Source organism: Bubalus kerabau, chromosome 12 (assembly GCF_029407905.1).
Source record: "Bubalus kerabau isolate K-KA32 ecotype Philippines breed swamp buffalo chromosome 12, PCC_UOA_SB_1v2, whole genome shotgun sequence".
In the NCBI taxonomy this organism is placed as follows: Eukaryota; Metazoa; Chordata; class Mammalia; order Artiodactyla; family Bovidae; genus Bubalus; species Bubalus kerabau.
In genome coordinates, this window is record NC_073635.1 from 46,262,516 (window position 1) to 46,334,604 (window position 72,089).

Genomic DNA, 72,089 nt, shown 5'->3' on the forward strand with positions numbered 1-72,089 from the left:
GCAACCCACTCCAGTATCCTTGCCTGGAGAAATTCCACGGACGAAGGAGTCTGGCGGGCTACAGTCTAGTCCGTAGGGTAGAAAAGGGAAATGACTGAAGTGACTTAGCATGCACACAAGCTGTTTATAATTTGATTTTTCTCTGCAAGGTTTTATTTTATAGAACTAATGGAGTAAGCCCAAAAGAAATCCACTAAGATGAGGAACTGAAAGAATTGTCTTATAGAAAAAAATAAAATTAAATTAGAGAGGAAGTTGTGACTATAGCACAATATTGTCCCAGATATTGAACAGATTCATGGATGTGTTTTAGGTGAGGATGCCCAGAAAAGGATGAGTGAAAACTGAAAGAGCTATTTCACAGACTCTTTTGAGACACTGAGAACTTATCTTAGCAGTGCTTATACCAGGAAAATGTGAAAATAAAAAAAATTTGCATAGGCTTGAGTGCTTCTGAAATGAGTGTAGACAACCAAGGAACAGATAGATAGGCATTAGCATTCTGGTGGTACCTTTAAAACATGCCTCAACACAGTACTTCAGTGCTTTCAGTACTGGGTATCTCCACTTATTTAGTCCATAAAAAGTTTAGAGACAACATCCTATGGTAGGCACTATCAGTTCAGTTCAGTTCAGTTCAGTCGCTCAGTCCTGTCCGACTCTTTGTGACCCCATGAATCGCAGCACACCAGGCCTCCCTGTCCATCACCAACTCCCGGAGTTCACTCAGACTCAGGTCCATCGAGTCAGTGATGCCATCCAGCCATCTCATCCTCTGTCGTCCCCTTCTCCTCCTGCCACAAATCCCTCCCAACATCAGAGTCTTTTCCAATGAGTCAACTCTTCACATGAGGTGGCCAAAGTACTGGAGTTTCAGCTTTGGCATCATTCCTTCCAAAGAAATCCCAGGGCTGATCTCCTTTAGAATGGACTGTTTGGATCTCCTTGCAGTCCAAGGGACTCTCGAGAGTCTTCTCCAATACCACAGTTCAAAAGTATCAATTCTATGGCGCTCTATACTAGTCACCAAAGTTATAGCATTGAATAGAACTTCTAAGAAGAGATACTAAGTTTGATTATGTATTGCCAAGTTCAATGTTGCATGCTAAAGGGTCATCTTTGCTGAACTCAGAAAGTGCTGAGGGCGGGCTGGGGGGTGGTGAGCTAGACAAGATTTAAATACGGACAACTTCCTGTAAAGTTTTGTCTGTGTGGTAGTTTTAAAATGTCATTAGGTACCCTGTTAAAAAACAAAAGAAAACAAAATGATCCATCCTAAAAGATGATTGTCTATTTGGTTGAATTTGATGGAATAAGAATTTCAAAATGTTGCTGTTGTTTATGTTCAGTTGCTAATGTCCTGTGCTTTGTGATCCCATGGACTACAGCCTGCTTGTTCTCCTTGTTCTTCACTATCCCCCAAAGTTTGCTCAGATTCTTCTCCATTGAGAATTATGAAAATCTATAATCCAATATCATTGAGACTTCTTAAAAGTATATATATATATATATATATATACACACACATACACATATACAGACAGCAATTTATATAAAAATGGGTCCTGCTTCATGCCTATCCATGTGGCAAAAAGTCCATCACCAAAATTTAGATACTAGAAATATAAAGCAAAAAGTATAAATTGATATTTCTATAAGATTTCGACTTCACACTAAATTGCTCTGTCTTTAGCCAAAGAATACATACTCAACAGAAATATCATGCAATAGATAAACATCACTCAGTGTATAGCTTTCTATTGCTGTTGTAAAAAGTTGCCACAAACTTAGTGGCCCAAATCAATGCAAATTTATTGATCTTAAGTCCTAGGAGACTTAAATCTGAAATGAGTCTCACTGGGCAAAAATCAAGTTGTTGGTAGGGTTGTGTTCCTTTCCAAAGATTCTGCAAGATAATCTATTTTCCTTTCCAGGTGTTAACAATCGCCCTCATTCTTTGACTTGTGGCTTACTTTCATTCTGAAATTTAGCAATAGCACCTTGAGTCTTTCTCACACTGTATCACTGGAACATGCTTCTGCCTCCTTTTCCACCTTAAGGGCCCTGTGATTACATTGGGTTCACGTGAATAACCCAGGATAATCTCCCTATGTGAATGTTTGGTGATTAGCCATCATAATTTCATCAGCTAATTTAATTCTTTCTTGCCATGAAGCCTAATATAGTCCCAGGTTCCGGGGATTAGGACATGACCATCTTTGTACTGGGGTGGGGAGTCACTTCTCTGCTTTATCCTACATGCTGCTCAGTTGGCATAGAGTGGATATTAATTTGCTAAGAGAGTCAGATTGAATGCTTTATTCTGCCACTTAAAAAATAAAATCTTCTCTTGTTATTTTTCAAACTATTTATAGACTTAAAGTATAATATTATGAAAATTTATATTGCCTGTAGAATTCCTTTCAGATACTCCCACAGAACTTTTTACCTTGGGATAGAATTATATTCATTGAGCTTCCCTTGTGGCTCAGATAGTAAAAAAATCCTCCTGCAATGTCAGAGACCTGGGTTTGATCCCAGGTTTGGGAAAATCCCCTAAAGGAGGGCATGGCAACCCACTCCAGTATTCTTGCCTGGAGAATCTCCATGGACAGAGGTGTCTGGCGGGCTACAGTTCATGGGGTCCCAAAGAGTATGACACAACTCAACGACTAAGCACAGCAGCAGCAAGACAAAGCCAATGGGATTTTTTGCTTATTGCAACAGAAAATGTCATAATAACCCATTAATAAATCTAAATTAAATGGCAGATTAATAGATGATGGACAAGTGTCTTAGACCATTTGAGCTGCTAGAACATTTCAGTGGGTACCTATAACAACATAAATTTATTTTTCACAGCTCTGGAGGCTTGGAGACCACCAAGGTCAAGATGCTGGCAAATTTGGTGCATGATGAGGGTCTACTTCTGGTTTATAGACAGTCTTTTTTTCACTTTGTACTCAAAAGGCAGAAGATGTGAGGGAGCTTTCTGGAGCCTTTTATAAGAGCCTTAATCCCATATATGAAAGCTTCATTCTTCTGACTTAATCACCTTACAAAGGCCCCACCTCCAAATACCAATTTGAAAATTAGATTGCAAGATACAAATTTTGTGTGACACAAACATTCAGTCTATACCAACAAACGGCATCAAATATTTTCTTAAAATGGGCATGTTTCTAAGATACTTATATTTAAGATGTTAGTTTAGACACCTTATCCCTCAAGGTCTTGTTTTCATTGTTCAGTTGCTAAGTCGTGTCCAACTCTTTGCACCCATGCACTGTAGCATGCCAAGCTTTCCTGTTCTTTACTATCTCCTAGAGTTTGCTCAAACTCATTTCCCTTGAGTCTGTGATGCCATCCAACCATCTCATCCTCTATTATTTCCTTCTCCTCCTGCCCTCAATCTTTCCGAGCATCAGGGGCTTTTCTGATGAGTCAGCTCTTCGCATCAGGTGTCCAACGTACTGGAGATTCAGCTTTAGCATCAGTCTTTCCAAAGAATATTCAGGGTCGATTTCCTTTAAGATCAACTGGTTTGATCTCCTTGTTGTCTGAGGGACACTCAAGAGTCTTCTCCAGCACCACAGTTTGAAAGCATAAATTCTTTGGTGTTCAGCCTTCTCTATGGAACAACTCTCACATCCATACATGACTACTGGAAAAACCAAAGCTTTGACTAGATGGACCTTTGTTGACAAAGTGATGTTTCTGCTTTTTAATATGCTGTCTAGGTTTGTCATAGCTTTCCTTCCATGGAACAAGCATCTTTAAATTCGTGGCAGTAGCCCCAGTCCATGGTGATTTTGGAGCCCCCCAAAATAAAATCTGTCACTTTCCAATTTTCCCCATTCATTTTTCATGAAGTGATGGGATAAGATGCCATGATCTTAGATTTTAGAATATTGAATTTTATTAAATAATAGTTTAACTCCAACTATTGTAGTAAGTCTACAGCTATCCTAATATTCATTCAAACTCTGAAAAGTGGTATATGGGGGAAGGGAGATTGTCTATGGTCTCTTGGTCACTCTCGCTCCTGCTTCCAGCTTTAACTGAAGAAATATTTGGAAGTTGTTTCCTTTTTCTGACATTTTTTATTTGTCCATATATGTATATACACACACAAACAAAAAACCCTCAAAAATCTCATATATATATATATATATATATGCATATGTGTGCATTTATACACAAAAACACTTCACTGAATATTCCTTTCCATTTCAGAGAAGAAAAAATAATGTGTGTATATAATTTTTTCTTAAACCCGAGTGAACTTTTTCACCAAGCCAATATTCTATATACATCATTTGTATATTACATATATAATTTGCATACTATATATATATATATAATCAATCAGGGCTGTCAGTTTATAGCATATAATCAATAACTACTTTAAAATTTATTAGAAGTCTAACAAATTATTAAATGAATTAATAATTTGACTCTTAGTTGATCAGAAGCTAGTGTGTTAGAATGATTGCCTCTGAAGCAAGGTAGACCTGGTGTGACATCTTGGCTCTGACCCTATGGCTCCATAGTGATTCTGGCCCTTCCCAGTTTCCAGTGTTCAGTTTCCTGTTTGGGAGCTTGGGTCCTGCTCAGAATATATCATCAATGTGTAGACATTCTTCAGGCTGGCAGGGGGGATTGGTGGCACACCAAGGCCTCCATCTCTACAGGGTCTGATTGATGACAGTAATCTGAATTTTCCTCATCTGTAAAGTGGGACACTTAATCTGTATTGGTTTCCTGAGGAATCAGTGAAGTGACTCCTGGAAATTGACTAGCAAATACGTAATTCCCACTTTATAGTCTCTCACTTCTTTATCAAAGCTTATGTGTGCTGAATTTTGTTATCGTTTGCAAGTAACCCCATAACATTGTTTTTATTGTTACAAAGCATTGGAATGTGAACCAAATTTTTTCCTTCACTCTTAAAAAATAAATCTAGGATTTGTCTAATTATTTAAATATGTCTGTACTATAAAGAAAATTGTTGTAAAAAGTGTGAATCAAGCATAAATTCATATGAATTACTGGTGCTGGAAGGCAGGGAGACAGTTAATTGGGAACACTATTGTTAATGCTTCCCTGTTAGAGACTTCTGTTGTTAGAGACTTCTATTGTTAGAGACTTCCTGGTTGCTCAGACAGTAAAGCTTCTGCCTACAATGTGGGAGACCAGGGTTCGATCCCTGGATTGGGAAGATTCCCTGGAGAAGGAAATGGCATCCCACTCCAGTATTCTCACCGAATCCCATGGACCATGGACGGAGGAGCCTGGTGGGCTATAGTCCACAGGGTCGCAAAGAGTCGGACACTACTGAGCGACTTCACTTCACTTTAATTCATTGTTAATGCTTAGATTTTTTTGAGATATACCTGCTGTGAATCTTGGTTTTTGGCTGTCTTGCCAACCTAACAGTTTGTCCTTACCTAAATAATAAAATTCCAGGGCTCTTACAGAATCACTGGGTACAGATGGCTCAAAAGGATTCTTATGACAAACAGGCCTTTGGGATCCACAAACAGGACAATACATTCTCTAAAATTATAAGATTCCTTGGGGCAGTTGTTGACAGCTGCTATGCATACAAGCATGGGCTAATTGCCAATTAAATGACCCATATTGGGGGGTGCAGCAAGACTTGGGAGAAAGATCGTACCCCATTGACCTATTTTGGCATCTTAAATAGTCAGCGAACTACCTTAAATTTTATAAAACGATTAGGATATGCCAAATAATACAACATTCAACAATTTTTTTTTTCCACAGTAGAGCTGGAATAGTTCCTTGACTTCACAAAAATGGACTGGTAAAAACAATAATAATGTTTTATTTAAAATAATCTATCTGGTTAAGCATAACAATTTGGGTCAATGACCTATATAACATTTCTAAGCGGTGGATTACAGAGTGTGTGTTTGTGTGTGGGGGTGTGTAATAGTGTGTGTGTGAGAGGGAGAAGCACTTAAATGAGTTCTTTCAGATTTTAATCAGCTAAATGATAAGGTAATTTTTTTAAGTTAATTTGAATATGACTTTAGAATATTATTTCTAGTGGTAAAGTTAACTAATAAAATTGCAACACTTTAGCATGTAGGCAATTCAACATGAAACAAAGGAAAACATTAAAATTATACTTTTCAATTTTATAATTTGGAAGACTACTGGCTTATTTTGGATGCAGTTATCCTATAAAGGAGGATGTCAATGCTTTGGAAGAAATCTTGGAACAGTGGCATTTAATTAGATGATTTAAGAAAGATTAGCTTGAAGATGTTACAGAAACAAGTAGTGGAGGGTGCAGCATGATTGAGTCTACTTTATAAATTTCATATGCTAGCCTCCTTTAGTAAAGGTTTAATACATCCCTAACCCAGAATCGTATTGTTCATTCGCTAAGTTGTGTCTGACTCTTTCCCACCCAGTGAACTATAGCATGCCAGGCTTTCCTATCATTCACCATCTCAGAATCTTATAGGTATTGCTTAAAAGAATTTTAAAATAGGACTATAAGAAAAATAATATAGATAAAATCTTTTCTTTAGGGCATACTTATTACTATTTTTGGCTACACACACACACACACACACACACATATGTACACCAGAAAAGTTGCATGAGTGAAATACATAGAATTTATCCCTAAATTTTTACATCAACTAATTTCAGTGTTCAATTGTGTGTTAAAAATAATTATAGGCTACAAGTTTAAAGAAATTGAAAATCATATATTACAATATTATACTGAAAATAAATGACATTACCCAGCTGACAAAAAAATTAAAAGTGAGAGGCTATTGTAAACAAGACTAAAATATGTTTAATTGTGAGGAAATGGAGAAAATTTAAAAGGCAAGTCAGAGATGCTCGCCACACTGATCACACCCCAGGAGCCCGATGATTATCACCATCCAAGCATTTTCAAACAGTGCACAGTAATGGAAAACATTGCCGGCGAGTCACAAACTGAGATCAAGCCTTTAAACAAACAGAAATACAACTTGAAGAAAAATGTGTTAGAGAAAGTTTTTAATTATTCAAAAATCTTTAGACCTGATTAACCAAACCTAGAAAATATTACAATGTAAAGACATTTGCTGAACTAAAGTAGAATAATTGGGAACTTATTTACAGAGCCTCTTATCTAGAGCATCAATGTTAATGAAACTACACAATTTTTTTTGCAATCTATTTAGTCTTTAACAATTGCTAAAATAGGACATTAGTTACATATTTAGAATTAGATATCTCAATTTTAACATACTTTTGTTTTTTGTTAAATTAAACTTAGTTATATTAGACATTGAATATGACTAAGCAAAGTAGGAGGAAATTACCTAAGGGCTGAGTTATAGCATGAAATTACACAGTCTAAATACGGGCAGGGAAAGGTAAGAATATATGCAGAAAAATTATGAAAAGTTCAAAATGTGCTTTGAAATAGGATAAATTTCCTGACATGGGGGTTAGGGGGTTGTGGTGGTGGTAATTTAGCTGTTTAGTCACGTCCAACTCTTGCAACCCCATGGATTGTAGCCCGCAAGCATCCTCTATCCATGGGATTTCCCAGGTAAGAACACTGGGCTGATTTGCTGTCTCCTTCTCCAGATCTTCCCAATCCAGGAACTGAAACTGCGTCTTCTTCATTGTAGACTGATGCTTTATCTCTGAGCCATCAGGGAAAGCCCAGCAGGAGCCGGGGGAGGGAACAGGGCAGGGCTACTATGAAAAACAGTATTAATTTCCTCTGATTGCAAGTTTAAGAGAACTCATCAAGATTGAGACTGGAAAATAGTAATTATCTTGGTTAAAATGCAAATGTGAGTTTATATTAATGGATAATTTGAAATGAAAATAAATAGATTCTTTTATTTTTACTTTAACATATGAAGAAGTATTTTAAGCTTAGCCTGAAGATAAAATGTCATGTGTAAAAGGGAAAGAGGAAGTTATTTCTTTCCTTCATTTACTTTCTTCTCTCATTCCTCTAGATCTCTTTAAATAAATCTCTACCTTTCTTGGAAATGAACCAGGTCTGTTTTGGAGGGGGAGCAATCGAAAGGTTATGTTCATTTCTCTCTTCCTCCTCACTTGTTTGCTATCTCCTTGGTAAACCATATCTTCCCTGGTGGCTTAGAGGTTAAAGCATCTGCCTCCAATGTGGGAGAACCAGGTTCGATCCTTGGATCAGGAAGATTCCCTGGAGAAGGAAATGGTAACCCACTCCAGTATTCTTGCCTGGAGAATCCCATGGACAGAGAAGCCTGGTAGGCTACAGTCCACGGGGTTGCAAGGAGTCGGACACGACTGAGCAACTTCACTTACTTACTTACTTGGTAAACCATTATTGCCTGATTAGAGAGATGATGGAATTTAGGTTTCATCTCCAGGGAACTGAGAGGTTATAAGAGAAGGCATCTATCTAAACTCTAGTCTCTGTGACATGATGGGGAATATAAAAGTGGTGTTAAACGAGTATTCAGTCATTCAGTCTGGTCAGTGAAGCAGCTATTGATGATGATGATCAAGTTAACTATGGTGAGTTTATAAGAATGAAGACAGCAAAATAAAGACACAGTAGAGAATGTGTGAAAGTTCTTGTACAAAATTATTTTCCTTTTTTTTCGTTTGAAATGTATCTGTAAAAGTCTCTCCCTTATTGTCAAAAAATATGTGTATATAGTAATTATGACATCATTCCTCTATGTTTGCTTCCCTTATCTTACTGTCATTGTCCTGAAACTTTATTTTAGAAAGCTGATCAGGTAAAACATTTCATATGACTTTGGGCGTAGCTAAAGACATCTGCAAATCAAACCTAGATGGAATTGGTCAAATGAGGAAACATCTGGGTTATGCCTTTTTAAAGTAGTTTTTTGTTTTTGTTTTGTTTTTGTTGTTGTTTTTTAGGAACTCTCAGCATGTTGTTCTTGAAGTGTGGAGTTATAACTCTTGGTAGACTATGAACAGTCATCAGTATGTACTTAAGTTGCACCATTGCCAAATGTGTCTCTTATCCAGTATTCACACACTACTATTTTGTACTACTGGCCCTATATCAGAACTGCTTTCTTTTATTGCTACCTGCTTTTTAAACTTTGTTTAAAAAAAATTTCTTAACAGCACAATTTGACTAAAATCCATTCAAAACTATATATCTGTTTTCCAATATAAGAATTATATTTTACCACCCCACCCCCAATTTTCATTCAAGCAGTATGTCTGGAGTGTCCATGATGTGCCAGACAATGTTGTAAGCATTGGAAACACCAAGGACATCAGGGCAGACAGCAGCTCTGCTCTTATGCAGATTATATTTCAAAGGCAGAGACAAGCAATCTGAAGGAAATGAATAAGCTGGTAAAATATTTGAAGTAGAGATAGTACTATGAAGAAAGGTGAAGTAGATTAAGTGATCAAGTGGGGTAAAGTAAAAGACTCTGACATACTAACAAAATCGTTCAGTCTGTTCTATGCATGGCCTTGGTTCTTCCTATCCTTATTAATCCTCCTGAATTGTCCAATAAGTGGTTACTAATCCCAGGGATGGGGGATCCTGGTGGGCTGCCGTCTATGGGGTTGCACAGAGTCGGACACTACTGAAGCGACTTAGCAGCAGCAGCATCAAGCCAAAAAAATAATTTCTCCTTCTTTGGGAACCATCTTTAAATAGTTATTTTCTAAACTTATGAAACTTCATCTGACCATGCATGCTAAAGCTATATAAAAATTATGTTCTTCCTCCTCAAATTAAAACGCCTCTTTGAAGTTCTTATGATACAGTATTGTAAATAAAAGATCATGCCAAAAAATATGTCACGAAAGTAAACAAATAAAGTGGAATTCTGAAATCATTCAAATAATTTAACTGAAGTCATAAAATTGGAAACAGAGGAAAAATATCTGAGGAGACAGAGAAAACAGAATATAATTGTAGACCTAAATCTAGCTCTGAAAGAATCTGCATTTAATGTTATTATATAAGCATTCCAATTAAAAGGCAAAAATTACTGAAAAGATTAAAAAGTAAGACACAACTATATGCTATGTGCAAGGACCACTTTAATTAAAAAGTTTCACATAAGTTGAAAATAAGTAGGTAGGATAAACATACAGTTTACAAACACTAAAGTTAGCAAGACTTTAGAGGCTATATTGGAGAAGGCAATGGCAACCCACTCCAGTACTCTTGCCTGGAAAATCCCATGGACTGAGGAGCCTGGTAGGCTGCAGGCCATGGGGTCGCGAGGAGTCGGACCCGACTGAGCGACTTCACTTTCACTTTTCATTTTCATGCACTGGAGAAGGAAATGGCAACCCACTCCAGTATTCTTGCCTGGAGAATCCCAGGGACGGGAGCCTGGTGGGCTGCAGTCTATGGGGTCCTACAGAGTCGGACACGACTGACGTGACTTAGCAGCAGCAGCAGTGGCTATATTAATATCAGAAAAGGTATTTCAATATAAAATTATTATTACAGATAAGAAACATTTTATAAAGGCAAATGGTGAGTTCATAAAGATGAAGCAATAATTATGAATATGTATTACATAATACAGAGAAGGCTATGGCACCCCACTCCAGTACTTTTGCCTGGAAAATCCCATGGACAGAGGGGCCTGGTGGGCTGCAGTCCATGGGGTCGCTAGGAGTCGGACACGACTGAGCAACTTCAGTTTATTTTTTCACTTTCATGCACTGGAGAAGGAAATGGCAACCCTCTCCAGTGTTCTTGCCTGGAGAATCCCAGAAATGGGGGAGCCTGGTGGGCTGCCAATCTATGGGGTCACACAGAGTCGGACATGACTGAAGCGACTTAGCAACAGCAGCAGCAGCAGCAGCAATACATAATAACAGAGCCTGGAAATACATGAACCAAAAATCCCTAGAATAGACAGTTTCCCAATTATAATAGCATATTTTGACACATATATCTCGGCAACTGAGAGAACAACTATATAAAGAATTAGCAAATATACAAATTAGCTAAACCACACTATTAAATGGCTTGTACTAATTGACATTTATGGAACTCTATTCAATAACCAGCAACTGCAAAATATAAATTATTTTCAAGTAAATGTGTACACTTGTTTTATTCACCAAGAAGTTGTATGCCAAACATTAAAATAATTGCTGTAAATTTAAAATTATTGGCATCATACAGGGGCTATTTTCTGACTGCAATAAAATTAATTTAGAAACCAGTATCAATCAAGATATGCAGAACCTCCTCAAATTCTTTTGAATATTTAACAATACATTTGTAAATAATACATGTTAAAAAAGAAACCACAATGAAAATAATAAAGATGATTATAATAAATATAAAATATATTAAAATTTGTGGACAGCAGGTACCAACAGGGAAATGTATAGCTTGAAAAGATAATATTCAAAAAGAAGAAAGATTTGAGCTCAATAATCTAACACTCCCTTAGGAAGCTAAACAAAACAACTAGAGTCAAAACAAGTAGATGAAACTAAATATTTACAAGCAGAATTTAGCAGAATATGAGATAAATACAAAGTTAACACCAAAAACTAGATATCGAAAAAGATTTTTTAAATGACAGACTAACTAGAATGATCAAGGAAAAAAGAACATAAGCTAGAAATATGCATTTTGAGAGAGGGCTTACTACTACAGATTCTACAAAATGTGAAAATGATGATAATAGAATAGTGTGAATAAATTTAGGCTAACAAATTTTAAAACTTAGAAAAGTACAAATTCCTTGAGAAGTAAAGCTTACCAAAACCAGCAAAGATTAAACAGATTATCTGAATATCCCTAAATCCATTGAAGAAATGAATTAATTATCTTTTTGCTTAAATACACAACCCACACACACACACACACAGAAAACCTCCAAAACTAAACTAACTCTAGACCTCAATGGTTTTTCCACAAACACCTTCCCTGGGTGACTCAGAAGTTCATGTTTTCTGAAAAGAAAGACAAAGGAGACAGCAAAAGACAAGGAGAAAAGAGAAAAGGTGAGGGCTTGGCTGCTACCAAAGAGGAGAATCTGGAGGTTCCTTTTCTTCCCTCTGCGTGTTCCTTATTCAAAAGAGGCATGTGTTAGGAGAAAGTCATCATGTGAGTGAAGTATAAAGAATCTGGACTATGAACACAGTTGAACATTCAGATGACTCCAACCTTAGCCACCATCTAATTGAACTGTTTTAGAGACACTAATGAACTAGCTATGCTGTCAAGCCTTAGAACTATGAATGTTAATAATGATTTTTTTAAAACACAGTTTTGCTTCCTTGTCTCAGGAAGAAAAGAGATCTGAAAACTTTCACAGAATTTTTTACCAGGAAGAGGAATATTTCCATCACAAACCCTAGAATATGAAGCATTAACTTTGGGGCCTCGTCAAGAGCTTAACCCTAAAGGTCTATAGGAAGAGTATTAAAGATTGAAGAACAATAAGGAAACCATTACTGGAATCTGCAAAAATTAAGACATATGACAGAAAATTTGGAAAATTCTGTAAAATAGAAATATACGTAATGAACTAGTGTATTTGCTCAAGGAAATTTCCACTTAGTCTGTTGAAAGGGCCAATGGATTGCTTTTAGCTGCATGTCATAAAGGATAGCTACAGAGAGATGAACTAAAAAGGGGGCAATTTCTAGTCATACCTAGAAGAAACATTTCTGAGTTAAAAGTTGGTGATTTCAAAATTAAATCTTTCTCATCCGTAGTCCCTCCTAGAAAAAGTACCTCAACTTAAGAAATGATCTTAGCCTACAAGACACTTTGTTTAACCCTCAAAAATTTGTATGGAAGTGCCTAACAGATCTTCAAAAATAGAGAAAAAGATTTAGAAGAATCCTAAGGACATTGTTCGAAGTTCTCTAATTCTCAGTTTAAGGTAGAGAGAGGTCTACCCTCAAGAAAAGGTATCTGGCTGTTGCTTCTGTCTGAGTGGACTAAAATGTAATACACAAGAGACCCAAGAAATGTCTAAAGGAATTATACCAGCTTAGTCTGTGACAGAGTCAGTTCAAAATGAATATAGGCAGTTTAGGCCTAGAAATTCTACAACCAGAAAATAGGATAAGAAAACTACTCAACAGCAACCATGGCTACTATTTTATAGGGAAGAAAGAATGACTTAGAGAATGGAGATGAGAGCACAGTGGATTCACCTAAAAATCCACAGAGAACCATTTTCAGAAACTATGAAACTAGTTACCTAAGTTAACTAAAAAATAGCAGTAAGTCATGTCCAACTCTTACAATCCCATGAACTGTAGCCTCCCAGGCTCCTCTGTCCATGGGATTTTCCAGGCAAGAATATTGGAGTGGGTTGTCATTTCCTTCTCCAGGGGAACTTCCTGACCCAGGAACTGAACCTAGATCTCCCACTTTGAAGGTAGATGCTTTACCAACTGAGCTACATGGGAAGCCAGGTATGTTAAGTAAGTTGGAAGTTAACTAAGGCTATACCTTAATCAAGAAACCAGTGACATGGACATGGCAAGATTTGACAAGTGTTATGGACTAGTAATTGGCTCAGTCAGTAAAGAATCTGCCTACTATGCAGGAGACCTGAATTTGATCCCTGGGTTGGGAAGTTCCCCTGGAGAAGGAAATGGCAGCACACTCCAATATTCTTGCCTGGAAAATCCTTTGGATAGAGGATCCTGACAGGCTACAGCCCATGGGGTCGCAAAGAGTCGGACACAATTGAGTGACTAAACATCACCACAGTAATAGCTGTATGGTCACCTTTGTTCCCCTCCCTTTTTTTTTTTTTTTAATTGGAAGTGCTATTAATGTTTTGTAGCCAATCCTTATAATTGCATGTTGTATGTGGAAGGGAGAAAGCTTTATTTTATGAAATTTTCAGGTCATGAAGAATCATATCGAAGGAATTAAACCCAAGGAACTGCATGAAAAGAGTTCGCTCCTCATTTGGACCAATTTAGGTTGATAATTTCCCAAGCTAGAATTTGATGGCATAATGGAATGAGACTTTGGGGTATCATGAGAGAGAGTGAGTGCATTCAGAAAATAGGAGGAATATAAATAATTTGTGGCCAGGGGTAGCTGCAAATTCTTTGCCATCCTTCCCTTTCAGAGACAGAATATGGTGTGGGCTTGTTTATGTTTAAGCCCATAGTACATGATGGAAAAATGATGAGTCCATTTCTGGATTATGCCTATAAAAAGATTGGTGACATCTGCTTCTTCCACTTGGAAGACAGCTACCATGTTGAACTAGCTTGAGACCCCTATACTCAGAAGACCAGCCTAGTTATAGTAACAGAGAGCTTGCAAGGCAAACACCAAGAAATCAGGCACATGAGTGAAACCTTCCTACACTGTCCAGCCTAGGCAGCTAAAATCAATTCCCAATTGACTGTTTCCACTCTTGGAGACACCTCAGGTTAGTCTCAAAGCATCATGGAACTGAGACAAGCGATTCCCATATGCCCTTTTTGAATTCTGGACAAAATTAAATGATTTGGTTAAACAAGTGAGAGGAGTTTATAAGCAACATGTGTACCTGCTAAGTTGCTTCAGTCCTGTTTGGCTCTGTGTGACCATATGTGCTGCAGTCCACCAGGCTCCTCTGTCCATGGGATTCTCCAGGAAAGAATACTGGAGTGGGTTGCCATACCCTCCTGTAAGGTATTTTCCTGGTTGAAGATTTATTATCGTATCTGGTTCCAGTAATCCAATTAATCACCATAACCCTCATCTCTTAAGTCTCCTGCATTGGCTGGCATGGGTTTTTTACCACTATCGCTACTTGGGAAGCCCGGTTTATAAGAGGACATGTATCTAAAAGGAAATTGGAGATGCCACTAAATAGAACTTTGTCAACATCAGAATTTATCCATAAGCATATTCTGTTTTTTCCTATAAGATTTTAAATTTTAAGTACATAATCTGTAAACTTTTAGTTTCAGGATAGTAACCAAGAAAGACTATATCTACCTCTTGAAGGCGAGTAAAGGAAATTGCAGTCATTTTTATTCAACCAAATGTATTTTTATTCTGATATTCTAGATTTTTGCTTAGTAAAACATTTATCTTATTTTAATATGACCCTTTATAATCACCACATTCAGGAAAAAAAAATTAAAACTCTAACAAGGTTGGTTTAAGATCTGTTATCATATCTGGTTCCAGTAGTCCAATTAATCATCACAACCTGATTGTATATTATTTTTCACATTACAATTGTTCCTAAGCATTAATTGTTTCTCATGCAATAGCAATGGAAAGTCATCACATTCATTTCTAGCACATGAGGTTTCATAGAGTTCTTTGCACTGTACAAGTGTTTTAATTAGGCATGTTTTCTTACGGGAAAAAATGATAAAGTCTTGCAAGATATAGAGTACACAAAAGGTGCATATGAAGGGAACAATATATAAATTTGAGAAAAGGTTACAAGGAAACAAAGGAATTTCTTAGTAATTGGTTTTCTAATAATCATAAGGGGAATTCTAGAGAAAATTTCATGAAATCTGTCAGTTCCAGAAAGTCAACAGCTTTTTGATCCATCAGTGAAATTTCAGATAAATATTTTCCAGTCTGGATAAATGGTTTGCAATGTAATAGTAGTTGATGGAGATTGTTTTCTTTCTTTCTTTTTTTTTTTTTTTCTGAAAACACACTTTCTTCCAGCCAAAGTTGTCCCATTTCTTGAAATGACTGATTTAATTTCAGTATCATAGGTAAAAAAATGTCAAAATTTCTCTTCATTAAAAATAAATAAATTACTATATAATTTTTAAAATAAAATCACTATTCTTATTAACATGCAATTAAGTGAAGTGACCTACCACCTGTGGAAGAAGGCATTCACATTTCTGTTGATACCTTGCATTTCATTTCTCAAAAACCACCTCTACTTTAGTCCATTATAACATAGTTTGTCTTAATCTCTGTTTTACAAGATGCAGAATATGTGTGCTGTATTTAACATTTTTCCTTTAAAATTCTGTTTTTTGTTACTGGAATTATTATTGCTCCTTACATCTTATAGGTAATATTTAGTTTATCTTAGATAACTAAAACAGTGGAACTTCAGATTGTTATCAGTGCTTTAATAAATAAATAAATTGGTTAACACAACTTTATTTTTTGTGTAAACCTAAATTTGATTCAGATAAAAGATAATTATTGTAATAGTCAAGTTTATATAAAGCTTTCAATACAACAAGCAGCTATTTATTTACATTATTTTCATCCATCACCATTTCATACATTGTTTTATACCATCATTAATAAATAATGTTATACAATACCTTTAAATTATATTATTGAAGACTATGAGAAAATATAAATACATTCAAGGATATATGTACCATTTTTAAAAATTGAATATTCCTGTTTTCCATATATATGTAGATACAATTGTATAATTTGAGAATGATGACTTTGTTTCTAGATAATTAAAATTGATATTCTTAATTGTCTGGAGAAGAGATGCATTCCAGACTGTATAGTCTTCATTTCTCTAATGAATAGTGTATAAACAGACAGGAAATTCTATCAGGTAGACTGGAATAAGTGATGAAGAACCAATTATTTTTCAAATAGAGTCTCTCAAAAATGAACAATGTGATGAGAAGGGCTGAGAATAAAAATTAAAATCAACATAATATTTACATGAACTTTCTTCTCTCAGAAAAAGGTGGAATCTGAGAATACCTTTAAGCCTTAGAAGATTAGAAAGTTGTGATTTTTTTTCTTCTTTTTTTTTTTGCATTAACTTATCCTGGCTGCAGGAAGATAGTTCAAGGAAAAGAGAACTTGCCAATAGCTGGCTTCCAGCTTTTAAAACAGAGTGCATTATTTTGGAGATCTCGGTTAATAGTGACTATGGGGATTTGTGTTAATCTTAAATGGATAGGGAAATAGGGAAATTAGATTTGCATTTTTGTATGTAAAATCTTCAGTAATTTATAAATATGTTTTATAAAAAGAGGAAATTGTCAAAACACATTAGTCTTTACATATTTGTCATTTTAAAATTTTTTCCTATAATCTTATAATTGATCTCCACCTCTATTCAGTAGTAACATTCCTCACAAAACTATCTTCAAGAAGGATGAACTGCACTCATTTCTCCTTATGACAAACCATCTAAAAGGGGTACATTTAGACTTAAAGGTATTTTCTATGTGAAGCAAATGCTTTCTTCCTGTGACTTCTATAAATTTCTTCTGGATTCAAACAAAATAAGCTTTAAGTCCTCCTCTATATTGTATGTATTTAAATATTAAATACAATTATGATGCCTGTTTGTCTCTGTGCTATGCTGTGCTTAGTTGCCTCCAACTCTTTGTGACCCCATGGACTGTAGCCCAGCAGGTTCCTACATCTATGGAATTCTCCAGGCAAGAATACTGGAGTGGGTTGCCACTCCCTCCTCTAGGGTCTTCCTAACCCAGGGATCGAACCCAGGTCTCCCGCATTGCAGGTGGATGCTTTACCACATAAGCGATAAGGGAAGCCCCCATTGGTCTCTAGGTATAATACACTTAATTATTTTTATCATTTGTGAAGTGACACGTGTTTGGGTTACCAATACCACTTATAAAGGCGATGGCACCCCACTCCAGTACTCTTGCCTGGAAAATCCCATGGACGGAGGAGCCTGGTAGGCTGCAGTCCATGGGGTCGCTAGGAGTCGGACACGACTGAACGACTTCACTTTCACTTTTCACTTTCATGCATTGGAGAAGGAAATGGCAACCCACTCCAGAGTTCTTGCCTGGAGAATCCCAGGGACGGGGGAGCCTGGTGGGCTGCCTTCTCTGTGGTCGCACAGAGTCGGACACGATTGAAGAGACTTAACAGCAGCAGCAGCAGCAGCAACCACTTATAAAAATACATGCAGTCTTTAAATATGTGTTGAAACAGAGAATGAAGTATTTTGTATGGGGGAAGATAAGGAGTTAGAAAGATTAAATGTATTACCTAAAAATTTGAACCTTGAAGAGAGCAGAACATAGATGTACACTCAGATCTTGCAACTATGTTCTGCTGGCTTCCCTCCACATAAGGCTGGTCTTCAAATATTATTCATGTCAAAAGAAAGGAAATGTGTTCCTGAGGAATCTACTGGAGCATAACCATGATATCCTCTTTCTTTGCCCCATGAAACTATGTTATTTTTATAGTAATTTAGATTTAAAACCCATTTTTTCGTACACTATTTCATTCATAGGATCAAGATTCTAGAACACAGGGATTTGATTCATAGTCTTATTTTGTAAAGTAAATACAGGTATGTATCTCTATTCCAGCATGTCTGTACCGTCTGTATTAACAAAGATATATTCACATTTTTTCAACAACAGTGTGAATAATCATATGTATTGAGATCCAGATGGTGATTGAGAGAATTATCTGTTACTTTTAGGCACTTTTTTTTTTTTTAAAAAGAAGGCATTGAACCATGACATCCCCCTTTTCTGCCTTTGCTTTCTGTATGGGATATGTAGGCAAAGAGTACTTAACAGAGCAGTGGCTTGTTCACAGGGGAATAGGGGGTTTAATGAATCATACATACTTTATTTGAAAAATATCAATAACCATTCACTGGTCTATTCTTGCATAAACTGAATAAAAATCCCAATGTAAATGGTGCATGGCTTTTTTTTATGAATCACACTCTATTTTTTAGTACAATGCTAAATCATCTTAAAACGTGTAGTTTTACCTGCCAAGCCTAAGATAAATTTCCATCAGTGATTAAAGACTAGTTCCATTCCCTATAATCCTTGTCAATTATATGAATAGGCAGTAATGGAACACTTTATTTTCTCCGGTTATTAAAACACAAAATAGTAATGCAAATGCACTGTACAATGTCTCCTTACTAGATTGGCAGTGTAATTTATTTAATCAAATACAGAAGTCAAAGACAGAGAAGCACAAGTAAGTTTCAAAGTCTATGCAGAACAGAAATGTGTTCTGTTATGGAAGGCCCACAAAAGCTCAGAATGCAAATTTGAAGTCTTTCAGAGATCTCTCTCAGCATAACAGTTGCACATAATTTGTATTCTATGAACATTTCAGTTTCATTGGTAAGGCTGCAACTTTTTAATTTCTCCTTCAACACAGGCCATTCACATTCATTCTGAAGGAAGAAAGTATATCTTTAATACCTATGGCTATAGGAACCATTCATTTTAAGCTGTAAGTCTCAAAGAATAGAGATCAGTCAGACTTGAAATCATGGTGACATTAAATCAAATGCATAAGGCAGTGTCACAAGCAGACGAGATGGAGCCCCTTCCTTTCAGATGGGGCTCATGAGGAGGGAATGGGTGAATCAGGTTTCAGTAAAACTAGTTAATGTTGCTGCCATTAGCTGCATGGTTCTCATGACTGGCTCTCTGAGTGAAAACTTAATAAAATTAACACTACTTTCTTGATTTATTTTTTTTTCTTTTCTTCTTAATCTTCCCTTCAAGATTAAACTCATCAGCACTTGACAAAAACTGCAAATAACAGCCAGATGCAGGAGTTGGTTTTATCTTTTTATGCAAGTATGTGGTGCTAATTAGTGCAAATTGATTAAACTTTAATTGCCTGATCCATGGCTAATTAATATTTATAAGATGAATGAGCAGGAAAACCAGACATTTATTAAAACACTTTAATGATTTTTCATATGTTTTGACAAAGCAAAGCAAATAGATGTTATGAGGACGGATGTGCTAGACTAGGGGACGGTATCTGTTGCCTCTTCTACGTGTGAATGCCCTGTAAATGTACATTAACTTTTAAACACACAGGTTGCAAGCTTATTTTTCTTTAGGGTTCTTTTTCAAATCATTTTCAAACACGTTTAGTATTAGGTCAACACATCATGTATGACATCAATTATTGCAGGAATATATTTATTACTAGGTGTATAATTATATGTTTAATTGTCCCAACACAGGGATCGAACCAGTGTTTTACGCATTGTAGGTAGATGCTTTACCATCTGAACAACCAGGGAAGACCTTGACTATTATTATATTCTGTGCATTCAAGTACTATAGTAATATGTTAATGCAGTATACAGTTGTAGATTTTGTAAGCGATGAAATACAAGCCAATATTTTTATTTCTAAGATGTTAATCATTTGAAAAATAATACATAGAATATCAATTAAAAGCATTAATCATTTGAATTTGCAAATTAAATAGACCTGATATGTTTCTACTTAATTATTCTTGATGCCTAAAGTTACAATCCAGGACTCATTCTTAGTTGTGCAAAACCAAGTTCACACTGTGAAATAGGTTGTACATCATATACAAATTGTACAATAATGTACATAGAGATGTACATTATTTTAAAGAAAAATATAAATGTATATTTCTAAAAATATTATTTTATACATGACTACTAAAGGAACTTTTGTATATTAATATAATAGAAGCTTATTTAGAAATTAAATTCAGTCATTATCTTGGCAATACAGTAGTCTCATCTTATTCATGAACGATATGTTCCAAGACCCCCAGGGGATGCCTGAAACTGTGGATATCAAATCCCATATATTCTGTTTTTTCCTATAGGTACACATTTCTGATAAAAGTTTAACTTATAAATTAGTGTGACTGTGGCCTCTCTCTTTCAAAATATCTTATTGTACAATTTTGATATCTATTCCATCTTAACTAAGTGCTTATCATGCACTGTAGCCATAGCTATTGCAGTTTGAGGTGCAGCAGCAAAATTAGCATGAATTTCTTTTTCCTTCTTCACAATTACATGGATAGAAGATTCATTCTTATCATAGATCTTAGCAACTTAAGCATACAATTTCTTTCCTAACTCAAGAACTTTCACATTTTACTTAAAGGAAGTACTTTATTGCTCCTCTTTGGCGTATCTGAATATCCAGCATCACTACCCTTGTACTTTGAGGACACTATTAAATAAAATAAGGGTCACTTAAGCACAAGCACTACCATACCACAACAGTTAAGCTGATAATCTAGAAGGCTACTAAGAGGCTAATGGGTGGAATACTGTGGACAAAAGAATGATTCAGGTCCAGGGCAGGATGGAAGGGAATGACAGCAGATTTTGTCATCCTCTTAGAAGGATGTGCAATTTAAAATTTATGAATTGTTTATTTCTGGAATTTTCCATTTAATATTCCAGACCCCAGTTGATTATGTAACTGAAAAGGCAGAAAGCAAAACCACAAACAAGGTGTGGAACTATTGTATTTTACAATTACTTCACACAATCAATATATCTTTAGTGAAAAGCTTTTATCAAAGAAAAGTGCTTCAAAAATTAACATTCCAAATATGTATTGCCCATATCCTACATTTAATTTCTACACTTAAGTCTCTGCCATATCAAACCAGACAATATTTCATACTTTCTTACATATGTACTTCCATACATTCCACTATTTTAAACAACTCTAATGAGCTCACTGTTTGTAAAACATCATTTCAGTTCAGTCAGTTCAGTTCAGTTGTGTCTGACTCTTTGCAACCGCTTGGACTGCAGCACGCCAGGCCTCCCTGTCCATCGTCAGTTCTCAGAGTTTACTCAAACTCATGTTCAGTGTGTCAGTGATGCCATCCAACCATCTCATCCTCTGTTGTCCCCTTCTCCTCCCACCTTCAATCCTTCCCAGCATCAGGATCTTTTCAAATGAGTCAGTTCTTCTTATCAGGTGGCCAAAATATTGGAGTTTCAGCTTCAGCATCAGTTCTTCCAATGAATATTCAGGACTGATTTCCTTTAGGGTGGACTGGTTGGATCTCCTTGCAGACCAAGGGACTCCCAAGAGTCTTCTCCAACACCACAGTTCAAAAGCAGCAATTCTGTAGTGCTCAGATTTTTTTATATTCCAACTTTCACATCCATCCATGACTACTGGAAAAACCATAGCTTTGACTAGATGGACCTTTGTTGGCTAAGTATTGTCTCTGCTTTTAAATATGCTGTTTAGGTTGGTCATAACTTTTCCTCCAAGGAGCAAGTGTCTTTTAACTCCATGGTGGCATTCACCATCTGCAGTGATTTTGGAGCCCCAAAAGGTAAAGTTTGTCACTGTTTCCCCATCTATTTGCCATGAAGTGATAGGACCAGATGCCATGATCTTTGTTTTCTGAATGTTGAGTTTTAAGCCAACATTTTCACTCTCTTATTTCACTTTCATCAAGAAGCTCTTTAGTTCTTTTTCACGTTCTGCCATAAGGGTGGTGTCATCTGCAAAATCGAGGTTATCGATATTTCTCCCAGCAATCTTCATTCCAGTTTGTGCTTCATCCAGCCCAGCGTTTCTCATGATGTACTCCGCATATAAGTTAAATAAGCAGGGTGACAATATACAGACTTGATGTACTCTTTTTCCTATTTGGGACCAGTGTGTTGTTCCATGTCCAGTTCTAACTATTGCTTCTTGACCAGCATACAGATTTCTCAAGAGGCAGGTCAGGTGGTCTGGTATTCCCAACTCTTTCAGAATTTTCCAGAGTTTATTGTGGTCCACACAGTCAAAAGCTTTGGCATAGTCAATAAAGCAGAAGTAGATATTTCTATGGAATGCTTTTGCTTTTTTGATGATCCAATGAAAGTTAGCAATTTGATCTCTGTTTCCTCTGCCTTTTCTAAAACTAGCTTGTACATCAGGAAGTTCAAGGTTTGCATTCTATTGAAGCCTAGCTTGGGGAATTTTGAGCATTACTTTACTAGCGTGTGAGATGAGTGCAATTGTACAGTAGTTTGAGCATTCTTTGGCATTGCCTTTCTTTTGGATTGGAATGAAAACTGATCTTTTCCAATCTTATTTACTGTAGCCTTAACAAAAATGACTTAATGGTGTTCTAAATTTAATTGAATTGAATGTTCTGTCCTTATGACAGAAAGTGAAGAGGAACTAAAAAGCCTCTTGATGAAAGTGAAAGTGGAGAGTGAAAAAGTTGGCTTAAAGTTCAACATTCAGAAAACCAAGATCATGGCATCTGGTCCCACCACTTCATGGGAAATAGATGGGGAAACAGTGGAAACAGTGTCAGACTTCATTTTTTGGGGCTCCAAAATCACTGCAGATGGTGACTGCAGCCATGAAATTAAAAGAAGTTTACTCCTTAGAAGAAAAGTAATGACCAACCTAGATAGCATATTCAAAAGCAGAGACATTACTTTGCCAACAAAGGTCCGTCTAGTCAAGGCTATGGTTTTTCCAGTGGTGATGTATGGATGTGACAGTTGGACTGTGAAGAAAGCTGAGCGCCAAAGAATTGCCTTTGAACTGTGTTGTTGGAGAAGACTCTTGAGAGTCCCTTGGACTGCAAGGAGATCCAACCAGTCCATTCTGAAGGAGATCAGCCCTGGGATTTCTTTGGCAGGAATGATGCTAAAGCTGAAACTCCAGTACTTTGGCCACCTCATGCAAAGAGCTGACTCATTGGAAAAGACTCTGATACTGGGAGGGATTGGGGGCAAGAGGAGAAGGGGATGACAGAGGATGAGATGGCTGGATGGCATCACTGACTCGATGGACATGAGTCTGAGTGAACTCCAAGAGTTGGTGATGGACAGGGAGGCCTGGCGTGCTGCAATTCATGGGGTCACAAAGAGTCGGACACAACTGAGCGACTGAACTGAACTGAACTGAACTAACAAAAATGACTTAGTGATGTTTTAAATTGAATAGTTTAAAAATATCAAAACAATCAATAGCATAATTGTTTCTCTCTTTTAAGATTAAGGCATAATCATCTCTATGTACAAAAGTTAGCCCGTCTTCCTTTTTTCAGTTCTCTCATCCTAAGATGTTACTGGCTGTAATAGAGTTATATTAGCAGTTTTAATGGTCTTTTGATGTTCCACTTGACTAGGCTGTAGTTCACAATTAAACTATGATCTCAGTGTCACTATGAAGATATTTTGTTAATGTGATTAAAGTAATCATAATAAGTTGATTATCAGTAATTATAATCATAATTGTAAATTAAATCATCCTAGGTATTCTCATTGGACCTTAGTCAAACAATTGAAAAGCCTTAAGAACACAGCTTAGTACTATTCCATTGCATATGGGTCATTTGTAGAGACATGGATGGACCTAGAAATTCTCATACAGAGTGCAGTAGTCAGAAAGAGAAAAATATTGTATATTAATGCATATATGTAGAATCTTGAATGCTAGTATAGATGATCTTCTTTGCAAAGCAAAAATAGAGACACACACATAGAGAACAAATGAATGGATACCAAGGGAGAAGGCGAGGGAGTGGAATGAATTGGGAGATTGGCACTGACATTCATACTTTACTGTGTATTAAATAGATGATAAATGAGAACCTACTATATAGCACAGAGAACTCTAATCAGTGCTCTGTGCGTATGTTAGTCACTCAGTCATATCTAACTCTTTGTGACCCCATGAACAGTAGCCCACCAGGCTCCTCTGTCCATGGGATTCTCTAGGCAAGAATACTGGAGTGGATTGCCTTTCCCTTCTACAGAGGATCTCCTGACACAGGGATTTAACCCTGGTCTCCTTCATTGCAGACAGATTCTTTATCATTTGAGCTACAGGGCCTAATCAGTCCTCAGTGGTGACCTAAATGGGAAGGAAATCCAAAAGAGAAGAGATAAATGTATACATATAGCTGATTCGTTTTGCTGTACAGTAGAAACTAATACAACATTATAAAGCAACTATACTCCAATAAAAATTAATTATGGAAAAAAAAACAGAGTTCAGGCTTCCAAGTTGTAGTAGAAATTTTATTTCTGAACAGCAACTTCATCCAGGGCCTAAGATTTCCAGCCTTCCCTTTTTATAGCTAACCCTATGGACTTGAAACTAATATTGCCAATCTCCCCAAATGTGTAAGCTAATCCCTTATCATAAATCTCAGTATATATTTCTTACTGGTTCTGTTCCTTTTGTGGAACTCTGACTGATACAACAATCAATGTACTTTACAACTTCAGTAAGAAATCAGGGGAACAGACATGTGCACAAATAATCACAAAACAATGAGATGAGTATAAACAAGTGTGGATCATGTCACACAGGCATATAAAGAATCCTCTAAATAAGCAGAAGGGCAGTGTGAGTATGATAATACTAGCATTTACACTTATAGTGAGTAGTGGACAAGTAGAATTGAGTAAAGCATTTTTGGCAGAGAGAACAATGGTACCAGTGCACGAGAAATATGGAGAAAAACATTCCTGTGTTGTTACTATGTGTGTTTCTAGAGGAAAAAAATAATTGATGGAGTCTGCAACTGTAGGCTGAGTTCAGATGACCAAGTACCTATATAATAAGAAAGGTTAGTGACTTATTTCTAGAAGGACTATGATGATTAGATACATTTAGAAGGGGAAAGACACAATCAGACTTATGTTTAAGAAGATCATTCTGGCAGAACTGTGAATGAAGGACTGACTAGATAAAGAAGAATGTGTTAAGTGGGTTTTTCATGTTTTATTTACTTAAAAAAAATAGAGAGATACTAAAGTTTCAAACAAAGTAAATGACCATCGAGATATTTGGTAAAGAGTAATTATGACAGACATTTGTTAGCAGGACTAATTATATATGGGCAATGAAGATTAAGGAAGTGGATTGGAGTGAACAAGTGTGGATATCAGTACTGGAACTCAGATATTCCTCTGTTCTTGATAACATGAGACTCTAAACATGAAATCAAACTCTCTAGGCCTCAATTTCCTCTGTCCTCATCTTGAGAATAAGACCTATCTTATTCTGGCTTTGTGAGAAGCAAATTAAATGAAAGTATATAATCCAGGATGTTTCATTTTTATTAGACAATCAGCTGCAATGATTATATAATAAGGATATGGAGGAGGGAAGCATGCGTGTGTGCTCAGTTGCTTCAGTTGTGTCCAACTCTCTGCACCTCAGTGGACTGTAGCCCACCAGGCTCCCCTGTCCATAGAATTCTTCAGGCAAGAAGCCATGCCCTTATTTAGGGCATCTTCCCAACCCAGGGATTCAACTTGTGTCTCCTGCATCTCCAGCACTGCAGGCAGAATCTTTACTTCTGAGGCACCTGGAAAGCACAAGGTAGGAAAGAAAGAGGAGAAATAGTGGAGGCAAAAAAAAAGGAATATCCTCAGGAACTAGACTGCAGAAAGTCAAGGGCATCTGTGTTTCTACAAAGAGAGAAATAAATATACTGAAAACATGGTATTACATATTCACAGAAGTGAATGCAGAGACATCCCAGATAGATGAGGAGTGAGTTTCTCAGATAAGGTGATCAGAATCTACTGAACCATCTGCTGAGTTTGCTTCTGATAAGGTTGGCTAGTCCAGATTTTGATAAAATGCTTCTAATTTTTTCTATCACTCCTGGTTAGAAGAGCAAAGTACTTTTACAACTCTTCTGAGCATTACTTGCAAAAGTATCCCTTATTTTCTCTACTGGACTGATTCTTCACTGTGGCAATGCTTCAGTCTGAGCTCACACCTCTAAACCTTTACCATTCACAGTGTGGCCCAGTGACCAGTAACATCCCCTTGCCTGGCAGACTGTTAGAAAGTCAGAACCTCTAGGTTCCACCCCAGGTCAACTGAATCTGGTTAACAAATTAACAAACCCAGTAACTTATTTGTGTACACATCAAAGTTTAAGAAGCACTGTTTAACCAACACTTATTTCTACGTCAGCAAACATCTCTTTGTAAGGCCAATGACATCATGCCATATAACTTGCTTAATTTACACCCTAGCTAAATGCTTCACTGATATAGATAGGTCCAATTAGGGTAAGAAGGCTGAGCTTTCTTAAAGTACTGCATAGATTAGAAAATTAGGTTAGACCTCATTAAAGAAAATGAATGACTTGGTTCATTTCTCAAAGAGGTTTAAAATATCCAATTGTATTGACACAATTTTTCTACCATTCCTAGAGATTATACAAAAAAAAATAATAGATAAATTAATTACTTAATCCTTAAAATTATACTAAATTGCAAATGTATTTTAGGCTCCATATTCTAAAAAATGTTCAATCTAAGATCTTCCAATAACTAAAAATAAATACTATGCTTTTTAATAAATCAGAAAATAAATAAAAATGTAAGAGTCATAGTATAAACTGTATATGTCAAGCAAAGGTGTGAATGTAATTCTTTGCACTGCTACTTTATTCATTATACATGGACTTCCTATCTTTAACTTAGATTATCTCTGAAATTGCTTCTGAATCTGTGCATTACCTTTCTAGATATTACAAACACTGAAAGAGATATATTTCATTTTGACAATGGCTTGATATATGACACTGATTTGTACTTGTAAATTCGAAAATTGTGAAAAACAATGGAGTTTTTCAATTGAATTGAAAAAAAATGCATTAATTACATGAAGTCTTACCTTCCCTTAACTCTGTCTGACTAACAGCATTTTTATATTATTTTATATATGGCCTGAATTTGTGCATTGCTATTTTTTCCTCAGGTAGCTCAGAGGTAAAGAATCTTGCCAGTTCAAGAGACTTGGCTTTGATCCCTGGATTGGGAAGATTCCCTGGAGAAGGAAATGGCAATCCACTCCAGTATTTTTGCCTGGGAAATCCCATGGGCAGAGGAGCCTGGTGAGCTACAGTCCATGGGGTCACCAAGAGTCTGACATGACTGAGCATGCATGCACAAGCAAGAGATGGCTCAAAAGCTCAGTTCTAAAACTATCTGAAGGTTAATTGATTTACATTTTTGTTAGTTGGTACTAGATGTTGATTGGCTGGATGTTGGCTAGAACCTTAGCTGTACAACTGGTTAGAACCTTTACACATGACCTCCACACATAGCTGAGGCTTCCTTGCAGAATGATGCCTAGGTTTGAGGTTCTATAAGTGAAAGTGGAGAAAATGAGACACTAATCTTTACTACCCAGATAATCACGATGGTGTGATCACTGATCTAGAGCCAGACATCCTGGAATGTGAAGTCAAGTGGGCCTTAGGAAGCATCACTACGAACAAAGCTAGTGGAAGTAATGGAATTCCAGTTGAGCTATTCCAAATCCTGAAAGATGATGCTATGAAAGTGCTGCACTCAATATGCCAGCAAATTTGGAAAACTCAGCAGTGGCCACAGAACTGGAAGGTCAGTTTTCATTCTAATCCCAAAGAAAGGCAATGCCAAAGAATGCTCAAACTACCACACAATTGCACTCATCTCACACGCTAATAAAGTAATGCTCAAAATTCTCCAAGCCAGGCTTCAGCAATATGTGAACTGTGAACTTCCTGATGTTCAAGCTGGTTTTAGAAAAGGCAGAGGAACCAGAGATCAAATTGCCAACATCTGCTGGATGATAGAAAAACCAAGAGAGTTCCAGAAAAACATCTATTTCTGCTTTATTGACTATTCCAAAGCCTTTGACTGTGTGGATCACAATAAATGGTGGAAAATTCTGAAAGAGTTGGGAATACCAGACCACCTGATCTGCCTCTTGAGAAATTTGTATGCAGGTCAGGCAGCAATAGTTAGAACTGGACATGGAACAACAGACTGGTTCCAAATGGGCAAGGAGTACCTCAAGGCTGTATATTGTCACCCTGTTTATTTAACTTCTATGCAGAGTACATCATGAGAAACACTGGACTGGAAGAAACACAAGCTGGAATCAAGATTGCCGGGAGAAATATCAATAACCTTAGATATGCAGATGACACCACCCTTATGTCAGAGAGTGAAGAGGAACTCAAAAACCTCTTGATGAAAGTGAAAGTGGAGAGTGAAAAAGTTGGCTTAAAGCTCAACATTCAAAAAACGAGGATCATGGCATCTGGTCCCACCACTTCCTGGGAAATAGATGGGGAAACAGTGGAAACAGTGTCAGACTTTATTTTTTTGGGCTCCAAAATCACTGCAGATGGTGACTGCAGCCATGAAATTAAAAGGTACTTTCTCCTTGGAAGGAAAGTTATGACCAACCTAGATAGCATATTCAAAAGCAGAGACATTACTTTGCCCACAAAAGTCCGTCTAGTCAAGGCTATGGTTTTTCCTGTGGTCATGTACGGATGTGAGAGTTGGACTGTGAAGAAGGCTGAGCACCGAAGAATTGATGCTTTTAAACTGTGGTGTTGGAGAAGACTCTCGAGAGTCCCTTGGACTGCAAGGAGATCCAACTAGTCCATTCTGAAGGAGATCAGCCCTGGGATTTCTTTGGCAGGAATGATGCTAAAGCTGAAACTCCAGTACTTTGGCCACCTCAGGTAAAGAGTTTACTCATTGGAAAAGACTCTGATGCTGGGAGGGATTGGGGGTAGGAGGAGAAGGGGTCGACAGAGGATGAGATGGCTGGATGGCATCACCGACTCGATGGACGTGAGTCTGAGTGAACTCCGGGAGATGGTGATGGACTGGGAGACCTGGCGTGCTGCGATTCATAGGGTCGCAAAGAGTCGGACACAACTGAGCGACTGATCTGATCTGATCTGATCATCTTCTATGATCCAGTATCAAAAGTTACATAACACCACTTTGATGCATTCTATCCAATGTTCAGTTCAGTTCAGTTCAGTCGCTCAGTCGTGTCCGACTCTTTGAGACCCCATGAACTGCAGCACGCCAGGTCTCCCTGTCCATCACCAACTCCCGGAGTCCCCCCAAACTCATGTCCATTAAGTCAGTGATGCCATCCAACCATCTCATCCTCTGTCGTCCCCTTCTCCTCCTGCCCTCAATCTTTCCCAGCATCAGGGTCTTTTCAGATGAGTCAGTTCTTCGCATCAGGTGGCCAAAGTACTGTAGCTTCAGCTTAAACATCAGTCCTTCCAATGAACACCCAGGACTGCTCTCCTTTAGGATGGACTGGTTTGATCTCCTTGCAGTCCAAGGGACTCTCAAGAGTCTTCTCCAACACCACAATGAGGCAGCCACAAAGTTGTGTCCAGCTACAAGGGGAGACTAGTCTTCTTATTGGGACAGTAGTGAGGTTCTAGAATAATATGGGAAAAGAGAATATCCCTGTAATTATTTCTGTAAAATACATAAACTTCACAGGGGCAAATTCCATTTCTTAATCTAGACCAAAGTTGAGCCTTTTACAAACCTTTTACAAGAGAGTTTAACTTTATTTCTCTTTCTAATAACAGGAGAGAATTTGTGCACACATACTGATTCACAGTCTTCATTAAAGACACTAAGCTTGTAGGATAGACTCAAAACTTTTCAGAATCAGTATTATTAAGGTTTCTATGGTAGATTGTTACACTGATGACTTCCAGTGTATGGTAAGTAGACTTCACCCACATTGATTCTGGGCTTGAGCATGTGGCGTAATTTAACCAATAAGATATTACAATTGGGATCCAATTAGAGACTTGAAAAGTACTTGCATACTTGGCCTTGCATTCTCTTGCTGCAGGGGAACACTTCTGTTATGAATTTTTTTTTTTTAATAAATCCCAGGCTAGTATGTCAAGGATGAGACTGGATATGGAGAGAAAGGACCCTAGTCCTTTTTCCATCCTAGTCCAGCTCCAAGTATACAAGTGACTGTGATAGAATCCAACTAAATTACTGACCCCCATGATCATGAGCAAATAAATGGTGTGTTAAGCTGAGAAATTAAACACATTATAGTAGAGTGGATGACACCAGACTTAGTGTGACAGAAACAACATGCAATTCACAAAAGAGGATTCCTTTGTCATTCGACCAAATTTGTGGGGTATTTCCACTATATAGGGTTCTAGGCAATGAGTTAAAATACTTGCATTCTTGGAATTAAAAATATTCAAATTATTTCCCTGATCAGTCTATAGGTATATTGATATAAGAAGCTCTTATCCTAGATAACAGTTATGACTTTCTTACTCCTCAGGTATTTAGGTTGGCTTTTACAATCTCTCAAACTTACAAGTCAGGAGAATGCAGAGTCTGCTACACCATTCTGAAAACTATATGCAGTTTATACTTTCTCTGTGCTCTTTGCAACTCCAAGGACCCCCATGTTGTCCACATATGGCACCTCAGCTTTCCTTAAACTAGATACAAAACTCAGACCCTTTTTCCTTGTTCCATTCAATTCAGTCACTCACTCGTGTCCAACTCTTTGTGACACCATGGAAGGCAGCATGTCAGGCCTCCCTGGCCATCACCAACTCCTGGAGTTTACTCAACTCATGTCCATTGTGTCAGTGAGGCCATCCAACCAATTCATCCTCTATTGTCCCCTTCTGCTCCCACCTTCAATCCTTCTGAGGATCAGGGTTTTTTAAATGAGTCAATTCTTCACATCAAGTGGCCAAAGTATTGGAGTTTCAGTTTCAGCATCAGTCCTTCCAATGAATATTCAGGACTGATTTCCTTTAGGGTGGACTGGTTGGATCTCCTTACAGTCCAAGGGACTCTCGAGAGTCTTATCCAACACCACAATTCAAAAGCATTAATTCTTCTGCTCTCAGTTTTCTTTAGAGTCCAACTCTCCTATCAATGCATGACTACTGGAAAAGCCATAACTTTGACTAGATGGACTTTGTTGGCAAAACATTGCCTTTGGTTCTAAATATGCTGTCTAGGTTGGTCATAACTTTTCTTCCAAGGAGCAAATATCTTTTAATTTCATGGTGGCAGTCACTATCTGCAGTGATTTTGGATCCCCAAAAAATAAAGTCTGTCACTGTTTCCACTGTTTCCACATCTATTAGACATGAAGTGATGGGACCAGATGCCATGATCTTCATTTTCTGAATGTTGAGTTTTAAGCCAAATTTTTCACTCTCCACTTTCACTTTCATCAAGAGGCTCTTAATTCGTCTTCACTTTCTGCCATAAGGGTGGTGTCATTGCATATCTGAGGTTATTGATATTTCTCCCAGCAATCTTGATTCCACCTTGTGCTTCATCTGATGTGGCATTTCACATGATATACTCTGCATATAAGTTAAATAAGCATGGTGACAATATACAGACTTGAGGTACTCCTTTCCCATTTGGAACCAGTCTGCTGTTCCATGTCCAGCTCTAACTGTTGCTTCCTGACACACATATAGATTTCTCAAGAGGCAGGTCAGGTGGTCTGGTATTCCCATCTATATCAGAATTTTCCAGAGTTTGCGTGGTCCACACATTCAAAGGCTTTGGCACAGTCAACAAAGCAAAAGTAGATGTTTTTCTGAAACTCTCTTGCTTTTTCAATGATCCAATGGATGTTGGCAATTTGATCTCTGGCTCCTCTACTTTTTCTAAATCCAGCTTGAACATCTGGAAGTTCATGGCTCACGTATTATTGAAGCATAGCTTGGAGAATTTCGAGCATTACTTTATTAGCATGTGAGATGAATGCAATTGTGTGGTAGTTTGAACATTCTTTGGCATTGCCTTTCTTTGGGATTGGAAACTGACCTTTTCCAGTCCTGTGGCCACTGCTGAGTTTTCCAAATTTGCTGGCATATTGAGTGCAGCACTTTAACAGCATCATCTTTTAAGATTTAAAGTTACTCAACTGGAATTCCATCACCTCCACTAGCTTTGTTCGTAGTGATGCTTGAGTCCCACTTAACTTTACATTCCAGGATTTCTGGCTCTAGTTGAGTCATCATACCATCATGATTATCTGTGTCAAGAAGGTCTTTTTTGTATAGTTCTGTGTATTCTTGCCACCTCTTCTTAATATCTTCTGCTTCTGTTAGGTCCATGCCATTTCTGTCCTTTATTGTGACCATCTTTGCATGAAATGTTCCCTTAGTATGTCTAATTTTCTTAAAGGGGTCTCTAGTCTTTCCCATTCTGTTGTTTTCCTCTATTTCTTTGCATTGATCACTGAGGAAGGCTTTCTTATCTCTCCTTGCTCTTCTTTGGAATTCTGCATTCAGATGGGTATATCTTTCCTTTTCCCTTTTGCCTTTCACTTCTCTTCTTTTCAGAGCTATTTGTAAGGCCTCTTCAGACAACCATTTTGCCTTTTTCCATTTCTTTTTCTGTGAATGGTCTTGAACACTGCCTCCTGTACAATGCCACGAACCTCCATATATAGTTTTTCAGGTACTCTGTCTGTCAGATCTACTACCTTGAATCTATTTCTCACTTCCACTGTATAATTGTAAGGGATTTGATTTGGGTCATATCTGAATGATCTAGTGGTTTTCCCCTACTTTCTTCAATTTTAGCGTGAATTTGGCAATAAGGAGTTCATGATCTGAGCCACAGTCAGCTTCTGGTCTTGTTTTTGCTGACTGTATAGAACTTCTCCATCTTTGGCTGCAAAGAATATAATCAACCTGATTTCAGTATTGACCATCTGGCGATGTCTACATTTAGAGTCTTCCCTTGTGTTGTTGGAAGAGGGTGTTTGCTATGACCAGTGCATCTCTCAGCAAAACTCCATTAGCCTTTGCCCTGCTTCATTCTGTACTCCATGGCCAAATTTGCCTGTTACTCCAGGTAATTCTTGACTTCCTACTTTTGCATTCCAGTCCCCTATAATGAAGAGGATATCTTTTTTGGCTGTTAATTCTAGAAGGTCTTGTAGGTCTTCTTAGAACTATTCCACTTCAGCTTCTTCAGCATTATTTGTCAAGGCATAGACTTGGATTACTGTGATATTGGATGGTTTGCCTTAGAAACGAACAGAGATCATTCTGTCATTTTTGAGACTGCATCCAAGTACTGCATTTTGGACTCTTTTGTTGACTATGATGGCTACTCCATTTCTTCTAAGGGATTCCTGCCCACGTAGTAGATATAATGGTCATCTGAGTTAAATTCACCCATTCCAGTCGATTTTAGTTCACGGATTCCTAAAATGTTGATGTTCGATCTTGCCATCTCCTGTTTGACCACTTCCAATTTGCCTTGATTCATGGACCTAACATTCCAGGTTCCTATGCAATATTGCTCTTTATAGCATCAGACTTTACTTCCATCACAAGTCACATCCACAACTGGGTGTTGTTTTTGCTTTGGCTCTATCTCTTCATTCTTCCTGGACTTATTTCTCCACTGATCTCCAGTAGCATATTGGGGAGATCAGGGGGCATTCATCTTTTAGTGTCCTACTTTTCTTACATTTTCATACTGTTCATGGGGTTCTCAAGACAAGAATACTGAAGTGGTTTGCCATTCCCTTCTCCAGTGACCCACGTTTTGTCAGAACTCTCCACCATGACCCGTCCATCTTGGGTGGCCCTACACGGCATGGCTCTTAGTTTCATTGAATTAGACAAGGCTGGTCCATGTGATCAAATTGTCTAGTTTTCTGTGGTTGTGGTTTTCAGTCTGTCTGCCTTCTGATGGAGAAGTTTAAGAGGCTTATGGAAGCTTCCTGATGGGAGAAACTGTCTGACTGGGAAACTGGGTCTTGTTCTGATGGGTGGTCCCAGGGTAAGTCTTTAATCCAATTTTCTGTTGATGGGTGAGCCTGTGTTCTGTCCCTGTTATTTACTTGGGACCAAACTGCTGGAAACAATGAAGATAATGGGGACTTCCTTCAAAAGTTCCCATACAAACAATCCATATATACAGTATGCATTCTGTACACAGTCTATATATTTTTGTCATCTCATGATTTTAATGACTTTATTAAATATCTGAGGGTCAGAGGGAAGAATTGTATCTTAGAGCATAAAGTCTCTAGAGATTAAGCTGCTTCCATTACCTCATTGCACATTCCACTTTTTTTTCACTTCCTTTCCACATTCTTCTCTCCTCTTTCTTGATAGATACCAAATCTCTCACTTATTCTAATCTCTCAGAATCTCATTTTTTATTTCCAAACACTTATAATTTTTTAGGGCTTCCCTAGTGGCTCAGCTGGTAAAGAATCCAGTTGCAATGTGGGAGACCTGGGTTCGATCCCTGGGTTGGGAAGATCCCCTGGAGAAGGGAATGGCTACCCACTCTGGTATTCTGGCCTGGAGAATTCTATGGACTGTTAGGTCATGGGGATGCAAAGAGGTGCACATGGCTGAGCAACTTTCACTTTCATCCTTATACAAAGAATTTAGTGACAGTCATTTATAAACATTTTCTCTCATTCCATAAGACAAGAATATAGCTTAAAACTCTTCTCATCACCTCAAGGTAGCTTTAGCAAAGCAAAATAAAAAAGGAATCTGCCACAGGTGTACACGTGTTGCCCATCCTGAACCCTCCTCCCTCCTCCCTCCCCATTCCATCCCTCTGGGTCGTCCCAGTGCACCAGCCCCAAGCATCCAGTATCGTGCATTGAACTTGGACTGGTGACTCATTTCATATATGATATTATACATGTTTCAATGTCATTTTCCCAAATCATCCCACCCTCTCCCTCTCCACAGAGTCCAAAAGACTGTTCTATACATCAGTGTCTCTTTTGCTGTCTCGTATACACGGTTATTGTTACCATCTTTCTAAATTCCATATATATGCATTAGTATACTTTATTGGTGTTTTCCTTTCTGGCTTACTTCACCCTGTATAATAGGCTCCAGTTTCATCCACCTCATTAGAACTGATTCAAATGTATTCTTTTTAATGGCTAAGTAATACTCCATTGTGTATATGTACCATAGCTTTCTTATCCATTCATCTGCTGATGGACATCTAGGTTGCTTCCATGTCCTGGCTGTTATAAACAGTGCTGCGATGAGCATTGGGGTACACGTGTCTCTTTCAACTTTGGTTTCCTCAGTGTGTATGCCCAGCAGTGGGATTGCTGGGTCAAATTCTTTAAAAAGGAATTAGGAGCAAAATCTTTGATATTCATATTTGAATAAAAATTAAGAGCAACAGCTTCTGACAGCTTTAAAAATCATTATCCCTGTAGGCAAAGAGAAAATTGGCCAAGATGGCATTGGTCAGGCTCTCTCACCTCACTCTACTCACATCCTATAGCTATGATCATGCTGTGGTCCTATATAAGCACCACCTGAAAATTTCTTGAAGTCAAGTCCAGTCAAGTCCAGTCAAGGCGAGTCCAGTCATGTAATCATTGTTGCTGCTGTGTCAGCCATTAGAGTAAAGCGTGTCTGCCTTGCCACAGTGATTAAATGTGAATGTCTGCAATGCCTAAGACTCCTCGGATTTTCTCCCAGTGTCACCTCTCATGCCTTGCCTATCCTGGGTTTAGTGAACAATGAGATATAGTGAGACAATGCCTCTCTATCAATCTCTATCCTAAACTTATTCTTAGCAAATTTTTATAACCTTGCTTCTCTGTATTCATCAACTGTCAACATTTACAGAAACAGCAGCATGAAATAGTTAGCATTTGCTACACTAACAAACAGCCCCAAGATTTTCATGGTTTATAGCAGCAAGCAGTTGTTTTTTGCTTATGTCGTATTTGACTTGTGTTTTTAGGAGATTGGCTGGCCGCTGTTGGATTTGGCTGGATTCCATTAGGCTTGACTGGACTTGGCTGGACTTGACTATTCACCTGAACTCTGCTGTCTCGGTTTAGCTTCATATAGTATACTCACATTCCCTTAGCAAAGGCAAGTCAGATGACCAAGCTGAACAGCAGTGGAATAGACAAGCTTTCTCCGCCTAGAGGTAAAACAATACAAAATTCCATGACAAAGGTGTGAATATATAAAGTACTTAGAAAGAAGAAGATAAGTGATGGAAAATAATATAATCTATAACAGAAATTGAAGGGTTGCAGATATGAGGTGGGATAGGGAAAGTGACAACTTAAGATTTATTTTTAGAGGCCCAGGGGACATCAAGAGCGGCAATTAGAAATCTAACCAAAATTTTGATACCTACAGATAGAAAAAGCACTTGAATTGAAGGTACCCCAGTAAATAGGAAGTAGCCACATCATTTTCACTGGAAGATGAATCACGTACTCTAACCCTGTTTCCTAGTGTATTCTGGGTTCGTATCTGGGAGGTAATCTTTAGCTGCATTAACTCATCTGTGTTTACAGTCCTACACATGCTTATAATCTCTTTCCCCTTACATTCTTCAGTGTCTTAAAATATCCCTCTGCTCCCTTGCTAGTCACTTAACACTACTGACAGGTTCAGTGCAACAGTAGATTGTGAGCATAATAAACGTTTACAAAAGCAGACATTTTAAAGTAGACAAGTAGGTCTCTGTGGAATAAGAGCAGCAGACATTTCTTGCTTATTTGATGATTTTTTTTATGTGCTAAAATTATTTGGAAAGAACATCAGATATTTCAAATTTTTCATTTTTTGAAATAAAGGAAAAGTACAAGTTTCTTCTAAGGATTTGAATAATTTTAAGCCTATGTAAAGAGCTTTATTCATTGAATTTTCTTTTTTCTTTCTAAACTTAACTTTACTTTTAAGTATCTGTAAGAAAATGTCATAATAGTCTTCAAGTTCACTCCGATGAAACATGCAAATAAAAGCTTCCTTTCTCTACTAATTTTATATCTCAGCTCAGCTTTCTTCTTCTCCTTTCTATCATTCACTGAAACTTCAATGGAGAGGTTCATTGAGGATCAAACAATCCAGCTGTTGTTTTCAATTTTTGCTATTTTAATGTTTATTTTCCAAGTCATTCCCTACTTTTCTTCTAAAAATATACTGCCAAATCATTTTCTTGGAGCAACTCTAATGCTTTCTGTTGCTAGATATCTGATCCAAATCCAATATTTTTCTTGGCAGTCAGTGAACATAATTATAAGCAGTGATTTTTTTCTCTCTCTCTACATTTAGAGTTTGGTGAAAAAGATACAACTCATGATTAAAACAAATTTAAAGATTGATGGAAATTCTCACATTAACATATATTTGCAAACATTGTACAAAAGGAGAATGACATTGTTAACAGTATGCTCTTCATGTATATTTGCACTTAGATTTCTCCTTCTCAACACACTTTTATTTTGGATATATTTTGTCATTTAGGTAATGGTACTACTTCCACAGCTTTTTTTCGTTATTTTTTAAGTATTTGTCAAAAATAGTCAGTTCAGTCAGTTCAGCCGCTCATGTCCTACTCTTTGCGACCCCATGAATCGCAGCACACCAGGCCTCCCTGTCCATCACCAACTCCCGGAGTTCACTCAGACTCATGTCCATCGAGTCAGTGATGCCATCCAGGCATCTCATCCTCTGTCCTCCCCTTCTCCTCCTGCCCCCAATCCCTCCCAGCATCAGAGTCTTTTCCAATGAGTCAACTCTTCACATGAGGTGGCCAGAGTACTGGAGTTTCAGCTTTAGCATCATTCCTTCCAAAGAAATCCAGGACTGATCTCCTTCAGAATGGACTGGTTGGATCTCCTTGCAGTCCAGGGGACTCTCAAGAGTCTTCTCCAACACCACAGTTCAAAAGCATCAATTCTTCAGCACTCAGCCTTCTTCACAGTCCAACTCTCACATCCATACATGACCCCTGGAAAAACCATAGCCTTGACTAGACGGACCTTTGTTTGCAAAGTAATGTCTCTGCTTTTGAATATGCTATCTAGATTGGTCATAACCTTCCTTCCAAGGAGTAAGCGTCTTTTAATTTCATGGCTGCAGTCACCATCTGCAGTGATTCTGGAGCCCAGAAAAATAAAGTCTGACACTGTTTCCACTGTTTCCCCATCTATTTCCCATGAAGTGATGGGGCCAGATGCCATGATCTTCGTTTTCTGAATGTTGAGCTTTAAGCCAACTTTTTCACTCTCCTCTTTCACTTTCATCAAGAGGCTTTTTAGTTCCTCCTCACTTTCTGCCATAAGGGTGGTGTCATCTGCATATCTGAGGTTATTGATATTTCTCCCACCAATCTTGATTCCAGCTTGTGCTTCTTCCAGTCCAGCGTTTCTCATGATGTACTCTGCATATAAGTTAAATAAGCAGGATGACCATATACAGCCTTGACATACTCCTTTTCCTATTTGGAACCAGTCTGTTGTTCCATGTCCAGTTCTAACTGTTGCTTCCTGACTTGCATACAGATTTCTCAAGAGGCAGGTCAGGAGGTCTGGTATTCCCAAATAATAGTATGCCCATAGAAAACAGAAATCTCAGTGTTGAGAATGACAATGAAAAGTAAAATCAAACTATTTCATTCCACTCTGCCATTTTAGTCCCAAAACCCATTGTTTAAATGACTCCTGGATATATATATATATATATATATATATATATATATATATATATATATATTTTTTTTTTTTTTTTTAAATTTTCTTTTTAACACTAGACAGCATTCTTTTATATGTATTAATTAATTTATCAAGTTTAGATCACATTTATGGTCCAAAAAAGAGATGACTTAGATCACTTAAACTGTCCTCATCATCTTTTTCGACTTCTAATAGATCTACTAATATATTCTATTTTTCTGAAATTTTAATTTTTCAAGATTTAAAAAAATTTTTCTTGTTTCCTCAAAAATAAATATAATTTCTTATCTCTCTCAAATTAAATATTTTGAGGATATTTATGCTTCTACTCCTCACTCTACCTTTTCTTTCTTCTATTCCCAAATTCTGCCCACCAGCCATTTATGTCTACATTATCAAGACTGATATTTTCACCTCACTTTTTGTCAGTCATTAAGTATCAAGCTTTGTTTATTACAGTGTGTCTAAAATGTCAATGAACATATGATAATCTTATTTTTGAAGAGTATATCAGTTCCATTTTCAAAGTAAATAGTTACAATCAATACTTGAGCATCTTTTTCAGTGAAGTTTTTCTTCATTTAAGCAATAGCTCCCACTATTAATAGCTCAAAGTTAGGAAATATGGGACAGTATTTTTGTGTGTGATTTTAAGATGAATTATATTGTCCTTCTTTAAGTGAACCATTTCATTATTACTTTAAACTTAAAGGAATTTGACTTGCAAGGGTTTTAGATGTATTTGTTATTTTTTAGCCAAACATTTACCATTAGATGACTGAAATAACCCCCAAGCAATTAATAAATAGTTGTATAGAAAGGCCTTCAAAACAAAAAAACATAAAGCTCTGTTGCAAATGTAAGAGCTAATTAATATTAGCAGGATATAATTTTTATAGAGTCAACATGAATTTGGTGGGAAATGGCTTATCAAAGAAAAATCTGAGCTACCAAAATGTAGTTTTCTGCCTAATAGAAAAGTTTATATCTTGTTTCAACCCCAAATATTGATGTAACTTGATTCTCCATATCAAAATGAGCTTAGAGCAATGCAAATGTGTGTTCAAGTAAAAGTATTAGAGAGAAATAATTTAGATTAACATATACATTTGAGCAGGTATTTATTGAACACATGAGAAGAAACAAGAGATTTTTGGAAGAATCTAAAGAGATTTTTAAAACATTTAAAATAAACTTTGAAATTACTTTAGATGTAAATATGAATAATATACAAATAGTAATAAATACCTTTAAGCCAGAAACTAATATTTGATCATTTACTCTTTTAACAAATATTTACCCCAAAGAAAAAGAACACAAGTGCCTCTGTCCTCCTGTACTTTATACTTAGTGACACAGATAAGTAATTATGAAATAAATAAGGTAAATACACAGTGTGTCGGATGGTGATAAATGTTACGAAGAAAATATGATGCAAGAAAGTGGATGGAAATGGGGTGCACTTTAAATCAGGTGATCAGAGAAGATATTACTTAAGAAGAGACGCTTGAAAAAAAGTCCTTAGAAAATGAGGGAATGAGTCAAGGCAGGTGAAGGAATTGCATGCAAGGAAGAGAGAACAGCCAGTGGATGGCCGTTGACACATCCAGACCTGTTTAAAGAAAAGCAGGTTCTGGGTAGCTAAATGAACACTGTGGCAACTTGGGTTTTTCCCTCACTATTTCCCCATATTTCTTATCACATTAATGTAAGCTACACATAGTGTAACCAAATAATCTAAAGGCATTGTAAGAATTGGATTTCCACTCTAAATGAGATGGAAAACCCTTGATAGTTTTGAGCAGAGAAGAAATCTGGTATGCCTTTTACATATTTAAAAGATTTGACAGCTTTGAACAGGGATCTCAATTAGAAGATCATTGCAGTAGTTAAACAGAACGTGCGATCATGCTAAATCGCTCTAGTCATGTCTGACTGTTTGCACCCCTGTGGACTCTAGCCCACCAGAGAATCCTCTGTCTATGGGATTCTCCAGGTGACATAACTAACTCGACGGAGGTGAGTCTGAGTGAACTCCGGGAGTTGGTGATGGACAGGGAGGCCTGGCGTGCTGCGATTCATGGGGTTGCCAAGAGTCGGACACGACTGAGCGACTGAACTGAACTGAACTGAGAATACTGGAGTGGGTTGCCATTCCCTTCTCCAGGGCATCTTCCCGAGGCAGGGATCTAACAGATGTCTTCTGTGTCCCCTGCATTGCAAGCAGTTTCCTTATGGCTGAGCCACTGGGGAAGCCCCCTAGTCAGACAGAGGAGATGTTGGTAACTTACATTAAGGTAGCAACAATTAAGGTTGTAAATGGTTGGATTCTGTGTAAATTTTGAAAGTAGAGAGAGCATAATTTTCTGAAAGATTATATGTGAAATAAAGAGAGAAAACTTAAGGATGACTCAGATTTACTGTTATTAGCAACAAAAAGAATGGAGCTACCATTTCCTTAGATGTGGGAGATTATGGAAGAGATCTCTCACTCCTAATCTAGAAAGACAGATAAGGTGTTAAATTTTAGTCATGCTAATATGGAGATGTCTTCTAGCAAACCGTGTAGTAATGGCAAGTAGGCAATTAAACATTATTCTAGAGTCCAGGGGAGTTGTCTAAACTGGGAGCATCTATGTATGCAGCACACTTAAAACCATGAGAAATAATGAGATCATCGACACAATGCATCCAATAAAGGAAAGAAAAGCTTCCAGTTACACCCAGCTTTCTCGGTCATGGAGGTGTGGTTACAAAAAAGGAGGAACCAGGAATACCTGGTATCTGAGAAACCACAGTGATAAAAAAAAAAAATGTATTAATGAAGAAAGAGTGGTCAGCTGGTTCAAACACAATTTGATTGATGGTCAGTAAGATAAATTGGACCATTGATTACCATGACAAGAGCATTTTCAGTAAAGTAGTTGGAACAAAGCTTGATTGGAATATGGAATAGGACAAAACAGATTGATTATGGAAATTATAAACAACTTTTTTAAGGAACTTTGCTATAAAAATAAGCAGAGGGTAGGAGAATAGCTAGAGGATAATATGGAGTTATAAGATATTTTGGTTTAGTGTTGAAATTTCATCAATTGTATCTTTGAATTATAGTGAAGATGATCCAGTTAAGAGGGGAAAATTATTATGATTCAGCACAAAGATGGAAAGATATTGGAGGAGCACCTCTGAAGAAGTCAAGAGAAGAGGGGATTTGCTATATCATGGACACAATCATATGAGGAACTTCTATGAAGCACAGGATGAAGAATAGCAGAGTCTGCATTATGAATGATCCAGACAAGAGTTCATTATAAGACTTAGATAAATCTTCAATTCCACATCATGGTTTAGGATTACTCCTTTGTAGTAGAGTGGATATATATATCTTAAAACCCACTTTTTAACATTATTTCTACTTGAAATTCCAATGATAAGATTAATACAATGAAAATAGATTATCAGTGGTGTGGTAAGTGCAGTTTCTCCTGCCTGATCCTCTTTTAAATTCATAAGACTCAATTTGTAAATGACTCTCTAAAAACTCTATTTTGGATGGAGTTAAGCATATCTCATGAAATACGATGAAATGTTGTAACACGAAAATCATTATGCTGCTGCTGTTGCTGCTAAGTCACTTCAGTCGTGTCCGACTCCGTGCGACCCCATAGATGGCAGCCCACCAAGCTCCACCGTCCCTGGGATTCTTCAGGCAAGAACACTGGAGTGAGTTGCCATTTCCTTCTCCAGTGCATGAAATTGAAAAGTGAAAGTGAAGTAGCTCAGTCGTGTCTGACTCTTTGTGACCCCATGGACTGCAGCCTACCAGGCTCCTCTGCCCATGGGATTTTCTAGGCAAGAGTACTGGAGTGGGTTGCCATTGCCTTCTCTGAAAATCATTATGCTGCTGCTAAGTCGCTTCAGTTGTGTCCGACTCTGTGCGAGCCCATAGACAGCAGCCCATCAGACTCCCCCGTCCTTGGGATTCTCCAGGCAAGAACAATGGAGTGGGTTGCCATTTCCTTCTCCAATGCATGAAAGTGAAAAGTGAAAGTGAAGTCACTCAGTCGTGTCCAACTCTTCGGGACACCATGGACTGCAGCCTACCAGGCTCCTCCGCCCATGGGATTTTCCAGGCAAGAGTACTGGAGTGGGGTGCGATTGCCTTCTCTGAAAATCACTATAGTGACACGCTATTCCATGCTGTGGTAATGTCCAGCAAATAGCCTCTCACCCGCTGATGGTCCACATGATTGAATGTAGGACAGGGAAACAACTTTCAGTATAAGCAAGTTAGAGGCTGAATTTTTTCAAAGTGTGTATGAGTGAGCACACATGTGCATTTAGGTTACTTCAGATATTAATACGCATAAGGCAAAAGACTATTGCTTTTGTTTTCCCCATCTGTCCTCTACGTTGGAGAGATATTCTAAAGATTGAAGATTTCACCGAGTCTTTAGAAGAATACGGAAATTTTCATTTTCACTTCTGTAGACTGAATGGAGAATTCTCTCAGAGACAAGCAGATAGAGACTTTGTATATGTGGGGGTACATTTGAATGCATACATATATCAGATAAATTTCCCCAAACTGTCAAAATTAAGGAAATCTTAAATTAGTAGATTTTCTGAGAGAATGATGAATAATTTTTGAACTATAACCCTGTCTACATTAGGAAGACTCCAATTTTCTTACTATACTGCTTTCATGACAAAAATCTCCTACAGGAATTTAAGCAGAAGGAATCCAAGTTAATGTAAAAAGAAACCAGTAATACTTTAATTCTATAAATTGGCTTCTTTTTCTGTTAGCTCTGTTAAGCTCAATGTTTCATCAAACTTTTGTAGAGTCTTTATCCTGTGACAGACCCCAAAAACAGATCAATACAAAGAAGCAAGCCTGTCCTCAAGTTACCGACATTTCAGTGGGGAAAGCCTGGAAACAAATTCTCATAATCTTAGGTGACAGATGTAGTTGGACACAGTAAATGTTTAAAGTCAAGAGGAAACTGGAAATGAGAGATGTGATCTCTGTAAAACTTAAGATCAAAATGAAGATACAAGTCTTTTTCTGAGAAATGTCTCAATCCACCCCCACCTCCAAAAGCAAGGCAGTGTATAATCAGTTGTCACTGCAGAGAATGCTCCATTTATTCAAGTAGAGTCAGAATGGGAGCAGCTGGCAGTGGCTCTTTGATTCTTTCACAGGATAAGCTCCAAAGTCCCTGCAGCCACTTTATAGGATTTGGTGTCAGTTCCTCTAACTAAACTCTCCCACCACATTCACTCTGCTCCAGCCAGCCTGGCTTCTAACTGCCAAGCCTTCCAAGAACACTTCTTGGTTAGATCCCTAGGAATCTGCTTTTCCTTCCTGAAAGGTGCTTGACCAAGACTGTACATGGCTCCCTGCTTCACCTCCCCCAAGTCTTTGCTCTAATCCTTTTTCTTTCTTTTCTCCGGAGTATAATTGCTTTACAATGTTATATTAGTTTCTGCTGTACAACAAAGTGAATCAGCTATACATACACATATATCCCCTTCCTGTAGAGCCTCCTCCCATGCCCCCATCCCACCCTTCTAGGTCATCACAGACACTTAGTTGAGCTCCCTGTGCTATACAGCAGGGTCCCATTAGCTATCTGTTTTACTCATGGTAGTTTGTATATGTCAATCCCACTCTCCCAATTCATCCTGTCCTCTCCTTCCCTGTGTCCACACATCTATGCTCTACTTCCGTGTCTCTATTCCTGCTACAAATAGGTCCATCTGTACCATTTTTCTAGATTGCATATATATGTGTTCATATACCATGTTTGTTTTTCTCTTTCTGACTTACTTCACTTTGTGTAACAGCCCCTAGGTCCATCCACCTCAAACCAGTCAAAATGGCCATCATTAAAAAATCTACAAACAATAAGTGCTGGAGAGCTTGTAGAGAAAGGGGAACCCTCTTGCAGTCTTGGTAAGAATGTAAATTAATTCAGTTACTATGGAAAACAATATGGAGGTTCCTTAAAAAAGTAAAAATAGAACTATCCTATGACCCAGCAACCCCACTGATGGGCATATATCCTGAGAAAACCAGAATTCAAGTCCCTTTTCAAAAAGCCTTTTCTGACTATCCTTTAAATTGCTGCTCTGCCCCTTCCCCTTGGAGAGCCCCCTTACACTGATCTCTTCACATTTTAACCTACTACTACATCTCTCATCTCATAATGATTTAGCCAACTATATCATTTTTAAAATTATGCTTGTTCTTTATGTGTTTCCTTGCTGATAGCTCAGTTGGTAAAGAATCCGCCTGCATTGCGGAAGACCCCTGTTGGATTCCTGGGTCAGGAAGATCCCCTGAAGAAGGGAAAGGCTACCCACTCCAGTGTCTGTGGGCTTCCCTTGTGGCTCAGCTGTTAAAGAATCCACCTGCAATACAGGAGACTTGGGTTCAATCCCTGGGTTGGGAATATCCCCTGGAGAAGGGAAAGGCTACCCACTCCAGTATTCTGACATGGAGAATTCCAAGGACAGTCCATGGGCTCACAAAGAATTGGACACAACTGAGTGACTTTCACTTTTCTCATTAAACTAAGCTCCACAAGGATAGGCATTTCAGTCCAGTATATTTGTAGGTGTACCGATAGTGCTCAGAACAGTGCCAAGCACATAACAGGACATAATCAATTTGTTAAATGAATGAATGCTGTAAAAACATTTTTTCTGATGTTAGTTGGTGAGAAACTCTTGCTTCTCTTAAGACTGTGACCGATGGTACCATGTTGTTATTTTACTCATGATGACTTTAAAAGTGTCGGGAACCATACAATAGCCAGAGATAAAGAACCAGTACCAATACCTTATCAAAATACTATGGAACATCTCTTTTAATGTTAGTAACTAATAGCTACTCTCTTATAACAGTAGGCACAAAAGTATATATATTTACTATAAATATTATGTCTTCCTGCGCTAATTCATAAGTGGTTGCAGGGAGAAGATTCAGCCAGAAGCCAGAGTATAATTCATTAATTCAGCAGATTTTTGAGTACCAAGTAGGTGCCAAGCAGTGTTTTGGTGTAAGGACTAGAACAGTGAATAAGAAATACCTATAAACATTGTGTTCTCATGGCCTTTACATTCTAAGGTTTCCGTGATCTCTTTTGCTCTCGATATTATAAAAGAGACTGCTTTGCCAGCATTCAAGGCCAGGTCTGAGATCATGCATTCGGACACTTCTGAGAAAGACAATGCATAGCAAAACCACAAGGGGTGTGAGTAATAAGCAATATGGTGTTTAGTAAAAATTAAACAATGTTTTGAGCTCAGGATTTCCTTCCATACCTGCTATTCACATCAGTACTGATTGCAGAACAAGACTTGAGTCTCTAAGACAAAGGAAAGTAGAGACACCTGCTGGAGTGACAGGGTGAGGAAACAGGAAGGACCTGGTGACAAAGACTGTGGCATTTCATCTGAGGTCACAGAAAGCAAAGGGTCAGAAATGTGAATAGACAGGAAAGTTGTGACTGCTAATCAAGAGCCTTAATAACTGGCTATTACGAGTGCTTTTATTATAAAATATAAGAGGGTAATAAAAACAATGTAATATTTGTGGTATTTAATTCAAAATTATCAAGTGTTAATTGGAAAATTCATTATTTTTAGCTACTAATAATTAAAGCAATAAAGGCAAGTTCAATACTCACTACTTGTATTTTGAGGTAAAAGATCCTAAGAAAGGTTTTATCCTTTTTCAAAAAAATTAAATCTTCTATGTAAATTAGAAAACAAACATTCAGGAATCAAGAAGCCTGATCATTTTGATACATTGGGTTTATATATTTTCTAAGAGGTGTAACAATGAGATAGATCTATGAGGAATGGAGGATGAGGCCCTGGAGGTCATGGTGGACGTGTTTTCTCAGCTTTGCCCATGCTGTGCTAAAAAGCTGTTGTCTAAGGCAAAGGCAGCAGAAGAAAATGCATTAAAAAAAAAAAAAAAAGGGCTCCTGTGAATTTATGAGAAGTGCATCACGAAGACAAATATTTCAGCCATGCAATTCCATTCGGCCTTTTCAGCTGTGTGTCCATAGCAAGTCAACGGCTAAATTGAAAAATCAATTCCAATTTAAATTATTGGAATAAAGAACACCAGGAGTCAGAGATAAAATGGCTTTGTTCTCTGAGATCCTTTTTAATTGGAAAGTTATTTCTTCAGGGTATTCTAATGGTTCTGAGGGAAGATTGCAAAATAAAGTTGATCGGCTGGGGGAAGGTTAATAGCTAATGTGCTTTCCTTGCTGTTCAGCCGCCTCCTGTCTTTATGACATCCCCATCATATCTGGAAGGATTGAAGATTCTAAATCATTTGATACATGCAAGGACTGTATTTTCTCTTAGTCTTTCAAAAACCTTCCTGAGGCTGGAACCTTGGCAGAACTTTCTCTTTCAGCCTTTCCAATCAGACTCACTTTTGCTTACAAATATCACAAAACACTTGCCTTCTTTCTTTTCTTTCTTTGTTTCTTTTTTTTTTTTAATATTCCTGATGAGGATGTTTCTCTAACAATGAAGTGGTAATTAATGGAAATAAAAGATACTTGAACAGGATGCTAGTAAAAACTCTGCTCTTTAATGATAGAAAAAGAAGAAAAAAAAAAAACATTTTGCTGGCCTGTATTAAACAGAGGAAAAAAGTAGTTACAGACTTAGTAAATGGAGAACAAATGTATAAAGATAGGAGACAGGAAAAACATGGTAGATATAGAAAATGTGAATACATATTATTATCAAAAGTTAATATTGAATGCCCTGAGAAACCAAAGGTCATATTTAGAAAGCTTCAGCCCAAAATTTAAAAACTAAAGTTTAACTACACATATAATAACCTTTTCTCAGCCTGTAGAAAATTGTTTGGGGCAGCTGTAGTTTAAAAACCTTAAATGAGCATTTAATTTGAAATTAATAAAACAGTTATGGTATGTGTTAGGAAAAGTTACTGAGGTTTGCTTAGTATATTTAATTACTGTAAAAGAGATAAATCTCATTGCCATGTAATGAACTCAGAAGTGCAGATACAGTAAATATGTACTTACGTTCTTGTTATTAATGCATTAAATTTGTAAGAATATTTAGGAATTTAATTAGCATTTAATAAGATGCTGTAGCAAATTATAGTAGTTAGATGTTAAATGTAAATTAATATTTTTAGTATCTAATTGATATTAACTAATTAATTACTGTTTATTACATGGCAACTAGATTTATCTTTTATGGAGTTATTAAATCTCAGTTAAAATGCTCTTTTAAGAGGGAGCATTCAATTAAAAATAATATTCTCTACGAATTTCATAACTCCCTTCTCCTTAGGATGTGAGGTGCAAAATGTATCAAATCAAATTACCAAGTTGCTTAGAAAGGAACCCAGTTGGGACTATGCTAGAGTTGTTCAAGCCATCCCAGAATTTTCCAAGTGTAGAGAACTAATTTATTGAAAATCATATTCTTTTTACTATTAAAGTTATAAGCATACGGAAGCCTAGAAAGACCCTAACACAAAAATCTCTCTCCACAGTTAATGATATTGGGTTCAGGTGCAATGTCCTCAAGAAAAGTAGCTACAGGTTATTAAAATAAAAATGTGATTTTTTTAATTTGTTATTTCCCCTTGGTGTGACTTCATATATCAGATATAACACGGCAATTAATTGGGGGTGGGTTTTGCTAGAGGGAAGTTTAGAACATCATGAATTCAATAAGCAGTCAATAATCAAATGTATTAGGCTAGAGAGAGAAGAAAATGAAAGAAAAGGAAATAGTTGAAATTTCATTTTTCTCTCAGGGTCTCTGTGGTGCCTATCAATTCCTAGAGTATAGTGTGTGTTCAATAAATATTTTCTGAATAGAATGCATTAAATCTCCCATATCTGGCACCACATAATTCCTGAAATGACTTTATAGTTATTTTGAAATCTAATCTGAGACAGTAGAGAGTAGAGGTTAATTGTCCCAACAATTTTAAGTCTTCCTTTTAAGGACTTCCCTATAGCTCAAATGGTAAAGAATCTGCCTGCAATGCAGGAGACCCGGATCTAATCCCTGGATCAGGAAGGTCCCCTGGAGATGGGAATGGCAACCCACTCCAGTAATCTGGCCTGGTGAATCCTATGGACAGAGGACCATGGCAGGCTACAGTCTTTGGGGTCACAAAGAGTCGGTCACGACTGAGCTACTAACACTACTAAACACTAATTATAAGTCCTGACCACCTCATTCAAGGTGTGACACCTTTGAAAAGTCATATTAATATTCTTTTCCTTGGTATACTCTGTAATTACAGACAATGATAGAGCCCACCTGAGGGTTATCGTGAGGGCTAATGGAGTCAATAAAAGACACTTGAGAACAATACCTAGCACATAGCAATAACACAATAAACACTAATTTTTATTATAATCTTCATTTTTAAAGCAATGGTGTTCTCTACAGTTGGGAGTTGGAGTAGATAGATTATGTTTTAGCTCACTAAAAATAATTGGAGAACAAATTAGCTTATTTTTATCTAATTTTCTCCCATTAAATAATTAATCTCAGTCACTGTAAATATTTACCATTACTTGCAAGTCATTTTTTGGCAAAGCTATAAATACTATGTAATTTTAATCTTTCTCTCATGAATCAATCCTTGAAGATTGTCATTTTTGTCCTTACAATTTTCAAGCATAATGAAGATATTAAATAAAACCTATCTTACATTGATTCTCACTTCACTCAACTAGATATCTAGCATCTCAGCTCAATAAATAGCCATTCATCATTATTTTTTAGTCAATGTTGGGTCTTGTGACTATATTCTTGCCTAAGGTCAGTGAAATTAATTTTCAGTTAATATTGACCCAAATTGTTTTTAAAACACAAACGTGACTCTGCTTATAATACCAACAACTTATCTTTACTTCCCACATTGAAATTTGCTCATGAATTTTTATACTCAAAAATTACTTTTTTATATTATAACTTATTACTTAAATATATTTTGTGCTCAATTTCTGTTGTTTTCTGAAACAGTGAGTTAAAATCAAAAGAAACAAAGTCTCCTACCATTCACCTTAGGCATACCATTTATATTATCTTAGCTTACTTTTATACTTTTTTTAACAAAGGTTTTGATAGAATAATCTTATTAAAAATACCTCTAAATCTAGCCTGTTACTACATTATACTCAAACACTAAACTTATTCTCTATTACTTGTGTTTGGCTTAGCAGTTTTCTTTTGTTTGGCACTTTAAAATGTGTGTGTGTGTGTGTGTGTGTATTTGTGTGTGTGTGTGCATGTGTGTGTTTCCTCAGAAAAGAACATATAGAAATAATAAAATTTTAATATAAAAGCCAGTAGCCAAAAACTGAAATTAAATGGGAGATGCTGTCTCCTGTTGTGTGAAGAGTAGCAATGAAGATATTTGCATACTCATGATTAAAAGAATAAAAAGCAGTAAAAATAATGGGTGGAAAAGACAAGTCCGTGGAGGTGTAGAGTCTCATTTCTTTGATTCTTCATTCATCTCAGCTGATTCAACATTGGTCTTTAGATGTGTAAGACTAAGCTCTGTGGCAGTAAAGAATTAAAGGAGAAATGACAGAGGATTTGACAGATGTGCAGAAAAAAATGATTTACTCAAGAGGAAAAAGAGTAAAGATGAGAAGGGGAAAAAAGCAAACATTTGATCAGAGACACTACTAGCGGGGGAAAGAAGGGGGGAAATAAGGGATACAGGATACAAGAGTGTTTTCAACGTTGAGATGTGTGTTTGAAATTGACTGAAAGCCACAAAGGGAAGACATTGATTTTCATCACTAATATTTTGAATGGATCCAATCAGAGTTTGACAAAGAAAAAAAATGTATAACTAAAAACAATGAGCTAGTCACTTTGAGGATCACCTAAAATATCTGCAAGAAGAAGGGCTTAGTAGAAACTGAAGTTTCTACTAAGGAGAAACTGAAGTCACCAATAATGACAAAATTGTCTAAGAAGGGAGAAAATTCAATGTTTAGCTTAGCATGGTTTCTCTGACTGCAAGGTCTTATATACTCCCACAGGACAGGAAGTAAAAAGGTGCTCAGGGATTCACTTGACTCACAGTATGGGTTGCACCAATTTTTGGATGTATTCCTCAAATCTGTTTTCATTTTGCTCTTGCCTGTTGTATATACTTGCTCATCTATTTCTATTCTTGTTCTGTTCTTTAGGTTCAATGCATGATATTGTTATGACTGTTTCAAACTCAAATTCTCCTAGTCTTCTGATTCTTCACCTTAGCTTTACTGCTCCTCAAAGGACATTCCCCATTTTTACAGAGCTATTGAGCACCTGTCATGCTAGCATATCCAAGAGGAAATGGAAACACTATTTTATCATCCCCTGCTTTGCCAGTGATAAAAGGATTTCCATATTTCATTTGACACCAGTGGTGGCAGCATTAGAGAAGGAAACTGCTAGAGAAATAAATCCATGGCATTATTTAGTTAACACTTACTGCAGAGAAGTAAGCAGTGTCATATTCCTAACTGGAGATTAAGTTCTGGGTGGGTAGTTCTGAGTGGGTTATTAGAGATACATGTGTAGAGGAAATGGCACACCTCGACCTGTATACAGGTGCCAGATCCTCACCATGCATTCTCTCTTTGGTTTTCTTTCTTTGAAATGAAAGTTGCTCAGTCATGTCCAACTCTTTGCAACCCCAGGCTGTAACCTGCCTGGCTCTTCTGTCCATGGAATTCTCCAGGTCAAAATACTGGAGTGGGTTGCTATTTCCCTCTCCAGGGGATCTTCCCAACCCAGAGGTCGAGTCCAGGTCTCCTGCAATCCAGGCAGATTGGTTACCATTTGATCCACCAGGAGAGCCCTTTCCTTCTTTATCCCTTTTCAATTTCCTTTCCTTTTTCTTTTATTTCGTCTTTTTGCATTATTTTTTCTTGCTTATCATTCTTTCTCCAAAGAGCTGCTATCAGCAGTCCCATCCCCTCCAATGCTTCTGCCACAGCTCTCTCAGACATCTCCACTCTCACTGGACAGTGGCTGCTGTCTCCCACCTGGCTTCTCCCCCAGTTTTTCCCCCATGACCATTACTTACATGCATCTTTACACACTGGAGTGTACTCTGGGCCTTAAGAGATCGGCTCTGGGATTGCAGAAATTTGGACTCAAATCAAAGCTTGGCCACTTGCTTATCTGGACAGCTTTCAACAAGTACTTAATGTCTCTGAGCCTCAGTGTGCTAACCTGTAAATTGGGGGTGGCAACCTGGGGAAGGATTCAGTTATACTCTATTAATATGCACTTAGTACTGTTCTGTCATGACAACTGATACTGTAATTTTCTCTTTTAAAAAATTTTTGAAGCATAATTGATTTATAACATTGTATTCAATTTTTATGCACAGCAAGTGCCTTGAAAAAATGTGTATATATATATATATATATATATATTCATATTCTTTTCCATTATGGCTTGTCACAGGATATTGAATATAGTTACCTATGCTATACAGTAGGTATTACATAGATTTTTACATCTAGGAACAATATGATTATGTTCACTCTATATTTTAATGGAATTCTTAGTGGCTTACTTGCTGTGGTTTTGAGATTGCAACCAGGGGACCAAAGGATTCCAGATAGGCAGTAATACAGTGTCATGCGAAACTGATGAGTAGAGTACAAAAAAGTACAGTGTGGGTTGGCTGCAGCAGTGACTAAGCAAACCACAGAGCTATGGGGAAAGGCTGACTGTGGCTCATGGACAACATACCAGAGCTGATCTTCAAAGTCTGGGTTTGCTTGGAGGGTTGAGGATAGACATCTCCTACACAGGAGTTTTATTTCTGAGAGTAGTCCAAGTGGGAATACCATGGACATGAATACCAGAGAATACATCTAGAACTTCTAAAACTGCACCTCATACTTAGCATTTTTCTAAGAACTTGCAGACACTGGGAAGAGTTTGGCATGCGTGCATGCGTGCCAATTCACTTCAGTCATATCTGACTCTTTGTGACCCTATGGACTATAGCCCACCAGGCTTCTCTGTCCATGAGATTCTCCAGGCAAGCTAACTGGAGAGGGTTGCCATTTCCTCCTCCAGGGGATCTTCCTGACCCAGGGATCAAATCCACATTTCTTACATCTCCTGAGTTGGCAGGTATGTTCTTTACTACCAGCACCAACTGGGAAGTCCAGGAAGAGTTTTACCCTACCTCAAACTTTAACATCCATGGAGGTCTTAACTGATCATTCTGTTAAGAAAGACAATAGGGAAACTATTTTCTTTTTGTTGAGATACTAGCAAACGATTAGAAAATGAGAAATCAGGTAAGGGAATTTTAACTTGAGAATTAAATTAGGCCTTAAATGCTGTGTCTTAGTTACTCAGTATTGTCCATCTCTTTGTGACCCCATGTATTATAGCTTACCAGGCTCCTCTTTCCATGGGGACTCTCCAGGCAAGAATACTAGAGTGAGTTGCCATTCCCTCCTCCAGCAGATCTTCCCAACCCAGGGATTGAACCCAGGTCTCCCGAATTGCAGGTGGATTCTTTACTGTAACAGCCATCAGACCAGTCCTTAAACATCTATTTACATAATTGAAGGAGAAATTACATTTTTACCAGATTCACCCATTTTGTTATTTTCAGTAGCCAAAATGGTTGTGCAGTATGTTGCTTATAAAGGCAATGGGAGAGTATTGGTGCTGTTTCCTTGGGTGTTCCCCACATTTAAATTTGAATGCACCCCTGATTATAGAATGCCTGATATCTTTGAAAATAGTTGGAACAGAGGAAGAAAATAGAAAAAAAAAATATTTATTTGAGTTAAAGAAATACAGAAGTTATACCAAACAGAAGTCTTTTAGAGCATTGGTTTTTACAATTTGTTATGAATCCCTAGATGACACACATGAAAGTGAGATAGGAGACATTGCCTTTCCTCTTTTTACAAATCCTACAGAATATTTTGCTACAGATCAAACTTTGAGAAACATTGAATTAGAAAGAAAATGCTACACAAATAAAAAAATAAATACACTTACCTCTATTTACTTTTGTGTATAACAAGGTACACTTTCAACACAGCATTTGTGTGACCATTCATCTTGTCAGAGTGATCAATTTTGTTTGGAAACCAAGTTTTCAGTCTCTAAGTAAATGATCATATATGTAGTGTTTTAGTTCAATTTTGAGATACTAGATAATAGCAAGCATTATAATAACTTCAACTAGGATAGTTATAATATTAAAAATGCATTTATCAAAACCATAAACATCTTTAAGTATGATTATCTTTTGTATTAAAACTAGGCTAGGGTATTTCACCTTTTAATCCTCTTTAAAAAATTTAATGATAAATCTTTATCTAATATTCTTTTTTTAAGATTTATTCTATACTTGACACATACTTATAACTTACCCATTAATATTAGTGGGAATAAAAATTTATGTGCATTCATTGATAGGAGAATAAAATTCTTCATATCATATTTTCAAATATAAAATTATAACTTCTGAGAATGTATTTGATGTGAGCAGAAAAGCAGCCTAATGAGCAACATTTGATTGATAATACATTGCAATTCATAATTGATATAATCTTAGATCTGCCAGTGCAACAAAAGGTCACTTCGAAATTTGATGGGAGGTAAAGCATGGGATAAGTTGGAAATGATATTGTATCATGTAAAGAAAGGAGATACTGACACAAATCTACTATTTCATATTAAATTACAAATATCTTGAAAAGCATAGTAATTAACAGTAAGTCCTGAGAACTTGACATTCCGCACAAATGTCACTCCCCAGGGTATTACACAGGAATTAAAGTGTACTTTTACTGTCAGACTGATGTATACCAGTGAACCAGTGGTGGGGAAAAAGTCAGATTCTTGGTGATGTTTGGGCTTTAAATTGTAGATTACCCCCTCTTACTCCTATCTCTGTCTTAGAAAATAATTCTAAATCTTACTCCTTTCTTTTTATATCTTAAAGAGAGTCTGTACTCATGTATTTTCGTTTTCATTGAAAATAAATTAAAATATTGGAGAACAGTTAAAAATGATTTTGCAAAGCTCTCTGGGGAATGAGGCAGAGTTTAAAGTTCTATCTTTATCTTATTAGAGCACAAAATTTTATCCTTTGGGAAGAAAAAATTTCCCCATAAGTTAGTATCAACATTGTCTCTCAACAATCCCCAACATTCTTTCAACCTAAAACTATATCCTCCTGTATAGAGAGACAGATCATCAAGCACCATCCAGACCCAATTGTCAGGTTAAAAACCGACCTATAGGATGAAGTTTGAGTCTGTTAAACTAATAGTTGATACCTAAATTCTTTATGATCATGATCAATATTTATTAATCTCAGTCACTCCTTCCTCTTTCTTTCTTATATATGCTATTAGTGAAGAACTCCTGACTACATACAAACAAAAAGAAATAAGCAACACCAGACAAATTCCTATGTTTGAAACAAACATATAGAAAGGAAAGCCCTTGTTCTAAGACATAATCTCCACTGAATGCATCAGGCCTCATGTGTGTATTTATGTTTCTCATTGCCCAAATAAAACCATCCTTATCATAATCAACTCATTATCCTTCACCCTGTAATACTTCACACATCTGTTCTTTTGACCCAAGCTTTCCACTTTTGCCTCCCTCTCAGTGTTCTTGCCTGGAGAATCCCAGGGACGGGGGAGCCTAGTGGGCTGCCATCTATGGGGTCGCACAGAGTCGGACACGACTGAAGTGACTTAGCAGCAGCAGCAGCACACCCTATTTATCAGCTCAGCAGATAAAGAATCTACCTGCAATGCAGTAGACCTGAGGTCAATTCCTGGGTAGGGAAGATCCCCTGGAGAAAGGATTCAAATATCCTGGGTTACCCACTCCAGTATTCTTGGGCCTCCCTGGTGGCTCAGATGGTATAGAATCTGCCTGCAATGAAAGAGACTTGGGTTTGATTTCTGGGTTGGGAAGATCCTCTGGAAGAGGGCTTGGCAACCCGCTCCAGTATTCTTGCCTGGAGAATCCCATGGACAGAGGAACCTGGAGGGGTCTGTGGGGTCACAAAAAGTTGGATACTTGGGGTCACAAAGCATCGACTAAGTACATAGCACAGCACACCCTGTTACTGCATTCCCTGAACTCTGGTCTGTGTTTTTCCTACACCTCCTCACTTTGAAATTCTTTGAACACTACCACATCTTTGTGGAAATAATACTGCTTCCTTATAGGCTTCTTCAAAGGCACTTTTTTCTTTACCTTTGGTATTGTGTCATTTTTTCTGTTTATTGTCCCAGGTCATAAAATGTCCTCAGCCATGTGAATATTCCTACTTTTTTGGTGTGGAGAAAAGGTATCCCTCCTACACTGCTGGTGGGAATGTAAATTCATGCAGCCACTATTGGAGAACAGTATGGAAGTTCCCCCAAAAGCTAAAAATAGAACTACTATATGATTCTGAAATCCCATCCTAGCATATGTCCCAAGAAACTCTAGTTTGAAATCATACATGTACTCCAATATTTACAATGGCCAGAACATGAAATGTCCATCAACAGATGAATGAAGAAGATGCAGTATATGTGTGTGTGTGGGGTGACCTGGGCTGAGAAGATCCTCTGGAGAAGGGAAAGGCTTATCCACTCCAGTATTCTGGCCTGGAGAATTCCATGGAGTGCATAGTCCTTTGAGTCACAAAGAGTTGAACAGGACTGAGTGACTTTCACTTTCATACCCTGGCAGCAGCTTGGATGAACCTAGAGATTATCATACTAAGTGAAGTAAGTCAGGCAAAGACAAATATTATATGATATCATATATATGAAATCTATAAAAGGATACAAATGAACTTATTTACAAAACAGAAAGACACTCACAGACATAGATAACCAATTTATGGCTACTAAAGGGAAGAGGTAGGGAAGGATACTTTAAGGAGTCTGGGATTAGCAGATACAAACTTCTATATATAAAATAGATAAACAACAAGGTTCTACTCTAGAGCACAGGGATTTATATTCAAGATCTTGTAATAACCTACAATGAAAAAAAAATACGAGAAAGAATAAGTGTAAATGAATCATTTTGCTTACACCAGATACCAACACAACATTGTAAATTAACTACACTTCAATTAAAGAACAAAAACAAAAAATAAAGTTCCTCCTCTTTTGAATTTTAGCTTATTAGGCTTGTTTACAATTCCCCCTCTTCACTGTTATCATCTATGGACTATGTTATCCACATCCAATTCACTGAAGATGACTGTGATCTTTCTCCCCAAATCTTGGTATTATTATGAAGATTTTCCAAGGCCACGGTAAATAAATATCCATTTCCCTGAACTGTCCCTGGTGGCCTAGTGGTTAGGATTCAGTGCTCTCCCATTTGACTAATCTCTCAGCTCCTTGCCTTCATCATCTCAAGGGACTTAGCTTTCCTTCCATCTATTTATTCCTAAGGATTTATTCCCACTATGACTAATCAATACAGTATGCACTCTCTTAAACCACATCCCTATCCATCATTACCCCCATTCCATCGTTCTCTAATTTGAGAGCTATCAGATGGAAACTTTTCACCCTCCCAAAATATTCAAAGCCACTTGCAACTAAACAAATTTTCTGTCCTCTTTTAAAAAAAAATATAAGAAATTTACCTTTTCCTAACAAAGGCAACCCTTTGTATTTGTTCTGAATGCCAGAATCCTGTCTCTTCAAATATTATATTCATTTTTATCCTTTCACTCTTCTATAATTTCAACTTATGAAAAATCCTTCCTGCCAGCATTTAAATGTTATTTTTAAGCATCACACATTAAGCTCTTATGACTGTTTTACCTCTATTACAAACGCTAACAAATTTTACACTATATACACTTTCTCTTCTTCATCTCCCCTTCATTCCCAATAAATTCATGTCTTGGTTAGATTGTGAAGTCCTAAGGACTGGACCATCAGGAAGTTTCCTCAGCTGCGATTTCTTACATTCACCACTTGCCATACCTTTGCCACTCTCCCCCATTGCTCATTTTCTTCTACCTATTGTCTTAAAATTACAGATTACATTTTATGACTCTATTTCTTCTTAGTTTCATGAACTACATAGTAACCTCATTAGTTCCCATGTTGGTATATTATCTGCACATGAATAACTCAAAATATTTTACTTCTAGACTAAACACCCCTTTTGAACTTTGTATTAATACATAAAGCTGATTATTTGATATCTCTTCATCACGCTTCTCAATTGATCATAGATACAAATCATAGATCAATTGATCATCAATTCATTTCAGTTCAGTCACTCAGTCGTGTCCGACTCCTTGCAACCCCGTGAATCACAGCACACCAGGCCTCCCTGTCTATCACCAACTCCCGGAGTTCACTCAAACTCATGTCTATTGAGTCGGTGATGCCATCCAGCCATCTCATCCTCTGTCGTCCCCTTCTTCTCCTGCCCCCAATCCCTCCCAGCATCAGAGTCTTTTCCAATGAGTCAACTCTTTGCATGAGGTGCCCAAAGTATTGGAGTTTCAGCTTCAGCATCAGTCCTTCCAAAGAAATCCCAGGACTGATCTCCTTTATAATGGACTGGTTGGATCTCCTTGCAGTCCAAGGGACTCTCAAGAGTCTTCTCCAACACCACAGTTCAAAAGCATCAATTCTTCGGCACTCAGCTTTCTTCACAGTCCAACTCTCACATCCATACAAGACCACTGAAAAAACCATAGCCTTGACTAGACGAACCTTTGTTGGCAAAGTAATATCTCTGCTTTTCAATATGCTATCTAGGTTGGTCATAACTTTCCTTCCAAGGAGTAAACATCTTTTAATTTCATGGCTGCAGTCACCATCTGCAGTGATTTTGGAGCCCCCAAAAATAAAGTCTGACACTGTTTCCACTGTTTCCCCATCTATTTCCCATGAAGTGACGGGACCGGATGCCATGATCTTCGTTTTCTGAATGTTGAGCTTTAAGCCAACTTTTTCACTCTCCTCTTTCACTTTCATCAAGAAGCTTTTTAGTTCGTCTTCACTTTCTGCCATAAGGCTGGTGTCATCTGCATATCTGAGTTTATTGGTATTTCTCCTAGCAATCTTGATTCCAGCTTGTGCTTCTTCCAGTCCAGCGTTTCTCATGATGTACTCTGCATATAGTTAAATATGATCATCAGTTCAGTTCAGTCACTCAGTCGTGTCCGACTCTTTGTAACCCCATGAATCCCAGCATGCCAGGCCTCCCTGTCCCTCACCAACTCCCGGAGTTCACTCAGACTCATGTCCATCGAGTCAGTGATGCCATCCAGCCATCATCCTCTGTCGTCCCCTTCTCCTCCTGCCTCCAATCCCTCCCAGCTTCAGAGTCTTTTCCAATGAGTCAACTCTTCACATGAGGTGGCCAGAGTACTGGAGTTTCAGCTTTAGCATCATTCCCTCCAAAGAAATCCCAGGACTGATCTCCTTCAGAATGGACTGGTTGGATCTCCTTGCAGTCCAAGGGACTCTCAAGAGTCTTCTCCAACACCACAGTTCAAAAGCATCAATTCTTCGGCACTCAGCTTTCTTCACAGTCCAACTCTCACATCCATACATGACCACAGGAAAAACCATAGCCTTGACTAGACGGACCTTTGTTGGCAAAGTAATGTCTCTGCTTTTGAATATGCTATCTAGGTTGGTCATAACTTTTCTTCCAAGGAGTAAGCGTCTTTTAATTTCATGGCTGCAGTCACCATCTGCAGTGATTTTGGAGCCCAGAAAAATAAAGTCTGACACTGTTTCCACTGTCTCCCCATCTAGTTCCCATGAAGTGATGGGACCAGATGCCATGATCTTCATTTTCTGAATGTTGAGCTTTAAGCCAACTTTTTCACTCTCTTCTTTCACTTTCATCAAGACTCTCACCAATTCTTCAATTGGTGTCTACTGTGTAGATGAGGTTATTGATACTTGTCGGCAATCATGATTCCAGCCTTTGCTTCATCCACTCTAGCATTTCACATGATGTACTCTGCATATAAGTTAAATAAGCAAGGTGACAGTACACAGCCTTGACGAACTCCTTTCCAATTTGGAACCAGTTGGTTGTTCTATTTCCAGTTCTAACTGTTTTTTTGTAACCTGCATACAGATTTCTCAGGAGGCAGGAAAAGTGGTCTGGTATTCCCATATCTTTTAGAATTTTCCACAGTTTGTCGTGATCCATACAGTCAAAGGCTTCAGTGTAGTCAATGAAGCAGAAGTAGATGCTTTTCTTGAATTCTCTTGTTTTTTCTATGATCCAGTGGGCTTTGGCAATTTGATCTCTGGTTTCTCTGCCTTTTCTAAATTTAGCTTGACCATCTGAAAGTTTTCAGTTCACATAATGTTAAAGCCTAGCTTGGAGAATTTTGAACATTACTTTGAGCTAGCGTGTAAGATGAGTGAAAATGTGAGGTAATTTGAACATTTTTTTGGTATTGCCTTTCTTGGGATTGGAATGAAAACAGACTATTTCCAGTCCTGTGGCCACTGCTGAGTTTTCCAAATTTGCTAGCATATTGAGTGCAGCACTTTCACAGCATCATCTTTTAGGATTTGAAATCACTCAACTGGAATTCCATCACCTCCACTAGCTTTGTTCATAGTGATGTTTCCTAAGGCCCACTTGACTTTGCATTCCAGGATGTCTGGCTGTAGGTGAGTGATAACACCATTGTGGTTATCTGGGTGATAAAGATCTTTTCTGTATAGTTCTTCTGTGTATTCTTGCACCTCTTCTTAATACCTTCTGCTCTTTTTAGGTCCATACCATTTCGGTCCTTTTTGTGCCCATCTTTACATGAAATGTTCCCTTGGTATCTTTAATTTTCTTGCAGAAATCTCTAGTCTTTCTCATTCTATTGTTTTCCTCTATTTTTTTGCATTCATCACTGAGGAAGGCATTCTTATCTCTCCTTGCTATTCTTTGGAACTCTGCATTCAGATGGATACATCTCACCTTTTCTCCTTTGCCTTTTGCTTCTCTTCTTTTCTAAGCTATTTTTAAGGTCTTCTGAGACAACCATTTTGCCTTTTTGCATTTCCTCTTCTTGAGGATGGTTTTGATCACTGCCTCCTGTACAATGTTACATACCTCCATCCATAGTTCTTCAGGCACTCTATCTATCAGATCTAATGCCTTGAATTTATTTTTCACTTCCACTGTATAGTTGTAAGGGATTTGATTTAGGTCATACCTGAATGCTCTAGTGATTTTCCCTACTTTCTTCAACTTAAGTCTGAATTTGGCAATAAGGAGTTCATGATCTGAGCCACAGTCAGCTCCCTGTCTTGTTTTTGCTGACTGTACCAAGCTTCTCCATCTTTGGCTGCAAAGAATTTCATCAATCAATCTGATTTTGGTATTGACCATCTGGTGATGTCCATGTGCAGAGTCATCTCTTGTGTTGTTGGAAGAGGGTGTTTGCTATGACCAGTGCGTCCTCTTGGCAAAACTCTGTTAGTCTTTGCCCTGTTTCATTTTGTACTTCACAGCCAAACTTCCTGTTACTCCAGGTATCCCTTGACTTCCTACTTTTGCATTCCATTCCCCATGATGAAAAAGACTTTTTTTGTGTGTGTGTGTTAGATCTAAAAGGTCTTGTAGGTTTTCATAGAACTGTTCAATTTTAGCTATTTTGGCATTAGTGGTTGGGGCATAGACTTGGATTACCATGATATTGAATGGTTTGCCTTGGAAACAGAGATCATTCTGTCATTTTGAGACTGCACCCAATTACTGCATTTTGGACTCTTTGTTGATGAAGAGAACTACTCCATTTCTCCTTAGGCATTCTTGCCCACAGTAGTAGATTAATGATCATCTGAATTAAATTTGCCCATTCCAATCTGTTTTAGTTCACTGATTCCTAAAATGTCAGTGTTCACTCTTGCCATCTCCTGTTTGACCACTTCCAATTTACCTTGATTCATGTATGGTTATTTCCATACATAACATGAATCAGCCATGGTTATACATGTGTTCCCTCCATCCTGAACCCCTCCCACGTCCCTCCTTACCCTATCCTTCTGGGTTGTCCCATAGCATCAGCTTTGGGTGCCCTGCTTCATACATTTAATTTGCACTAGTTATTTATTTTAAACACTAAATGTACATGCTTCAGTGCTATTCTCTCAAATCATCCCACCCTCACTTTCTCGCACTGAGTCCAAAAGTGTGTTCTTTACATAATAGTCTCAAAAACTGTCATGTAACATGTCATACAAAACCTGCATTACAATTGAGACAATACTCTTTTTCCCAATTCTGCCATCAAGTCCTATAAATTTTACTTTCAAAGAATAGTACAAGTCATTCATTTCTTCTCATCACATTTCCTATCATCTTGGGTCTACATGAAATCATTTATTTCTTGATTACTACAAGAACTTCCTAATTGTAATCCACATTTCTCTTTTGTTTCTTCTAATACATGCAACTTTTCTAATTTAGAATATAGATATACATGTGTATATTCTACTTATGGAAAGTGAAAATATAATTGCACAATTTTTGAACTATCACAAACTTTTATATGCTCATGAAGTAAGCAACCATATCAAAAAAAAAAGAACATTACTAATGCTCATGATGTCACCTTTGAGCTAGATTTATTTCACCTCCTCTCTTATAACTTCTAAGAGAATGGAATAATTTTGCCTGTCTTATCATTTACCATTTTAGACATATAGCCTTTCATTGCTAACTTTGAAATCATTTTCAAAAAAAAATGGATAAAACACTTGAATAAACTCTTCAGAAAATGAAATGTACAATATCCAAAAATTGCATGAAGAAATAGTCAAATAATTAGTCATCAGGGAATTGCAAATTTAAACTATGAGTTACCACAACATGCCAATAAGAATAGATAAAATTAAGATTGACAACACCAAATTCTGAAAAGAACATGGAGTAGTGCAAATTTTCATACATTGCTAATAAGAATAAAGAGGAACTAGCACTATGCAAAATGATCTGTAGTTCTTTTGTAAAAAATAAATATATACTCATTATAGCCCCAAAATTCCACTCCTAGGTTTCTAAGAAAATTTAATGCTACACATATAAAAGCAAACGAGCCAAAAAAAAAATAATAATAATAATCTTGACAAAGAATGTTCATAGCAACTATATTCAAATGCCTCAAAATTGAAAAGAGCCCTGATACCCATTGGGAAGAGAATGAATAACCAAATATAAATATTTGTATATTCACATGATGGAATATCACCTAGTAATAAAAAAAATCAAATACACACAATAGTTTAGGTGAATCTCCAAATGATATGCCAAGTAAAGGAAAAAGAATCTTTACATAAAACAATATATACCACAGAATTCCACATATATGAATTTCTAGAGCAGATACAACTAATTTTTGGCAAAAAAAATCACAGCAATATATGCCTGTATGGGAATATAGGTAAATATTTGTTGGAAAGAGGCAGGAGGGAACTTCGTGGGGTAATAACAAGAGTTTATACACAGAAGAGGTTCAACCTACACAGGTTATACATTTGTTAAACTTTTTGTTAACATTAGGAATTCAGTTCAGGATGGGGAACACATGTATACCTGTGGCGGATTCATTTTGATATTTGGCAAAACTAATACAATTATGTAAAGTTTAAAAATAAAATAAAATTAAAAAAAAAAGGAATTCACTGCTAGTGAGAAGTCAAATTATAATAAACACTTTAAATTCTGTGTGAAATATTTCATAATATTGAAAAAATGTGCATGCTATGATTGATCAAATCATTGTGCTTCCAAATATAGAATCATAATAAATACATCTTACATATCCTGAGATATAGGTAAAAGAATATTCAAAGAAGAATTGTTTCTAATTGTCTTCGAAACTGGAAATAAGTTACATGGCCATCAGTTGCAGAATGGTTAAGTAAATTGTGCTACAATAGCAATGTAAATGGATCAGCTAGAACTACACCAACAACATTGATGACTCTTACAAATGAAATTTTGAAAAGGACAATCAAGACACAAAAGATAATTACAATGTGATCCCACTTTTACAAGTTCTGAGAACAGATAAAACTAAACCATATTATTTGAGGATATTTTCATAAATGCTAAAAGCATTTTTTGGAAGAAAACAAAATTTTTAATGTAAAGGCCAATGCCTTGGCAAGAAGGAATTCTTTGAAAAAAAGAAAAAAACAGACTGTGGAAAAGCGACTAAACTGTACATGGTTTCTTAATTATTCACCTTTTTGATATTAACTTGGATTAGTGTTATAAAATTTTAAACTATGACATTCATTTTAAAGTGAAAATCCTTGATAAAACACTTCTACTACTCTACATACTTGTATTGACTGTCTGCTTTTTGGAAACTAGATGAGTATATTAACCTGTGATTTTATATATATATGTATATATATATATATAGTATATATGTGGTCCATATTAAACAACTTTATATATATATATATATATATATATATATATATATATAAAACTACAGGTTAAAACTATACTCATCTAGTTTCCAACTGTATATAACATTATTTAATATGGACCACATACGTAGATATATATTTTCCAGTGACATACATCAATTGCTAAAATGTATATAATCATATAAACTATTAAGATGATACTTATATATAAATCTTAATATAAATATTTTTACTATTCAGTGGACTAACCTATGAGCCTTTTGTGAATGAGATGGAAGATATTTTTGCTTTCTCAGCAAATTTGTTTTCTCAGTTTACATAGTAGTTATGTTCTTATACTGAAGTTTGTTTTAATACAGTTTGGTTTGCCTAGTTTTGAATATAAATTTCACATAAAGTGTTTAAAGATATTAAATAGAAGAAATCAAGTTTGATTTTGTACGCTTGATATTTCTGACTCTAACACCAATGCTAAGATTTTAAAGGAGGTATACTGGAAGCTTTCCATTGTTGTTTTCTTTTCACAGGAAGAGTACCTGCATATAAATCTTCATATCTACTAGTCTGACACTTCAAGTCTATTCTTGAACTTCCACAATGAATGGTATGTGGTCAACTATTTCAGATTTTTCCATTACTAAAATTACATTTCTAATGTAAGGATGGGTTATTATTAGCTAAAGCTTTTATTTCCTGGGATTAGATAAAATGAAAAGGGTTATTTCTGTTGATACACCCCATTTCACATTGCGATGCAACTATTGAACTGAAAACATCCTTAGATTTCTGTTTGAATGGTCAGGGAATGGCTGATTATGTGTTATTGGCCTTTAAAGCGCCAGTGTCACTAATAGCCAAAACAAAATTATTCATTCAATAATTCTATAGAATTATTAATTCCGCAGAGAGCAATTTAGATTTTCTCTCAATTTTCTTGCAATAGTACTGAAAGATTTCAACATTTTTAACAAATACGTGAAATAGAAGCACTATATTATCTTGGAATACTGTCAGATGAAAACTTATATTCATATCTAAAAATAATGCTTACTTACAAAATTGGTAAGATGTATTTTTTTATTATCATTCAGAAGTTCCTATATTTAGTAATACTTATAAGCATTTGCCATCATTTGGATACACTGCCTTATATAATAACACTTTGCTTCCCATTGTTTGAAAAAGGATACAATTGATTCAGGAAACACCAAGGGGTTTTTCATGGGAGTCAAAAGTAACAACATAGTTTATGGTGAAGACAGTTTATGAGAACAAGAGTTATTCCTTTGTGGGTGAATGAAGCTTTAGTTCTACACCTGCCATATTTAGAACAGATAACTGGACCCACATAATGTCAGTATTACTGAAAATTATCATGTGCCTACTGATGTAAATAGTATTATATAAATATAATACAATATAAATTTCTGAAAACAGAAAAATGGTATAATTTCTCTGAATCACACTAACCTGGATATGCAGAAATTGCTACTAAATCTAGCACTTGGAATGGAAGTAGTTGTAACACATAATTTAATGAAATGATAAACTTAAATGACATTTAGACAACAAGTTATAAAACATATATGAAATGTGATGAGTATAGCCATAGTCAGAGAGGTAGCCAATTTGAATATAGGCTATATTCTTAGATTTAAAATCATATAACTTTATAGACAGTGGGACAAATGTATGAATTTAGCTAGAAAATGTAATATCTAGAAACTGTTCAATAATCCTAAATTTTATGACAATACCAATAAAAACAACAAATTGGCACATATAATGAATATACAATGAAGTTCAGTTGTTGCTTTGCTTATTATATTTAAAACAATTAAAAATTCAATCAGGAAAAATGCATTGATAAAAGAAATTAAATATAATGGGAGCAAGTTAATCACGATGGTGTGATCACTCACGTAGAGCCAGACATCCTGGAATGTGAAGTGAAGTGGGCCTTAGAAAGCATTACTATGAACAAAGCTAGCGGAGGTGATGGAATTCCAGTTGAACTATTTCAAATCCTGAAAGATGATGCTGTGAAAGTGCTGCACTCAATATGCCAGCAAATTTGGAAAACTCAGCACTGGCCACAGGACTGGAAAAGGTCAGTTTTCATTCCAATCCAAAAGAAAGGCAATGCCAAAGAATGCTCAAACTACTGAGAATTGCGCTCTTCTCACATGCTAGTAAAGTGATGCTCAACATTCTCCAAGCCAGGCTTCAGCAATACGTGAACCATGAACTTCCAGATGTTCAAGCTGGTTTTAGAAAAGGCAGAGGAACCAGAGATCAAATTGCCAACATCCACTGGATCATCGAAAAAGCAAGAGAGCTCCAGAAAAACATCTGTTTCTGCTTTATGACTATGCGAAAGTCTTTGACTGTGTGGATCACAATAAACTGTGGAAAATTCTGAAAGAGATGGGAATACCAGACCACCTGACCTGCCTCTTGAGAAACCTATATGCAGGTCAGGAAGCAACAGTTAGAACTGGACATGGAATAACAGACTGGTTCTAAATATGAAAAGGAGTACGTCAAGGCTGTACATTGTCATCCTGCTTATTTAACATATATGCAGAGGACATCCTGAGAAACTCTGGACTGGAAGAAGCACAAGCTGGAATCAAAATTGCCGGGAGAAATATCAATAACCTCAGATATGCAGATGACACCACCCTTATGGCAGAAAGTGAGGAGGAACTAAAAAGCCTCTTGATGAAAGTGAAAGAGGAGAGTGAAAAAGTTGGCTTAAAGCTCAACATTCAGAAAATGAAGATCATGGCATCTGGTCCCATCACTTCATGGGAAATAGATGGGGAAACAGTGGAAATAGTGTCAGATTTAATTTTGGGGGGACCCAAAATCACTGCAGATGGTGATTGCAGCCATGAAATTAAAAGAAGCTTACTCCTTGGAAGGAAAGTTATGACCAACCTAGATAGCATATTCAAAAGCAGAGACATTACTTTGTCAACAAAGGTCCATCTAGTCAAGGCTATGGTTTTTCCAGTGGTCATGTATGGATGTGAGAATTGGACTGTGAAGAAAGCTGAGTGCCGAAGAATTGATGCTTTTGAACTGTGGTGTTGGAGAAGACTCTTGAGAGTCCCTTGGACTGCAAGGAGATCCAACCAGTCAATTCTGAAGGAGATCAGCCCTGGGATTTCTTTGGAAGGACTGATGCTGAAGCTGAAACTCCAATACTTTGGGCACCTCATGCAAAGAGTTGACTCATTGGAAAAGACTCTGATGCTGGGAGGGATTGGGGGCAGGAGAAGAAGGGGACGACAGAGGATGAGATGGCTGGATGGCATCACTGACTCGATGGACATGAGTCTGAGTGAACTCTGGGAGTTGGTGATGGACAGGGAGGCCTGGAGTGCTGTGATTCACGGGGTTGCAAAGAGTTGGACACGACTGAGTGACTGAACTGAACTGAAACATCATCCTAAATAAGCGCAAGTGAGGCGTCCAAGCCCATCTCATGATATTTTCCTTTTTAATGTTGATTTGATCTCTAAAAGTTCAATATAGAAACACAATGGGGATGTAAGTCTTCTTTACAAGGATGGTGACAACTATTTATCTAGGTGTCTCTCGTGCATCTATCTTTTCCTGCTCCTGCCTGTAACACGTGCTGTTTTCCCTCAGCTGTTATGCAAAGTTTGCTCTTATTACCCATGTAGATATAGGAAGAAAACAAACCTTTCCAGAGAATGTTATCACATCAGTCACTTAGTCCTTCTAGGTCAATAATATGAATCTTCTGTTTTTCTTTCGGCTTCTGCATATCAGAATTACAACCTCAGACGTCTTGGAGGGTTTCAGTTTTAGCTAAGCCACAGCCACAACTGAGTTCAGCATACCCCTCTTTCAAAACTTTCTCTCTCCCCTCCCAACCTATCTGTGCACTATGCTTGGACTCCTCATTTTCTCTCTTAGTAAAAATTAGCTAGCCCAGGACTTTAAGTACAAAAATGAGCATTTATTACAGTATCAATTTTATGTTTCCTGGTGTTTTTTAATAATTAGCTAATTTGAGGCTCCTGTATTACTTTGAATGAGAGGCTACAGCTTTAATGGTGACCCCTATTCTTCTAATCTGTTCTTTAATTGAAGCAGAGATCTAAAAAAAAAATCTACATAAATGCAGAGGCAGATTTGGAAATGGAATATTTTCTTTCCCTAGGTAGTATTAATATAGTCATATATTTAGACTGTCACCTCGGCAAGAAGCACATACGGACTACTATTCAAGTATTATTTGATCATCCCTGGAGCTCATGTAGACTGCTACTCCCCCAAAATAATATTAACTCTACTACTTCCCTTGATGATGAGATGGGAACAAAGCCTATAACTGCTGTAACTATGCCTCCTCAGAAAAAATGATTAAGGTATTCCAGGAATGGAATTATCAAGGATAACACATAGAGTGATATTTTTTATGTTTTTTTAATTTCTCCTTATCTTCTAAATGAGAATAGGTGAGGATGAAGCAGTGAGCATAGACTATGTGTGTAACTAGGTTTCTCTCTAGAAGACTGTGGGCTTCCCTGGTGGCTCACATGGTAAAGAATCTGCCCACAGTGTGGGAGACCCAGGTTCTATCTCTAGGTTGGGAAGATCCTGGAGAAGAGAATGGCTACCCACTCCAGTATTCTTGTCTGGAGAATCCCATGGACAGAGGAGACCAGTGGGCTATATAGTCCATGAGGTTGCAAGGAGTTGGATCTATCTGAGTAACTAACACTTTCACACTTTCACTGGCAGACTGGAACCCACAGACCACACCAGTAACCATCACTTTGCCTTGAGTTCTATAGAAGAGATTGTTTCCCTTATAATTATTACCTCATGACCTCATAGAATGAAAAGTAAACAGCATAACAAAATGAATTATGTGAAATCAAAATATATTATACTGTTTCAAACTATGTTCAACATTGTACTAACTATTTTTATTACATATTATTTTAAGGTTCATACTTTTCTCCTTAGAGCTGCTTTAGGAATAGGAAGGGCAATTTAAATGCAAAATGCCTTTTTTTTTTTTCCAGAGAGGGTGTAAACCTTTAAATGCATCATTGCACATGTGGATGAACCTTTCATAAAAATGGAAAGTGAGTAATGAGGTGCATCTATCTCCCCACTATGATTACTGATGAAATTCTATGGCAGGCACATTCCTCTATGATTAAATAATTCTGAATAGTTTTCTGCCAAGTTCTTTTTTAAAAAATTTACACTTGGGTTTTATTTGTGAATGCTTTTATTCCAGATTCTATGAACTCAAATATTTCTCTTATCTCTCCCATGAATGAACTCAAATATTTCTCTTATCACCACTTACTATTTACTTTCATAAATAATAACTATTTTGAAGGGTGACAGTGCTCAAAATATTTTGCCTACTTTGAGAGATTAATGACATTGGATTTTAATATCTCCATCCTCAAATTAATTTATCATTTGAGATGATATTCTTAAATGTATATACACTATACCTAACATGTTTGAAATCTATCTTTATAGATACATAGATAGATAGATCTATACTCAAAATTTCATGGGGATGTTCTTCACTCTTGAGGCATAGACTGAGCATGGTTATAGCAAAGTGTCCACTAGGGAGAGCTGCCTTACAACATACCACAGCTACCAGCACAGCCACACTTGATAATACTCCATCAGTAACAGTAATGGAGAAATAATAATAATAATAACAGTAGCTTTCCCAACCAGGTGAATTAGTAATACCATCTTCCCAACATTCCATATCATTGTGTTGATTTCGATTTACAGGTATCTGGAACAACAGAAATCATCAACTTTGGGGTTTGCTGCCATTTCAATACAGAAAGAACACTGTTCCAAACCATATTTATTGTCCAAATGCTCACTCCTCTTTGACTAAGTAAAAGTATATGATAGTATTTCCAATTATAAGAAAAAATAAGATTATCATGTGCATCACTTTGAGAATTATAAAAAGTTTTTTTAAAATAAAATAGATTTACATAAAGATGAAGTAGCAGCTAAAAGCAAAACATTGCTTTTAAACATTAAGAAATATTGATGAAAAAACAACTGCCAGAACTAAGTAGCTTTAACCATGGAACAGGGCAAATAAACTCCTACACAATTTTTAATAATGGAGGAAACATTTTTTAAATTATAATATGATATCATCCTTATAATCAAGGTTGGCACTTTCCAATCACTGTTAAAAAAATAGAGAAATTTTATATTGCATTTTGTATTTGTTTTGAAATTATTTAAGTTCAAGTTGGTTCCTCTTCAAAAGGAAATGAGAAAGCCAAGTTTTTTTGATTGTATAGAAAAATAAAATCCCCTTCCTAATATATATATATAATAAAGACATACCTCATATGACTGTATGTGTTAAAAATCATAGCATCACTTATTTTACATTGTTTTATAAGTTATATTTTAATTACAACTTGACACTATTTTTACTGAGTGTATATGAATACATATTTACATACCTATGTATATCATTGGCCTCAGTTACATATGCCTATTGATTTGTGTACAACATTTACTAGCTATTCTTTCCTTTGCCTCTTCTCTGATTTTACTTATTATCCTTCCACATTATTTAGCTCTGGTTCTGCCCTCACATTTTTTATATTTTTTAATTGAGTTTAAAGGGAAATGTTATTAAATCAGGGAATTCCATAAATATTGGTTAAAAGTTATAAATAGGCTGTGTTCGGTATTTGTCAACATAGAGTTCTTTCAATTAAAATATTTCCTGGCTACCACAGCGTGGAAGCTGCGGAAATTGGCTCCACATCCAGCTGGCTGATTCAGTAAGAAATCAGCTGGCCTCAATTTAGATTTCTTTTCTTTTAAAGCAGTGCCAAATTGAGGATTAGTATATTGTGGAGAGGGAGGCGGACAGCTCCACCCCTGATCGGCCATTCTTCATTCCCTAGAATGGGCTTGCCATCCCAGCCCCAGCTGTGCACTGAATTAATCTACACAGGGAGCTTCTCTATCCACACAGTTTTCAACATGCTCATCAAGGTCCTGAACCACTTCTGACAAAAGTAAAATGTGCTTCTGCTGACTCTGGATTAGGGAGTCTTTACACAGGCTTTAAATGTAAACACTCATAAGCACACCCCAAACACATACACACACACACACACACACACACACACAGCTTTCAATGGCATATTATGGAAACAGTCAACAGTTAATACTGAATCTTAGGCAAATTGGGTAAGAGGATAAAGGACAAGAGTAGTTCTTCAGAAGCAAGTCCAGCTCAGGGAGTAGGTATGATTTTACTTCTTCACAACTTGTTCCTCCAGACTAAATGTGTAACAATAATGTAGTTAGCAACTAGCCTGAATAGGACACATCATTTACATTACCACTTGCAAATATTTATGTCATTACCCCATCACTGCCCTCTGCTTAGAGTAGTTTCTACAAAAATCCCTTGGGCCATAGTCTGCACACTAGCACTTCTTTGCAGCTTCTCAAAACCCATGA